General features: G+C 37.2%; 5 protein-coding genes across 5 annotated transcripts; 1 reads left to right on the forward strand and 4 right to left on the reverse strand.

Moving 5' to 3' along the window:
* The first annotated feature begins 10,541 nt into the window (after window positions 1-10,541).
* Window positions 10,542-26,212, forward strand: LOC140166091 (NADH dehydrogenase [ubiquinone] 1 beta subcomplex subunit 8, mitochondrial-like). The gene is given in 6 exon segments (XM_072189475.1): window positions 10,542-10,655; window positions 15,499-15,630; window positions 15,633-15,712; window positions 18,226-18,293; window positions 20,817-20,907; window positions 22,519-26,212. Coding segments are annotated over 6 exon segments (570 nt in total). The 5' UTR covers window positions 10,542-10,546; the 3' UTR covers window positions 22,609-26,212.
* Window positions 26,213-29,183: 2,971 nt separating this feature from the next.
* LOC140166092 (uncharacterized) lies at window positions 29,184-31,899 on the reverse strand. The gene is made up of 2 exons (XM_072189476.1): window positions 31,595-31,899; window positions 29,184-30,178 (listed from the first exon to the last, which is right to left on the reverse strand). Exons 1-2 carry the CDS (start codon window positions 31,812-31,814, stop codon window positions 29,514-29,516), a joined length of 885 nt encoding a protein of 294 aa, XP_072045577.1. The 5' UTR covers window positions 31,815-31,899; the 3' UTR covers window positions 29,184-29,513.
* A 3,382-nt stretch (window positions 31,900-35,281) lies between these two features.
* On the reverse strand, window positions 35,282-45,396 carry LOC140166765 (uncharacterized). Its single transcript, XM_072190259.1, has 2 exons — window positions 44,967-45,396; window positions 35,282-35,970 (listed from the first exon to the last, which is right to left on the reverse strand). The coding sequence occupies exons 1-2, from the start codon at window positions 45,202-45,204 to the stop codon at window positions 35,282-35,284; spliced, it is 927 nt and encodes a 308-aa protein (XP_072046360.1). The 5' UTR covers window positions 45,205-45,396.
* A 3,451-nt stretch (window positions 45,397-48,847) lies between these two features.
* LOC140166093 (uncharacterized) lies at window positions 48,848-57,334 on the reverse strand. The gene is made up of 2 exons (XM_072189477.1): window positions 56,946-57,334; window positions 48,848-51,931 (listed from the first exon to the last, which is right to left on the reverse strand). Exons 1-2 carry the CDS (start codon window positions 57,214-57,216, stop codon window positions 51,255-51,257), a joined length of 948 nt encoding a protein of 315 aa, XP_072045578.1. The 5' UTR covers window positions 57,217-57,334; the 3' UTR covers window positions 48,848-51,254.
* A 1,010-nt stretch (window positions 57,335-58,344) lies between these two features.
* On the reverse strand, window positions 58,345-65,398 carry LOC140166094 (UDP-glucuronosyltransferase 2B15-like). The gene is made up of 4 exons (XM_072189479.1): window positions 64,403-65,398; window positions 63,317-63,536; window positions 62,196-62,415; window positions 58,345-61,131 (listed from the first exon to the last, which is right to left on the reverse strand). The coding sequence occupies exons 1-4, from the start codon at window positions 65,258-65,260 to the stop codon at window positions 60,834-60,836; spliced, it is 1,596 nt and encodes a 531-aa protein (XP_072045580.1). The 5' UTR covers window positions 65,261-65,398; the 3' UTR covers window positions 58,345-60,833.
* Between the last annotated feature and the right edge of the window lie 6,691 nt (window positions 65,399-72,089).

Genomic DNA, 72,089 nt, shown 5'->3' on the forward strand with positions numbered 1-72,089 from the left:
ATGTGTTGAAGCCATCAAGATCCCAAGCCAATATCTCTCAGAAATGTTGTCCAAGGACATATTTTCAATATACCTGAAGTTGATGGTGGGTCAAAATGTCTGACATTGGTTTTCAGGGGGGTCAAAATGTACAAAAAATGTACAATTGGGATTTTGCATGGGTAATATCTCAGCTAAAAGTATTCTAATAGGCTCAATCTTGGATAAGAGTAATGTCCTACCAAATGGCTCTGACTGGCAAAAAAATGGACAAAAAATTATTTTTACTTTTGGAGTTCTGACCCCAAAGTTGGTCCTGGATGGACGAAGTTGCATTTTGAGGGCCCTATATCGTTTAAAGTAAAGGAGTTACAAGTTTTCTGATGCCAGATTTGAATTCTACACAAAAAAGTACCCCAGGATACATACTTTGCAAAGTTGTAAAGGGTTCCCTTTATACATTTATGGACCTCCAAACGTCGTATTTCACGTTGCGACACATATTTTACGCTGACCCCCCTAAATTTCTAATTGATGCCACGGGAAAACTTAATGGAGTATGAAGCTCAAATTTTCAGGATTTTACTTTCTCGTCAATATCTACCACCACACAGAAAAAGAACAAAATTGGGGTCTTGATGCCAATGGGGTTTCGAAGTGGTAGAAATGACTACATAATCTCAGCCCCTAAAAATAGTACTTTATTAAATGAACTAATATAAAAAAGTACATGTATATTAAGAAATCAGATTGACTGAATTCGTTACATAATAACAAAAGTTCAAGTAGAAAATATGTTGTTGACAAGAACAGTAATGACCTTGACAGATCTTAGATTTTTCATGACATTTAACTTCCCGAATCTCGGGGCACTTTAAATTTCAAAATAAAGCACCTATATTAATTATAGGCATACGCCAAATTGAATCAAAATCACTTACTGATTTTCAATATAATCAATCGTACGTAGATTAAATTTTAATTGATTCAACAATCGTTTCTGTTGAAGTTAGTGTTGGCGTAAAGTCTCACACTCTCAGAAAAAAAATATACAATGTAACAATAAAATTTGTACAATTTTGAAAATAGAATGACACAAGTAGTATACCGCTTATTTTTTGGTTTGATAGTTATATGTCTATCAAGATCATTTCTTTAGCCACCAGATAAGCTTTGGTCCAATAAAATCGACGGTATACAAATGAAGATATGGCCAATTATGTAACCTAGTCTTAAAACCGCTTGGGCCACTTTTGTCTAAGTGTTACAAAAGTGACTGAATAGAGTTGAACTATTATAGACCAGCCAGTTGGACGGTGCTCTTATGATAGGTAGTTTTAAACAATGGGGTTTCGAAGTGGTAGAAATGACTACATAATAGAATATCTCCTTGAGTTTTTGAAAGTCACAACTAAGCACTGACATAACAACCTCATTTACTAGAAATCGTGGCTGCAGCTCAACAACGTCAACCCCAATTCACGTTGGAAGAGCGTATTTTTATGGTTGTGACATTCGGTAGCACATGGAGTCAAGCAGAAACCATCAGATTGTTTATAGCTCATTTTCCAAACTCACGTCTTCCATCAAGGCATACAATTACATATAACTATGAGAAGTGTGTAGAATTTGTTAACAGAAATGCTGGCAATAGTGATCGCCCCAGAACAGCTAGAAGCCCAGCTGAGCTTAATTTCAAAATCTAATTGTTTTGTACTTATGGATACAAAAACTGTTCTCAGTTTTATCAATGATATCTCAGGGATATGAGAAATTACTTTATTTATAAGATAATTTGAAAGAAATTTCATGACTTCATTGATAGATTTTAAAGAAATATCATATTATTATTAAGTTCATGTTAATTACATGAAGAAACACCACTTACAATTCTTTTGTGTCAGTTCTTTGATGTTTAATGCACAACGCGGTTCAAACTGATATGCGCAAACATGGCAAAAGTGGCCCAACACGTTTTCTGGACGTTTTAATTAATCGGACATAACTTTTGAACCCAAGCTAGTAAAGAAACCAACTAAACATCTTCTTTTAGCCAAGATATTACTAATTGTATTGCATATAACATTTGTGCCATAACTCTTTTGGGTTTTTTCCTGAGAAGTCAAAATGCAATTGTATAAATTTTATTGTTACACCCTATGTCCTCTATATGCCCGTACCTAGTATTTAAGAACGTAATCTTCAGTTTAAAGGTTCCTTTTTTTTTTCTTATGGGTTCCATAATGATACGAGGGTTGGTCAATAATATCCCGCAACCATTATTTATCTCCGCTCATGCATGACTTAGATGACTGTTACTTACGATCAATAAAGTTTGTACCTTTGTCTTTCAAAACGCACAACAATTAGTATCAGAGTACCTTTAATTACGTAATCTCATTTGCATAAAGTCATTGCTGTATGTACACTGACAATTGTCAACATTGGCGGGAAATTTGAATTGACTTTGAGGAACGTGTAATAAAAAGACTGAAGCAGAAGTAAGGACCAAAGCATTTTACAAGCCTTATTTTTGGTATGAGGTAATCTGAGTATATTCAATTGATAATTGTGAAAGAAGAAATGTATCCGTCAACAGATGAGGAAAGGGACCGTCTTTGAACTTGACCAAAAATAGGCCTATAACAACAAGCACAAATGGTGTGAAAATCGCGAGAAAGAGCCCACACGGCAGAAGAAAGAATCCAAATTATCTCCAAAATAAAACAAAACCAAATATGGTTATTGGTAAGGTATTAGAGATCATAGTCAGGACAATAGAACTTGATGCAACAAAAATTGAAATATGCGCATGCGTTGATGGTATGCATGATTGAATGTACCAAAAATGTATGAAAAACGGAAAATTTCATCAAAAAAGCGCTAAAAATATGACTAATACAAGGTTTGCGGAACAGTAGCTGTGTGAGTGAATCGGTATACCAAGTCTTATGCTAAAATTAGACACACCTTTCGAAATTCAAACTTCTTATTCAATCCAGAGCCTCTCTATGGTGTGTTACTTTAATTACAAAAACAAGACCTTTTGAAAACAAGGGTTCATTAAGAAAGAAATGTTTATGATTTCACCACTGGGACCTCCCTTTTAATAATCAGTAGATCCCCAATCAAACCAGGTACCATTTGTTAAATTTTGTCATCGATCAATCTTTTTTTATTGCTTATTATGTAAAGAACAATGGGTGATAAAGCCTACTCAAAATTGGAGATATTCAACACGATTTCATTTCTTTAATAAAAATGGTATACACCAATCCGAGAAGCGTTTACTGTATTTGGCCCTCTATTGACGGCAACACAGATGTACCAGAGCGGGAGATTTAATTCGTAATTCAATACTCATGATTGTGTATTGAATATCACTGTTGTGTACAATTCCCGGGTACAATTCTGTATAGCACACAATAAATAATGGTTGGAACCCCCGACCTCGGGACACCGCAGTTTTACATTGGGGACACCGCAGTAATGGCGAAGTCGGATAGGTGTATATGTCTAAAAAGAGTCCACCATCATGCCTATGTTATCGGTCTATAAAGCTGCAAAAACAGGGCCAGATTCCATACTTCTATGCTCGAGATATTTGGAATTATGTAACAATACCTCAATTTGGCGCGAGATTTTCTTGACTACTTTTCACCATAAATCAGGCAGTGCCCATACGCTATTGTGTTTATGCTAATGTCATTACGTAATCAAGCATTCAGCATCGCTGATACATATTCGTTTTGAAAGACAAAAGTGCAAACTTGAATTTATCGTAAGTAACAGTCATCCAAGTCATGCATGAGCGGAGATACACCTTAGTTGCGGGAACTTATTGACCAGCCCTCGTATAGAGGGCAAAGAAATGGCCTTATAGAACCTTTATGTTTTAGAGTGCAGCCATTCAAATACATGTATTGCAGCTTATTGCAAGTCAACCTGCGAGTGAGTGTTTAAATAATTTTTAAAAAAATAATCCGGATTCGCAAACAATCAATCATTGCATGATCTAAGCCCAGGACTAAGTCATATGACAAATGTCTTTAAGGCAGGATTAATTGTTAGTTAAATCTTGTACAGATTATATATCTTGCCTTCGGGTCGTTATTTAATTGTCTGACTCGGACATTAATTAAAAATAGACTTTTTCAGTCAGACGCTCTACCGGTCGGTTCTTCCTAGTTGAAGGTATATATAGCACAGCCAATTATCCTGATTGTACCAATATGTTCCTTTTTCGATCATGGGGCATGCATTCTCTTCGTGGATTACCTACCACTGCCTAATACCAATGAATACAGCATCAGGAACAACAAGGACAAAAATCATGACAAACAAGGAAATCTGTTTTAGAACCAAACTGTGTAGACTCTCATTCACCCGGGTATCTTGAAATTAAGATTTAACTGGTCAACCAGACATACCTTAATATTTTAAATCAGACATAGTTTTTCCTTGTCGTTCGTGGTTGAGGATTTGTGATTTAATGCCAATTATTTCAGGTAGCTGAAATGCAAATACCAATAATTGGCTAAGAAGAGGAAGAATCAATTATGCGCTATCGACGAATCCAACGAGCCAAGTCATGGTGAGGATTTGGTCGGCCATTTTCGGGTCCCCGCTAGCACCAACCTGGTGTTTTGAGCGCCCCATTGTGCAAATAAAAGCCGTCTAACACCTAGAGAAGATGCAAGGACGAGGAGGGTTAATAGAATAATATATACAATAGAGATAATTCCGCAGGTAATCCCGTCGCATCTATTCATACATAGTCCTTTTGTTCGCAAGTACATCCATTTGTAGCGTTTGATATGGTGTATGAGACCGCCATGCATGGTTAATCAATTTGCACGCTGGAATTGGAAATATTTCCAATATTTCTATAGATAATTTGTTGGAAAGTATTAAAGACCCCCCCCCCCAATTATAGGCCTATATAAGTTTATGATTGTTAGCATTTTTTCAGAGAAGTGATGATTATTGATCATTTTTATTTAGTTTTTTCTGTATTTTCGGTGGTTTCTGAAGCCTGATATAAATCAAGATATTCTGGTACAAGCACTACAAGCAGGTTAACATCACTCATCACCTGTTTATGTCTGCAATCATAGATTGAATACAATACCGCTTTTTTCAAAGATACTTATCGTACAGGTGCGAGTGATCAGAATGATATGTGACCCCTCAGCACAACTGAGGCCTGAAGTCGCCAATCATCATTTTTGAGATATTCAACCAAAATATTCTGCTTGAAATTAGCTTTACAATGATGTATATCATGTCTATAATACTTGACATTTAAGTAGTGAAAAATCAATAAAACAGTCAATAAATCCTTTGTTTCCTATTGTTTATTGTTAAGTTCGATGGAGCATATCTCAATAGTGGCACTGGCGACATCCGGGCTCAGTTGTGGAGGATGGTCACATATGGTTCAATGCATAGATACCGCGTGTAGTTAATCCGATTATTATGTCACTTCAATAGCGAATAGACCATGTAGAAGCTGTGTGTTTTGCCGAAGGGAACTGTATTATTTTGTGTTGTAAACTTTAATCATTCTTTTGTCTACCTGTGTTTTCGCGGAAGGTGTAAAACGGGTGATGGAATGCAGTTTAAAATTTCCGCCAAGGCCGAATCATTTCACATTTTGGATGCAGTGTATAGCCGACGGGGACCCAACTAAAGGCTGCTAGTCAGGTGTAGGAATGCGTGAATTTGGATTCGTCTATAGACGAATCCAACGAGCCAAGTCATGGTCAGGATTTGGTCGGACATCTTTGGGTAGCCGCTAGCACCAAGCTGGTGTTTTGAGCGTCCAATTGTGCAAATAAAAGCCGCCTAACACCTAGAGAAGATGCAAGGACGAGGAGGGTTAATAGAATAATATATATAATGGAGATAATTCCGCAGGTAATCCCGTCGCATCTATTCATACATAGTCCTTTTGTTCGCAAGTCAATGCATAGATACCGCGTGTAGTTAATCCGATGTAGAAGCTTGTAAACTTTAATCATTCTTTTGTCTACCTGTGTTTTCGCGGAAGATGTAAAACGGGTGATGGAATGCAGTTTAAAATTTCCGCCAAGGCCGAATCATTTCACATTTTGAGTGCATTGTAGCCGACGGCTACCCAACTAAAGGCTTCTAGTCAGGTGTAGGAATGCGTGGATTTGGATTCCTCTATATGAAAAGGCTATTTATTATTTGATCGGTCTTTAAACTAACACAAAGGAGCCATTTATGATTGTGACCATTCATGCTTAAACTTAAGTAATCCCAATTACCATTAATCCCATATAACAATAGAACATTTTCACAACTCCATGTAACCCTCTTTAATAGCCACTCATCTTGTAATCCTTTATGAGGAAATTTCAGGAATTATCAGTAGTCTTGAATGTGTGTTCAGCATTAATGTTTAAATACTGAAGCAGGAACCATCCGGAATAACAATGAACATAGGGGAACTACCATGTCGGGCTATCATGACCAAATTGGTACAATAAGGAATCTGGCTGTGCTAGTGGGCTCCGGTTTTGGTGCTTTTTGTGTGTTTTGTGAAAATTGGCATAGGGCCTACTGATGGGTGGCAAAACAGCAAAAAGTAGGTATAGAGAAATTGTGGCAAAACAGCCAAAAGTACTACTAGGTATAGAAAAAAAAAAAGTCAGCGTCCGAAAGTCTGTGTGGCACATCCCCGTACAACTCCCCCCCCGCCCAGTAATCTGCGATAAAAACCTATTATCGATATTTCAAATGTAGGTCTAAAATATTAAACAAACTTTTTTCACCAGGTTCGCCGTCGCAAATAATAAAGGAGACAAGTAGAAAAAGTGATCCCGCCTGGGAATCGAACCCAGTACCTCAGATTTACGAGACCTGTGTGGTTAAGAATATGAATTATAGGCCTACTAGGCATAATACGAATATGATAGTCCGGTTGCAACTTGCTGATTATTATTCTACTAGGCGGTTACCCATATTTGGCGGTTCTTGGCTGGGCGCGATTAAAAAAAAAAAAAAAAAAAAAAAGCGCAGTGATTTATAGTGCGCTACGCACAGGCACAACGCCTAGACGTTGATCCACAAGCCTCAGCACACTTTACAGGTTGTCGCTGACCACTACGGCCCCGCATCATTCCACAAACCATTAAACAACAAATCAGGGACTTTGCTGCTTCAAGAGCGCACACCCTAGACATTCCACAAATAACCATCGCAACCAGGATCAGCTCCCCGAGTTTCGTACGGGTTACAACGAGACAAATTAGCAGTGAGTTCCTTGTCCAGGGAATTTCAAGCCAACTCAATTTTTCCACGTGAGCGTATAGGCACCGCTAGGGTTCGAACCTGCTACCTCTCGTACCACAGTCGAACGCCTTATCGATTGAGCTAACTTGACTGCTATAACCTGGCTGATGGTGGCTGCACCAACAAGTTTCATGCCCATCTGACAGTTTATACTAATTTGACATCAGATGACCCCTGGTGACCCCAAAATGACCTTCCAAAATTTGGCTCTAAATGGTGACTGTGCCTACCAAGTTTCATGCCCATACGACAGTTTTTAGTAATTTGACCTCAGATGACCTCGGATGACCCCGAAATGGCCTTCAGAATATTCACAAATATATTCAAAAATTTGACTCTAAATGTTGAATGTAGGCCTACCCCCTAAGTTTCATGCCCATACAACAGTTTTTAGTCATTTGATCTCAGATGACCTCTGGGTGACCTCGGATGACCCCAAAATGACCTTCCAAAATTTGGCTCTAAATGTTGACTACTTCCCACCAAGTTTCATGCCCATACGACAGTTTGTGCTCATTTGACCTCAGATGACCCCTGGGTGACCTTGGATGACCCCAAAATGACCTTCCAAAAATTTGGTCCTGAATGTTGACTGTACCTCAGTGGCGTAACTAGGGTTGGTAGCGCCCGGGGCAAGAAACAAAATTGGCGCCCCTACCCCCCCCCCCCCCCAATTGTGACTTTCATCGCTTGGAAGGGTACCGGTACAGAATCGATGCTGAATTGGTCAATTTGGTGCCCCCTGCCTCCCCGATCAAAATATCTAAGAGCCGTTTTTTTTATTATTATTATTTTGACCAACTTCATCCAAAATATTTGAAATTTAGGCGAAAATCGGGCTTTTTTATGATTTTTGTTGAAAATTAAGCATTTTTGACCATTGGTGCAAATAAAAGGTGGGTTAATGTGGTTGAGGTAGTGTAGTGGGGGTGGGGTCATTCACTGACTTTAAATAAATCTAACAAAATCATGTTTGTAGTGGTGTGGTAGGGGTGGTGAGGTGGGATGGTGGACTGACAGAGTTGTGGTTGGGTGATGGGAAAATAGTCAAGAGACTTCAAGGTGGTAGGGTATGGTGATGGGAGTAGGCCCCCCCTAGTGGGCATGTGGTGTGGTGTGGTGGAGGAGGTCGGGATAGTTTGATTGTGGTGTGTTAGCGGGGTGGGGGTAGGGTGGAGGAGTTGGGTGCATGTGGTTTGATAATTATGGTAGGATGGTGAGGGTAGTGGTGTTAGGGTGTTGTGGGGAAGTGGGTGAGCTAGGATTGTGGGGTATAAGGTGAGATAATGTGGTGGTAGGGGTAATCGTGTGTATACCGGGGGTAGTTATGGAGGTAGGGTAGTGGGGTGGTTGGTGGGTTGGCGTATGGTGCTGGGGTGGTTGGCTGCTGGGGGGTAGCCTGGTTTCAGGTTGGCTTCATAACTGCTAATGCCTGATAGTTGGTGTAACGGGTATAAAATTATACATTTAGAATGGCAAAGACTTGATGAATCCATCTGTCAGGAGAAAGTGAAACCAAAACGGGTTTTTTGACCCAAATGTTTTTCAATCAACTTTTTTTGTATCAATCTTTACAAACTAGATATAGGCCTAAATATTTAGGCTAAGACGCGCTTTTTTTTCCTTTTTTTAGTTTTTTATTTTGACCAACTTTGAAAAAATATGATTGAAAATTTGCACAAAAAAATTATAGAAAATCTGATTTTCACCCAAATTTCAACCATTCTTGTTGAAGTTAATCGAAATTCAATTGAAAAAAACGGGTCCTAGAAATAATCTCCGCTGCTTTTACAGGGTGTCCCAGAATGATTTATACCGGAAAAGATGGATTTTGTTAGGTATGAACGGCATTTCTATTGGTCATATTGTTTTGCATTTTAAGTTTTACATTATATTTAGCTTTCTCAGATTTTTTTAGATTTTAAAGATTGGACGTTTCTAGTAGAAGTTAGAGAAGATTGCGTAAAATGGTGAATTCCAAGTTTTGACAAAGCAACCTATTTTGAAAATCTGTAAAATTACTAACCGTTCAGCACAAAGTTATTTGGAAAATTGTCCTGTTCTTACTTCTACTAAATAGTCAATATCTATCGTTTATTTATGATGTTAAGAAGCAATCCTTGTATGAAATAAAGGATTTGCTACGCTTGAGTGACCTTAAACTATTCTTTCTTTGGCGGCAGTTTTGAAGCCAATTATTGCGGTGTGTGAGTTTCATCATTTGAAATGCCGGCAGAGATGGATTTTTCATAAAGGTATAGAGAAGGTTCGTCCTTAGTGTCACAGCATCATTTATGTCCACAGCATATTGGCAAACCCACAGCTACATGACGAAGAAGATTAAAATTTACTGCGGAGTTATATCCTCTGTAATAATGACATTTTTTGGTTAACATTGGGGGTAAAAATCACATAAAAAGTATGTTTTTCAACCTAAATAATCTGATGTCATATTGAAATGTTTCACTTAATCCCATATCAAGAATTATTTTGCATTGTACGCTCTACATCTATGCCAACTTTTGTGTATTTCCTATAAAAGAATGTAGGATTTCTCCAATATATTGCACAGTGCGGCTGGGCGATATGCACTGATTACACACATGCCATTTTCGTCCATTTTCAGTAATAGCATTGTCACGCAAAAACGAATCAAGCTAATTCCATGAAAGTTCCAGAATAAGTAGGAGACATGTGTGGCATTGTATTGCACTTATTAAGATTAGATACACTGTTGACTATATATTTTTGATATTTTGTTCAAACACGGTATAAATCATTCTGGGACACCTTGTATGTTGTGTTGTATTTTGTTGTCTTTTGTTTTGTTCTGTTTTGTTTCTTTGTTTTTTATAGTTTATTTTGATTTTGTTTTTTATTTTTATTTTTATTTTGATTTTGATTTTGATTTTGATTTTTGATTTTGATTTTTGTTTTTGTTTTTGTTTTTGTTTATTTGTTTATTTTTATTTTTATTTTTATTTTTATTTTTATTTTTATTTTTATTTTTATTTTTATTTTTATTTTTATTTTTATTTTTATTTTTATTTTTATTTTTATTTTTATTTTTATTTTTATTTTTATTTTTATTTTGCTGTTGATTTTGATTTCGATTTCGATTTTGATTTTGAATTTAATAATTGATTATTTTTACTATAATCGTACAATTTCAAGTCCAAAACGACTGATTTAGAAGTCTACAAATTTAATATTTATGATGTGCCTTGTGTTTTGGGGCTCATTGCTCATGTCGTTCAAAATGGCGTCCATGTGCAGATTCGCGAGGCGACTCGCTGCTGTACAAAAATCAACTTTATCAGGTGTTCCTGCACCCCTATGTGCAAGATTTGCTTCTTGTAAGTCCGCCTTTAAATGCAAATAGTATAGTGTGTCGTAATGCAAATTTTTAAGCAACCGAACATTAAAACCGGTACCGAACATGATCATGATGATTGATGAAAGTGTGTAAGCTTACTCGACTTTTTGTTGGAGCCCCTGTATACTACTAGTCTCAGGGAGACCCAATGCTAAATACAGGTTTACATTTTACTATCTGATTATCTTGCTGTATTTTAGCTAGAACGCCATAGGTAGAAACCTCAGGGTTTTTTCTGAGAACAATACAATTATACCTTTTAGTCATTTAAAAATCTAATCTATTCATGACTTCGCCGGTACCGGTACAGAGTATTCTGTCGGTCGAACATCCGGGCTATCTCTAGTCTCGGGCCCAAACTGCATGTGGCGCACGGTTTGTTGTGAACAACAGAAACCGGCTGTGAAGGAGGCTACATAGCGATGTTGCTGGAGTGGCATTCAATTTCGGAAAAAAACGACACTCGACCATGGAATTTAATTTTAAGTTTGTCAGTATATAAACGGTAAATCAAGTAAGTTTCTTTCACTCTTAAGACTTAGAAACGGTTGTTTGATTCCACTGACTATTTGCGATCGAAATTTACATAACACCAATGACAGAAATCGTCAACAAAAATCGAATCAGGGACTTGTTTTCACTCAAACATCATCAACCGGAAGTGACGTGACACGGACCGACAGAATAGGTACAAAATGTATGCTAGGTGAATTCAAATTTGCCATCAAACTGCATCATTTTATATATCAAATTAAAGCCCTTGAGTAAACAAAGCCAACACTGAAAACCTTTTTTTCATAGCACTTTCAGCAGCAAAGTTACATCTTGTCAAAGATCGACTTTCATCAAAAGATTCAGCTAGCAAAATTCCCCAAAACGGCATTTCGGGGTGTTTCTAGATCTTAGTCTCATGGCGATAGCAGCTTTTTTTTTAATGGAACTGCTATCAAAATCCTCTAAAATTCCATGTGCGACTTGATTATCACCATAAATAATCATATATTTGGGTCAAGTGAAGTATAGAAAACATATTTATGTAGGTTTCCTTCACCGACCTATTCTCGAAAAAAATTCAAATTTCTATGTAAATATGCATTGATGTGTTTGGGCCCCGGTCTCGGCGAATTTCGCTGACTAGCAAATGTGTTAACTAAGGTTTGCCTGTGATACCTACAGAGTAGTAATACAACTTGCTCGAGAAGTCTAGCCATGAATTTGCTCACCGATAGCTTCACATTCTACATGTAGAGACCTTGCATTCAAAATCTAGTCGGATTCGTTGAAGCATGACACCGTGTAAAGCAATGGAAGTTCAGAAGTAAACACAGCCGATCACGACACAGGCGATTGCATCAAAAATGTTGCTAAATTGAATTAATTTACACTTCAGCAAAATTTTAGACTGCCCAAAATGGGCAAATCTTGCTCAAAAGATACAGTTGACTCATCCAAATTTCAACATTAGGCTTAGAATGGAACTCGATTGTTAGGCTTAGAATGGAACTCGATTGTTAGTTTCCTATTGACCGCCCGCATTAGTGCCGTACTATTACGCTGACTTTCGTATTCGGCGAGGAGGACGATTTCGACCTCCTGGTTTGTTTACAAACAGAGAGGTAGACAAAAGACCGCTCCGCTTGTCCAAACACTCAAGTATCAGAAGGATGGTCCACAATAGCGTGATTCACGTAACATGAATAAGGATTAAAAAGCTGTCACGTAGAACCATGTGCTTCTATTGTCCAATTTGCCATCAAGATTTCATATGGAAACAGTTCAGACCCAGTACATGATCATGTCAGAAATTAATATTTTGTTCTGGGTCTGATTATTCGGACTACGCCCGCATCACTTTTTCAATTTGACCAAAACTTTCATTATTTTCATAAAAAAGTCAATGATCTGAAAATTGAAATGGAAATAATCAAAATTGAAACTCTCAAAATGTTCGACATCCCCTGCTGATCATAATCAGCAGTTTTTCTTAGTTGTAGGGGTAGAGGATGTAGTAAATAATGGAAATTTAAGGATTACCTCATCATGTTTCTAGTGATTACAAAAATTGCAAATTTCTTTTCATTTTAATGAAAACAAATTCAAATCTTTTCTCAATCTGTTGCAAAATGTCGGACCCTTGCCTTTGAAATTCCAAGGGTCCGATCCCGGACCCTTGGCCTTGCCTTTGAAATTTCAACTTCAGGGTCCTCACTAATTTTCAATAAAATTGAAAACCTGGGTTGAAAACTTGATGTGAAACTAAAATGAAAGTGTACTCAGGGAGCTGGACGTATTATATGAACCAGATTTTGGAACAACAAAACTAGGATTTTCTGCTCTTTGCTTGGTTCAATTTTGATGGGTCACGCGGACCCGTACCGTAGGAAATTTGCGGGTCCACATTGTTGTATTGAAAAACGTATGGTTCCTTGACCTGGCAGGTTGGTCGGCAGTAAGGTCCGAGAAGAAAGCTTATAACTTACTAACTACGATATCTCCTCATAAACTGTTTTTGGTATGCATCGATTCCATAAAATATTTCATGATTGATTAAACAGATTTCACATATTTTCCATGTTGTTCAAATGATTTTCTATGGTACCGGTACACCAAATTCAAATTTCGTCAAAAACTCATATGACTCAAAAGTTATGTATTGTTTCTCATCGTAATTAGTAATACTTGCGGGGCTCTGCGGGACTTTTAAACTAAGTTCAACCAATCTATACTAGCTCAATCGATAAAATCTACTCATTGCTGACTGATTATAAGGCCATGGAAATGAGTTTTAGATTTGCATCTGCCCGCATGAAATTTTCCATATATTTAAACAAAACAAGGCTCTGAAACAAAAATATCAAGTTCTGGATCAACAAGCCATCTGTGATTGCTCAACTTATTATAAGCATGAGCTTTTGTCCAAAGAAATATTGTAAGATTTTAAAAAAAATTTTAAGAGCAGCGAAAAGTCCGTTCCACGACTGTGTCGTCGTAGACCAGTTTTCGACCCACTTACGGAACTAACTCGGACTTAAAGGAGTATTTCGTGATCCTAGCATCCTCTTTTTATGACATTTTTCAGTACATATCCACGAAAAAAGCCTATTCCCAAAATTTCAGTTGATTCCGATTTTGCGTTTGCGAGTTATGCATGATTATGTGTATTACACTGCTCCATAGACAATGCGTTGTAATTTCGTTCTGGTGCACCAGAACGAAATTCAAATTTCACGATATCTTTGCAAAACGAATTAATCTGCAAGAAATATTTTGTACATAAACATTATGTAGCCACTAGCCAGAGGTTTCCAGTGATATAAAAATCTCAACTTTTTTTTTTTTTTTTGGGGGAAGAGGCTGTGGATCACGAAATGCCCCTTTAAACTGGTCAGGAATTGTTTATTTATTAAAATCCATGTGCATCTCATGACTACTGATAAACTCAAGTTTTACTGATTTTACTGAATTTCATTAAGTATGCAAGTTTGTGTCTTCGTCGTGTACTTTGAAAACAGGTGTTTTTGACCCCCCCCCCCCCTGCTAATAGTAGTATGTACAATGTATTATGTAAGTTGCCATGTTGAATTTGTCACTTCGGGTCGAGCATTGCATTATGGGACTGGCGCAATGCATTACTGGGAGATCATTTCATGAATACAGAAATTGATGTACTTCGTAGGCACATCATTAACAAATATTGTTTGTGATATTGAAAATTATATTGCAACATCACGATATTGCACACCCTTGCCTAGAGTTACTTAAAAATATTTAGCAATTAGCTTACAGCCATGAAACACACTAAAGTTTATTGCAAGCAAAAAAATATTGCTATCATTATCAACGATAACAGGGGTAGAATAAGCAATCATTGATTCCCGGATAGCTATCTGGTCTTTAAAGGACAAAGGCGAACAGTACACCATTAAATGGTCAATCATACAGAAAGCTGCCCCCTATAACCCATCCACCAAATGCTGCAATCTTTGTCTATCAGAAAAATATCATATCTTGACAGCTGATAAAGACTCAACCCTAAATAAACGCTCAGAACTGGTATCAAAATGCAGACATAAGGGAAAATACAAACTCAGTGGCTTTGGAGTAACATGACATTTTTCTTGGTTGGCCAAGTGATTATTGATGGTTTTTGCAACTAAATATATATATATATATATATATATGTGATTTTATAAAGCTTGGGCAAACTGACATATAATAATTGAGAGTGCAGAAAAAAAATCAGGATTCGGCAGGGTTTGAACCTGGGCCTCAAAATCGCCAGTTAAGAGTTACATCACTGACCACCTGAGTTCCCAGTTGGTACACATGTAATAATCTCATATGTGATAAGATCTGGTCCATGGGGGCCAAAGGTGGCAAATTTGAAACTGAGATAGAGGTAAAAATGTGGATTAAAAAACAATTCAATACATAAGAAAATAAACATCTAAAAACTTCATAACTTTAGAACCAAGTATGCTAGACCTTTGGTGTTTTCCTTAAATAATAGCCTATTGTATATGTATAATTACAGTAACTCAATTTTCAAAAATGCCTCCTGTGGCCCCCATGGACCAGATCGTGTCACATATATAACTGATTCCGGTAACATGAGATTGATTCCGGTAACATGAGATTGTTGATGACTTTTGTTTTGCCTAGATAGTCACTAAACCCATCAGGATTAACAACATGTATTCTTGACATTTTTCTTACCAGACACTTCTCAAAATATCAATATTTTGTCCATCCTATGAATTTATCTTTCTACTCATAATGTTATTTTTTTTTTCAAATCTGTCTTTATTTGAATAATTCTTCAGCTAATATCCTGCGACCGGGGCCCTACCCGAAGACGCAGGAAGAAAGAGAGGCAGCAGCCAAGAAGTACAACATGAGAATTGAGGACTATGAACCTTACCCAGATGATGGCATGGGCTGGGGAGACTATCCAAAATCAAACCAATCCATAATGAAGATAGGGACCCACACGCCGATTGGGATTTTATTCAAGAAAGAAGAAATTGGGGAGAACCTGTAAGTGGTTTTTGTATGTATACAAGTCGTCACATGAGTGTGAGAAAGTCATATGTGCAATAAGCTGCCTATTGTCATTTGAAATTTGGAGCACTATTAACCCTAACACGCCCGAGTACTACAAAATACTATTTGATAAATGCGCTGTTCTTGCGTGCATCCCACATGGTGTGATGATGCAATTGCCCCAAGTGATATATAGGCATGGTTTCGCTGGCCAGCGAAGCCCAAGACCCGTGGCAAAGTGTCGCCTAGTGGTTGGCATGCGAGGGGTCTCGGGTTCGAATCCCACCCAGAGCAAACAACTTTTTTCTCTCTTTATTCTTTCCTTCTTTCCCTTCCCGTCACCAAAAAGCCCCTGGCGGGTTAGGGTTAAGTGTCAAGTCTGTGGATAGTGATTAGTGGGACTTCAGATGCTTACAGGTGTAACTTTAATTTAGGGATTCAATCATGTTTCACCGTTGTTCATCGCCGATTAACAATGATGTGTCCGCACTTGTAAATCGGTGATGAACAACAGCGAAACATGATTGAATCCCTTTCAATAACGAAAACAAGCTACAAGTCATCAATTCACATGATTCTATCATTCGGAATGTCTGTTTGTCATTGCCACTCAACCTTACAAGAAGATCTGTGAATTCTCTGTTGATATCAGCAATAAAACCAAAGAAAAAAGCGGTAATATTTATTACCTGATATTTCCAACGTAAGACATTGTTTACGCATAAGTTCCAGGCATGACGAATTTTACGCGCTCACGCGTGACACGTACACGTAACCTTGTGTTCGCGTATACGCTACTGGACTGTGGATTTATCGCCAATTAACAATGCTTGGCTCTTGTACAAAGTTATAGGAAGAATTATTGAACACTTGATGAACAATCTCAAAACCCAATGCCTCATGAATGAAATAAATATTTGTCAAGTTTTTGGATTCTTTTGCAATTGCAATCTCAAAATCTGACATGAGGCAGCCATTGCACATAACTTTCTTGCACTTACACTTGGCCTTAATCTTCCACACAGGGGATGTATATTTCAAATGGATGAACCCATGCAGATGCTTTTGAAATTCACACTCCCTGTGTGGAAGATTAAGAAGGGCATGCCTTCCATAGTGGGTATATGGTTTTCAAATGGAATAGCTCATTAAATGCTGTGATTCTACTACTACCGTGATTCGTCCCAAGTAAAGTCCCAAGTTCGAGTATAGTCCCACCCCCATTTTTCGAAAAATTCCAGAAATTGTAAAAAAAAAAAAAAAATGTTTTGTATTTTTAATATGAAAATTTATATTTTGTATTCATGTCATACTCTATTAATGATATCAATTTTTTTTTTAGGTCAACCATGAATGATCCTAGCATCTAGGTCTAGGTCCAGGGACACTCCAAAACAAAAACAAAACAATTTTTGAAATCGAGTATAATCCCACCCCCCAATTGTGAAAAATTTTCACCTAAAAATCGGGTGGGACTATACTCAGACCAATACGGTACTGTCAAATGCATTGATTATCTAGTTCAGGAAAATCAAACTGCTAATTGTCTAAGCTGTGACATGTTTTTTTACATGAAGCTAAATTACTTGGTGTTCATCATATTGGTGATTGGTTGTTATAATTTTCTAATACAAAACAAATGTTAGAATTTCACCAGGGTTCGAATCCACAATCTCTTACTCTCTACAGTCATGAATTCTACACCACTATGCTACATGAGTCATTCTACCAGAGGAGAGGAGTTTGTTATAATTTATATGTACTTAGTGTTGAGTGATCATGTTGTATACACATGATATACTAAATGCATACTTATAATCTCGGATGTGATTTGACTTATGGCAAATATTATTTGGTTACTGCATTGGTCAATAAAGTCCCAACTTACGTGTGCGCCCCAAGTCATGCATTACATAAAGCGCAACTAGCGTACATTTTGTAGGCGTTGCACCCAAGTGTGTGCACACCATACTTTATCAAACCACAATGTTACAAGTCTTACCATTTATAAGTCAAACAAAGTATATGAGGTTCCTATACAAAATAATGTTAACTAGAGGAAAAGTATCATCACATCCAGGCCAGGTCAGATGTTAAGTATGAGACTGTAAATGTCACAAAGTGATGCATACTGCTCAGTGCCAGAAGTGTGTACGTGTAATAGCTGCCATGTGTAGCTGCCAATAGCCTGCCATATATGTTCATGAGTATAACATACTGTGTGTAAATTGCCAAATGTTCAGAGGGCTGGCAGCTATTGCACTTACCCACTTCTGGCACTGAGCAGTCGATATGCATGACCCTACAAAATGTATATGTAGCATAATTTGGTTTACAGAAGGCATTTGTTGGGCATGCTGTTTATGAGCCACTGTATGGTTGAGTGGTGGAGAATGGGGAATATGATATGTGTATCACTGAGGTATTGTGTATGACATATTATTATTAGCATTTTTTTTATGATGAATAGATACGATCAAAATCATGATGTTTATTTCATCCCACAGCTACATATAGAAGATGATACTTTGTCAGCTCAAAGGCCAAATTATTTGAAGAAACATCCGAAAACAATGTAAGTATAGATACCATGTTTGTCCTAATTATTAGCACCGTCACGACCGTCCACGTAAGTAAGTCATTTTAGGAGTCCTGAGCTTATTTACTGTGTTATGAACTTCACTTCACAAGGAAAATAATACTGCAATTCAACAATCGATATAGAAACTATAGAATACATGTAAATGCTGCAGTGCAATGAAACTTGGTGCTTAAAATGTTTGCAACAAAGTATAAAGTAGTTGAGTGCTTAAACAAACATTACTTAAACAAATTTTGCAGGGGAACTAATTAGGGAAATAGCCTTGCCTCCACATTTATTGTCGGTCGCAACACATAGTGGCGTAGAGTGATGATTTTTCCAAATTTTCCTTTTCACATAGTGATATAAAGGTTAAAAGCTTGCTATATCCTATTCCTTTTTAACTATTAAAGACACAGTTTAATTCATTGAACCTTAAACTTCAATTTCAAATGGAATATGGCCACTGAGAGATAACAGTGTAGGTGTATCGACTCCGTTATTAGTAAAATATCCTTTCTCGGAAATGTATTTTGTCCTTCAGGTATGCAAGTACGTGTTGCCAACCACAATATTCATTGATTGATTTTGATGAGTGGGTTGGATGATCAGTTGGACAGTTTAGTAATAGTTGATCGATCCTCCTGTGGTTGCTTAAAAATTGAGATTTACGCAATTTGATTCCTCTTTCTTAGTAATTCCAACCACTCACCTTCCCCCACACATCAACCTGAAAGTAACAATTGACTCATTTATTTCCCTGTCATTTAAATTTCATTTGTTGGCTTAATTGCAACTTTGACAACAAATTTGTTGTAATTTGCTGGTGTCAAAACCCACTCATTCAGTTCAGAAATCAACACATTTCAACGACACACTTTAAAACCTGTCGTCCATAAGATCTTAATTTCCACCCACACAATTACAGAAATGGCCCACGGGGCTCATACAGTGCCATCTATTTTTCATGGTTATTATTAGAAGTCAATCATCGCGAGCCATGTGAGACTGCCGACAAAAAGAGATCAGCATTGTGTAATCCTTTAATAGGAGTGCTCCTTGGAGATGATTATTAGCAGCTTGAAACAGGTCAAGCTTACTTAAGTTGATTCTCAACTGGGATTTGAAAGCGCCTGGCATTTAGTAAAATGTTACTATTGCTTGAAGATGACAGGTGCATTTGTGCCCATATTATATAAAAAGTGACCTATTATACCTTAAAGGTAGACGAGGTATTGTTGGTCGAAGCAACCTAAAAATCGATTTTCATTATCTAGATCAATATATTATTGAAAATTAACACCTTGATGTTTTGCAAAAGTTCATTCTACAAATCGTATTCTTTGCAAACTTGCTTAATTTATTGTTGTTAATTAGTTATGTACGTTTTACAAAAGTGTTGTTGTTTCAGCCCTCTTTACAACATAACTCAAGAACCGCAGCACCTATAAAAGTATATCTGTGATATTTTAATTCTTCTACACGCTTGCTATGAATTGAGCAATGCAGTTTTTGCCAAAGCTCACTACCATTCGTAAGATACAGTGAACTACCAAATCACAACAGTTTAAAATAATTAATAACCTTAACATGATACAAAATGTGTAATCATTTTAAGACAAGTGGTACCTAAAATATGGATTGAGACTCATTTTTACCAACATTTATAGTGTTAATAATTAATTTCACTTACTGTAAAGGATGAAAAGTTCAGTGGATGAAAATTTAGCAACTGTAATGAGTGATATATATTGGCAAAATGTTTGTGCTTGCAAATATTTTTTTCCTAGATGAGGCCAATAAAATGAATCAATTTGGTGAAAATTATAATGATATGCTGCAAAATCACTTTAAGACAAGTGGTACCTAAAATATGGATTGAGACTCATTTTTGCCAATATTTATTGTGTTAACAATTAATTTCACTTACTGTAAAGGATGATATGGTTGTGTGTGTGTGTGTGTGTGAAAATTTAGCGAATACTCACGACTGAGTGATATGCATTTGCAAAATGTTTGTGCTTGCAAATATTTTTTTCCAAGAAAAATGAATCAATTTGGTGAAAATTATAATTACATGCTGCAAAAATGTTGTGCTTTACAGTGTGAATTTAATGTACACCATATGCTGCCCCATGTTGTGAACTTAACGGTCTGTAAAAAAACCCAGTGGAAATATTACCAGTATATTGTTATTAGGCAAAAAAAATTGTTGTGTTGCTCTCAGCGACTGACCCTAAATGGAAATAATGTTGTTTAATTTGAATGGGAAAATAAGTTCTTGGTGTCTGTGAGATATTTTGCACAATTACATCTAGTCTAGTAACAACTATTGTAGGGCATCTTTCCCTAATTCCATTTTGGGCAATTATACCAAATACACTGAATGTATAAAAATGTTATCTACAAACAGTTACTAATACTTGATACTGTCCAGATTGTTTGTTCGGGTATTTAAAGTGCCTACTGCCTTCCAATAATTACATACTTGTGCACTTTCTGTTTTGTATTTTGCAGGAAGTATATGGTTACAGCTCTAGGAGGAGTTCTAACTGCCATTGGATTTCTATTTTATTTGGGTCATAAATTTAAGAACTTCAGGCCGGTGGTAAGTATACTACAAATCAGATACTGTAAAGCACGATAATTTTTCGCAATTTGAAATGTTCGAAGCAGTTTTGCAGTTTTTTATATTCGTGATTACAAACAGTTACATATTATATATATATTATCACTTGCATCTTTGAGTTGCAATTTCATTTTTTGTTAATTGTAGGCAGACGCAAAAGCAGGCGAGACTCATGGTTCGAGAACCGCCTTGTCTTAACTATTGAATATTGCCGTACATGCTGTCAGTCACAATAATAAACACTTCATAATATAACAAGAATTTCAGGACCAATTCATTGTCATTGTGTTTACTTACAAGATTAGACCATAAAGAACAAAAGCAATAACAGCTTACTAACCACTCCACTTAAAATATTGATTATTGATGGATGTATTATGCTCTGCAAATAAGATATAGCTACCAACCAACAAGATGTATGATTGCATGTGATCTGGCACATATATATGATTTCACCTGTTGCACATTTGACTCCAATTACTTTCACATTCAAAAAAGCACAGAGCCACAGTGCCATTGGTGCTCTTGTTTGTATTCAGTTAATTTTAAAAGATTGTCACTTTGTAAGTCTCGCCATCTCTGTTTTTGTGTATAATAAAGAATTCATGACAATATTCAAATCATCCCCCCCACTGAAAACCTGGCTACATAATGTTATCTACATAAAATTTCTTGCAGATTTAATTGTTTGACAAAAATATCATTCAATTTTGATTTTACATGTACATTCTGGTACACCAGAACAAAATTACAACACAGTGGCTTGTGGGGCCATATAATTCAAATAGTCATGCATAACTGGCAAATGCAAAATCAGAATCAACTGAAATTTTGGGAGTAAGTTTCTTTTGTGGATATCTGCTGAAAATGTAATAAAAAGAGAATGCTAGGGTCACAAAATTCTTCTTTAACCATTCAAAATTATGCCTTGAAGCTAAATTATCACTCTTAAATTCACCTCTTTTATACTGCTAATAGGTTATAAAAGATAATATAAAGCACTTTTGCCGAAAAAACAGCATAAAGGCCCTAAAATATATATTTTTTGCCCTTTTTTCCTAAACTTGATTGAATATAATATGGAATTGGCCTTGCATTTCAACACACAGAGTAACTTTAGGCATTGCTAAAATGGTCTAATAGAGTTTGTACAGATTGATGAGAAGTGGATTGATATGAAGATGTTTAGATAATTAACTGAACATATTTGTAGCATTTTGACTAATAATATATTCTTTTCAAATAAATATGTTGTGGTACAGATCCAATAGAACTCTAGATATATTTCAGTTCCTATCAGGAACCTTGTTCACTCTGCAATGACTAGTGTTTCTAGATGTCGGCAGTCCTTGGTGGCTGTGATGGTATTGCCACATTTGTAGGTTGCCGCTTTTGAGATGATCTGGTCATAGATTATGTCCAATTTGTATGCCCCCTCATCCTTGTTCATGGTGTTTTTGCCCCAGAAATATATCTAGTGAGTACTTTCATTTCTATTGGATCTGTACCAGAACATATTTATTTAATGTGACTTTGAACGATCCTGATGAATCTCATCAATAATATGTTCTTTTGTTTGATTTCTTTCAGAGCCCAAAGCAATATCCCTATAATAATTTATGGATCGAGAATGGTGGTAATCCAGATAATACGCCTGAAATCAAGCATTATGAAATCTAGCTGCTAGCCATGAGTGTAGTTTTAGGTCCATTTAACATTTATCTAAGACTGGTCAAAGCTTGGTGTGTATTAATAATTCAGATACCTCCTCTAAGGAGGGTGGTCTGATTTGATCATGTGTCAAGTGTCATACAAGAGCCAAAACTTGCATTTGAATTGTTAAAAAAACACATTTTGGCTCGCAAAATCAAAACAAAGCATCTTTCAACCATAATATTTTACAGTCAATGAGAAAAGCTTTCCACGGATACCATAATCTCCATTTGATGGAGAAAAAGTTGGGACAAGGTTGTTGATCAGACCATCCTCCAAATAACACAGAGCTAAGCTTCTGTCAGTATTTGAAACAAGTCAAATATAGAAATGCAATAGTTGTGATTCACTGCAACTCATTTTTAACACTCCAAATGTGAGGCTATCAAACCAAGTGAGTTTTAAGTGAAACAGTTATGTGTCAGGTTAATTTCAGAGGGTAATGACCCGCTGACCCACATCCAAAAATGAGTTGACTGTGACAAATGTGTGTGAAGCGCACAACAATTTGAAAATGATTGTATTGTATCTCAAAATCAAGGTGACATTTCTGGACAATTTTTGGTTGAATTTGTTCTGGTATTTTGAGCTAGGGGTCAGGCCTCACTTGCCAGGGTTGACAGCCTTGTCCAGTACACGCCACTGCAATGCGATGCAGAATCATTTGTTTTTCAAGTCTAATATTCATGCAAATTGTATAAGATTTAGAATGCTATAAAATTCCATCAGAATTGGATTAAGACACATTGTGGTATTCCAGTTGAAATCCATACACTCTATGGCAGACATGACCTTTAATCTCTCACACAGGAGGTGTAGATTTCAAATGCAGTCACCCATTCAGGTAACCCCATTTGAAATTCACACTTCTTGTGTGGAAGATTAAGGTTATGTCTTCCATAGAGTATGGATTTCAAATGGAATAGTGCAATATTGTTGCTGAAAACAAGAAAACTGTAATATCAAAAAGGACTTATTTGGCTGTAGAGTGTCTCAAATGCAAAAGAAGATAAGGATAATAAGATGTGTATATTTTGTTTGCAAAACTTCATAGATAATTGAAGTGGTTGGATTTATTATACCCCATGCATGGTGAATGTATCAAGATTGTTATTACATGATTGAAATGATTAAAAATCTAGCACAGGGGTTCCCAACCTAGTTATTATAACTCCATTTGAGGTAGCAATCTCAAACTGGAGATGATAGGTGTGCTAATAATTCTCATGTGTATGACCTAATGTTGACATGGGGTTTGTCCGATCTCCAAGAATGGGGTTGCTCTAAAAAAGAAAGTTGGGAACCCCTGGTCTACAATATTTTAGTCTACAGATCTTTCGCACTGGCCAAACGCTTGTTCTGATCATCTTATAAAAAGATATGGGTTATACCTACATCATTTGATGCTATAGTTTTTTCGGCGAATGAGGTGCCGGTTGTGATGATGGCTTGATTCAATTAACCAATCAGAACCCACTACGCTGTAAACAGCACTAAATCGGGCAGTGTGAAAGGTCTTTGCAAAATACTGTAGATGGTAGTTGATGATTTTCCAATCCAGAGAAAAATGTTGGCACACCTTATCTGTGTTTAGGTTTGTATTCACCTCAAAGAATGATGGGTGTGGGTTTTAAAGGGAGAGTATGTCAGTGCTGTCTCACATCCCTTTATACTTTTGATACAATATATGTGATGCGATCAAGAAAAATCAGTCGGAACTCGGAAATATTAATTTCAGCCTGTTTTTGGTACTTTTTGCCCAATTTCACGCGCATTTTCAGTTTTTTCATTTTTTTTTAGGAAAGTGCAGTCTCATGCCTGTTTTTAGATATAGCCAAAGAAAGGTAATGTTTCCTTTTGTTTCCTGTTGTTTTGGAAGCTCTTTAATTGGTCATATCTTTGGAACTGGTTGTTCAATTTCTATGGGGTTTTCTGCAAAATCCAGCTTTGTAAATGCTTTTTACTATCCTATAAGAAACTGAAATTTTAATATTTTCAAGTTCCGACTGATTTTGCTTGATCGCATCACATATGTTTGAATCATTTGAACAAGTGTGTCAACAATTTTCCAGGATTGTAGGTTTTTCCCCTTTATATTTTTAACAAGATTGACTTGTGATATATTTCTTACAGTCAGCTTCTGTTATAGAAAAAGATGATTTTTTTAAAAAGTTTTCAAAACTTGAAGAATATATTCTTTTATTTTGCAGGTTTGTACCCTTAGTCTGGACTTTGATGAGTCAGCAGCAGAGAGATGTATGTCCATTAGCTGCTTTGTGTATGATTGATTCTGATATATATGAATGAGCTTAGCCATATATTGTGCATGTACTCGTGCTCTCATACAGGGCATGTACACTTTGCATTAGTGATTTCATGCATATCACAGGCTATCATACAGACAGCAGCTATCGGAGGCTATCATGCAGACAGCAGCTATCAGACATATCTTTCTGTTGCTGTAACATCAACTTAATTGAAATCCTGCACAGGTAGATTGCAATGTTTACTTAGCTATGAAATGTGAATGGTCGAAAGTGAATGACCTAATACAGGAATTCAAGTAAAAGCAATAACAGGAAAGGAATTGAGGTTAAACAAACATATTATAGTTGGATTGATCCCAAATAGGCATGCTTTATATTACTGTGGCTGAAGATAAGTGTCAATATCCCTATATTGAGTATTGTGTGGTATTTTGTAAAATTTATACCATATTTTGTGCAATTTAGGACTATTGACACATAACCGGTTTCTTAATTTGATACCAAAGTACACAATGTGGAACGTTGTGGAATAGATACAGTAGTACCTACAATTAAAAGTAATAGTCTACTACTACAGGGCGATTGCACAAAAGGTCATAAGTTCAAATCTGCCTCCAGAAGACAAAAGAAATCCTCAGTTCAAGTGATATTCATTGATGCATTTGCTTTCTACTTATTCCATGCATCATGTCTTCTGGAGACAGATTTGAACTAATGACCTTTCGTGAAATTGCCCTACAGGTATAGTAACCAAAGCATTGCATTTCCTTCCTATTTTGTATTGAACAAAGTATAATTTCCTGTCAGTTACAAATACATGCAAGTGAAAGGACTGGTGAAGGCCATTTTAAAATTGTTGAAATACTGTGGAATGGACTAAAACCTTTTGTTTAGGGACCTGGAAAAAATATAAATATCACCCTTTACCCCAAAGCTACAGAGATAGCTATTTACGCTTTTTTTTAACATGCATGTATATGAGGTACACAGGATTTGCCGCACCAGTGGGAGGGTATTTTCCAAGTCTCATTAATCTTAAGAAAGATACCATTTTTTAGGAATTTTTCTCTTCTACATACATGTTTCAGGTATTTTTTAAACAAAAATATAACTGATATCTTGGAATAAAGAATCGCAAGAGTTATGTAAAGAGAAAAATGGTTAATTTGGTGAAAGTATTAATGAATTTAAAGTAAAAATGCCACAGATATTACCTGATTGAAAACATTGCTTGATATATAACCCTATTTTGTTCCACCTTAGATAAATGTTTGTAAATAAAATACTGTTTATTAATTATGCAATTTTGGTCAGAACCAGTAGCTTTATGTATGTGTGTCTGAACTTTTTGAAATGCTTTTTAGTTTTTAGATTTTTAGACTTCTGTGTTAATTATGAATTTGCTTCATAAAGATTTTCGATTGCAAAGGTCTAGCTACAACACATCACTGAAAGTGACTTCCTTGTGGATAGGGTGGCTCCTACTAAAGATATCTGATTATTTGGGGAGTGGTTTGATGAAAATGATAGTATGTGACGTGTCATGTCAAAAGGAGACACTTTTGGGCAGGTTAACACTTTTGAGGTTTTTAAATATCTTAAATATAGAGATGTTTTACTCCACAACGCTGTTTTCCCTAATGAAATCAGACATTCCTATGTCTCAAAAATACAAGATGCCAGTTATATTCCGGTCTGAAACGTTTAAACATTAATAATATCCAAAAATTACATAAAATAACATGCAACAAACCAAAATTGTGAAAAAATCATCACCGGGCAGATTTTTGACTATTTCTCCATTTACGATCCTGCCCAAAAGTCTCCTTTTGACATGACACGTCACATATGATGTAGCCTGTAATAATTACTACCCAAATCTAAATGTCATATCTGGACATGCATGACAGTTTTTAATCAGAAAACACGATTTCATGTCTGATAAATGTCACTAATAACATGGAAATTACTTGGTGTTACTCTGCTAATCTGATCTTGGTCGGAATACACAAAGGAATTCAATAATTGCTCATCCCTCTACGTACGTGATATGTGCTTTGCCTTTTTATGCTTCAAAGGAGAACTTGTCAACAGTGTGTCAAATGTACATCCTAGGGAACAAACCAAAATATTGATGAGGCCCATAAACGTAACTGTATAACCTTGCACAAAAATGAATCTTTACATTTAAGGGTATACGAGGTATTGTTGATCGAAGCAGCCAAAAAAATCGAAAAAATAACACTTTGGTGTTTTGCAAGATAAACGATCACTGCGCTATGTTATAATCTGGTTGTTTCGAGGTAAAAATTTCATTCGAAGTGGTATATTAAAAGTTACATGAATTAAGTCGGATTGTGCTGTATGAGGTTACAAAATACCACTTTATTTTGTATTTTTTTGTGCGCAGTGAGTCAAAATAACATTGCTATTTGTAAGAGTATGAAAATATTTACTCTATCCCTACGACTAAACTAGTTTCATTCAGTAGGACTTTGTCGATCGTTTGGCTTGTTCCCTAAGACCAGAGAACATGTTCTGCTTATTAGACTTGCCATGCTTACTGTGGCATTTATGCCAGTTCATTATTGCATGCAAAATTGTGAAAGTCTGAATTATGCTTCTCCAAAAGGGGACATTTTAGTATCATCTTGGGCCAAGGAATTGGCGAGATTAGAATTTGGAGATCATAAGTTTGATCCTTTTGGACCAATGTTTAAAAGACTGATAACAGGGATGTGAGAGTTCCTCTTTTCAGCTGATTTCCTCTTTTTTTGTTGCCAAAATTTACGTGTTTTTCTTTTATTTTCAGCCCATATTTGGCGCTTTTACTCTGATTTTACGCTGTTTTTAGTGATTTTCCTCGTTTTTGGTCTGTGGCCTCTCACACCCCTGTGATAAGCATTGAGCATCTTAATTTGGAGATCATAAGTTTGATCCTTTGGGGCCAATGTTTAAACGACTGATAAGCATTGAGTATCTTGCATCTATCCAGGGAAGATGAACCAGAGGCACGAGAGAAGAGCATAAGTTCGATCCTTTTGGACCAATGTTTAAAAGACTGATCAGCTTTGAGCAGAGAAGATAAACCAGAGGCACCTACCAACCGAGTCCTTCGACGTGCGAGAAAACAAGGCACAAGAAAATTCTCAATGTGCTGTTCCTTGCACATGTTTTGTTTTGTATTTTATTTTATTTCTGTTCTTTTAATATAATTATCTAATTGTACCAGAATTAAACATTTTTGTAAGGGTTTTTCTTCAATTTTTTACAGCATCTATTTTTTGTTTTGGTATATTAAATCATTAGGCACTTCGGAATTTTCATCAATGGTCACACTCTAAGCGACAGGGTTATCCTGCCATGATTTCGAAAAAGATGTTATTCAGTATACTAATAGGCTACGTTAGATTATAAGAGTATAAAACCTTGATACTAATTAGTCTTGATTTATTTGCTTCTTAGAAATAGCCTAAATGTTTTACATTTTATTGTAATAATTAACCAACTCTATCAGGTTTTACCTGTTTTCTGTGTTCTGAATCTACCATAGTGATTATGGGACGCTCTTTTTGGTCAATAGATCATCAGCACTTTAATGCAGAGACGCTCCTAAAAGTTTCTTTTCTGTGACAAAAATGTACAGACTTTTTTTATGTTTTAGAGAAAATATTAATGCAAGTCTACCAAAATGAGTGTAGGTCATTCGGTTATTATTGTCTCAATATAGCAGTAATAATAATAATAATAATAATAATAATAATAATAATAATAATAATAAAACAGTGGGGTATCAGGGTTACAAGACAAATCAATACCGGGCGCGGAATCATTGGGGGGGAAATGGAGTGAAAACATGGACTCAGAATAGTTGCCCATGAGTGCAGTTGTGGAAATGTTGTCTTAGCCAAAATATTATTATGATGTCCTTAAGGGATCTAAAATGAGCGTTTATTGCGTTTCGACAGTATTTTTTGTGGGACATTAGAGCACCTCAGACCTATCGAATTGCATTCTGAATACGAAGCATGTCTTTCTGATATCAAATAATTTTCATTTTTTTAAATCACAATATAATACAAATTTTATGACAAATTATAAAAATTTGATATTTTTCAAATTTTTGATATATAACAGTCCTCGAAGTAAATTATATAAATCTAATGATATATTCTTAAAGTGTATGTAGCAGGAGGAAAAGCCGACGGTCAATTGAAAATTTTGACCTTTCATATTGAAGATATGGATTTTTTCCCCAAAAGACCTAATTTTTTTTTTTGTGTTTTGGGAAAAAAATCCATATCTTCAATACGAAAGGTCAAAATTTTCAATTGATCGTCGGCTTTTCATCCCACCTACATACACTTTAAGTATAAATCATCAGATTTATAAAGTTTACTTCAAGTACTGTTTAATATCAAAAATATCAATTTTTAATGATTTGCCATAAAATGTGTATTAAATAGCGAATTTCAAAAAATCAAAATTATTTGATATCAGAATGACATTCTTCATATTCAGAATGCAATTCGATATGTCTGATGTGCTCTAATGTCCCAAAATAAATACTGTCCAAACGTTCATACCCCAGCCCTTAAGTGCCATTTACGCTTTCAACCTTTTTTCATACATTTCTTTGTAATATTTCATGCTTGTATCCGAACAATGCAATACATCGTCATCTAAATCAACCCTCTGTGGACATGGTTTAGGCTTCAAAAAGCCTGTGCTCTCAAACGTCTCACGGTTAGTTCCGCCACGATAATCTGCCATAAGGGCTTCTTTTGGCACCATCCACTGGCTATCCATACACTCGCGTCCTGCTTCCCAATGCAGTAGTTCTTCACTGTACGGGATATTCACGGCTTCGCAATAAGCCTTCAGATACGTAGCAGGATCATTCAGAAGATCATCAACATCTAAGATTACAGGATTGGCATCAATGTGTTGTTTCACGTGTTGGTACATTTCGTATTGCTCCTGAAAGTGGTATCCCTTTGGCAGAAGATGGTGAGGTTGATCTGTGAGTTTCATTCGTTTAGTAGCATCGACCACGCCTCTGTTTATCATCCGCTTCCAGGAATCAAAGACTTTGTATGGATGACGGATTAAGAATGTATGCTGGAATCCTTTGGGGATTAAGGCGTAGTCTTGACCGGTGAAACCGAATCCGGGGTGATCTTTGACGAAGATGAGGTCTACATTGGGTGGGGTTGACTCCATCTGCTCTTTAATCCATTGGTAGGAGTGGCTGCTAGCCAGATAGCCTCCTGTAATGGTTGAGTGATAAAAGATTGGGACAATAGTATAACTATTACTAACTAATGCATCTCTTTAATATCGAGTTGGCAACGTATCGCTACCAAAACTAAGACCATGAGCTATACATTATTTGCATAGTCGTACGTACCTGTAAAGACCAAATCACGTTGAGTTCACTTACTCTGAGTCAGAGGTTGGGACATTACATTATTAGAAAAACGGTTCTTGACTGCCCTGTATGTAGAACCCTCAAAGTGAAAGGGTTCTTGAAAGTGAACCCAAAAATTGATTTTTCTGCACTGGCGTGTCCAGAACCCTTTTCGATTATTTCGTAGAACCAATGTTCTACGTACAGGACAACTCAATAACCTCTTTAGGTTCTAAATACTTTGGGGCTGTGCAATTAAATATGTGTATGTATCCCGGGGGAATTCACCAAAAAAAATCCACTTCCACGTGCCAAAAATTACCCCCACCCTCATTTCCGACATGGGACCCATATTTATTATACATTGTTTAAACACGGTGATGCCAGCATGAAATTGTCAACGGTTTTTAACTGTTCTTCTATACAAACATCTACCAAAAACTAACTACCCCCTTAAATAATTTATTATTCCAGAACAGTTACCCGTATGTCAAATTTGGGATATGCAATCGAAGCAGAATTTATTTCTGCGCATTATGACACCTCATTTGTTGCAATGGTCCCACTATTGATGTCGCATAGTACATTTTAACGAAAGTAACCAAAAGTTTCAGCAAAGTCCTATTGTCTTGTATATTGAAGGAAATCTGTTCAGCTCTCAGGGGTGGTGCAATAATTATGTGTACCCTGGGGTGAATTATAGGGGGGGCAAAGATTTTTTGGCAGGCCAAAAGGGGGGGGGCAAGCATTTTTTGGCAGGTCGAAAGGGGGTGGTCAAGCGATTTTTGGCAGGTTGAAAGGGGGGGCAAACAATTTTTGGCACAGATATTTTGGGCACCGTTTCTATATTACGCCCTAAAAAGGCGTAGGAAAACGTTACGAACACGTTCAAATATGCAAAATTTCCTGCTCGCTGTGCTCGCATTATATGTTAAGACAATTTAAGGTTTTAAATTCGGGTTCCCCAAAATCTTGCATGTGTAAGGGGGGGGCAAAGATTTTTGGCACGTCAAAAGGGGGGAAAAGGTTTTTGGCACGTCGAAAGGGGGGGCAAAGGTTTTTGGCACGGCCAAAGGGGGGCAAGCGATTTTTGGCAGACCATTTTGAGAATTCACCCCGGGGGTACACATAATTATTGCACCACCCCTCAGTGGATTATTCTTTTGTTTTATGCATTTGGATGGGATCAAAACATGTGATAATCAATAACAATTGTCATTATTCACATCAGTGATCATTATTCACGTAATGTCAATTATACCACGGCATATCTTACCTGTTACAGCTTCAATATCCTTCTCATCCACGCCCCACGATTCTTTAAACCATTGCTTGAAATCTGTGAGGTGTGCGTCTGGTGCGAAGTAGTTACCCCAGACGTGTGGTTCACACCATATGAGTGAATTGGGCACCTTGGTAAGACATTTCAATACAGCAGTAGATGTGGTTCGTGGCATAGTCCACATATATACACGGTTGGTGGCACTGGATTTCATTTTACACTCCTGTAATTTGGTCGATTTCGTTTGATTTAATTCAGCAATGCCTATAGGGACTGAAGACGTCCAAGAGTAAACTGGATGAAAGCTTCCCAGTTATTTTCGGTTAGCAAATTTCTTTGTTGTGAGAAATAAGAAACTGAAAGCTACCGAAACCCTATGTACTGGAATTGTTTATAGATCTGAGGGGTCATGTGGCTAACAAATCAGCCTGGGATCAAATATTTACCCTCAATTTGTGAACTTTGTTTCCCGGGCTTTGTTTTTCGGACCCGAACCTGACCTCAAATGTTGCATGGAACCCCGTTATTGGATTTAGCTTGCCAATACATGTATTATTTCAGAAGGTTGCGCAGTGCCATCCCGCTCAATGGAATTTACAAAGGCTACTGATCTTTTAATTTTATATTTGTACGATTTCTTGTATGTAACAAAATTGTGCAATTAACCTTTTTCATGTTTTTGGAAAATATTAATACAAATCTGCCAAAAGGAGTGTATTCGATTCGGTTACTATTGGTTCACAATTCAATTTTATTAATTTTATTAATAAACAGTTACAAAATAATGATGGTACAAATCTACAATACCGTAAAAAGCCTTTAAGAAGCATATGTGCCTAATAAAGAGTTGCTCGGACAAGAACAAATTTTTACGGTAGTTTGTAAAACTTTTTCATTTTTTTTAATTTACAAATATCTGTGTTATAGATATTTGTCTTTTAATTTACACACATCTGTGTTACGATATTTATAAATTAAAGAAAAAAATTAAACTACATGTACCTTAAAAATTCGTTTTTGTCCGAGCGACTCGTTAATAGGCACATATTATGATTAATAACGAATTTTTACGGTATAGTCCTATCATGTTGTAGGTTGTAGTGCATCTCAAATTGTGTCTCTCATCACAGGGAATAAAAAAGTCAATTTTCATATGTTTATATGGCGCTATGTTAAGGGTTTACGATGTATTGTTGGTCGAAGCAGCAGAAAAAAAGTAATTCACAGCATCTTGCGAATGGTAGTGAGCTTTAGCAAAAATTGTATTGCTCAATTCATAGCGAGCGTGTAGAAGAATTCAAATATCACAGATATACTTTTGTAGGTCCTGTGGTTCTTGAGTTATGATGTAAAGAGGGCTGCCTGAAACAACAACACTTTTGTAAAACGTACATAACTCATTAACAACAATAAATTAAGCAGGTTTTCAAAGCATATGATTTTTAGAATGAACTTTTGCAAAACATTAAAGTGTTATTTTTCAATAAAATATTGATTCAGATAATGAACATTTTTTTGGCTGCTTCGACCAACAATACCTCGTATAACCTTAAGTGGTTTCCAGGGGCTTTTTTCACCCAGGCTTCAGCCCTGGGTGATATTACATTCAGTTTAGACCTTGTCCTTTGAACCCAAATTGGCTACTTTGAAACGAAGTAGCCAAATGCTGAGTATCTAATGGATCTGCAGGCTACTAAAAAACTAACCTCACTCCCCATGACAAAATTCATAAAACTATATTCAGTAGAGCTTGACTTTACCCAGGGAATGGGTGGAATATTAACCTCATTCAAGTCCCCATGACAATTATTCCTACAGCTGTTCTGTAGCCTATGAAGTTATTTTTTGACATATAGGGATGATGTTGCAATATGAAAGTTGACCGGTGAATGGCCATGGCCACTAATTCATGAACTTGGCTAGCTGGCTGGCTGGTCTGAGGTCACACTTCTTAAACATCTATGATTTGAATTGCATTGTTCTTCTCATCACAGACTGAATTAGAAGGAACCATTAGAAGGAACCTATTATAATCGGACACTAAATTAATTGTAAAAAATCTTCCTGCTCCCATCATGCAAGTTATTCCACTTAGACTGTTTGATATAGGCCTACTTTTATCAAAATAATTAAGTATTGATTAAGCATTTGCCAGTGAAACATTCTCACTCACAAAAATCACAGATACTCAACATGAGAATCTGTGCAATGTTTGACAGAGAAGGTCACTAAATCTGGCCGTCACAAGTTCATAATTAGTTTTGATTGATCTTCATGTACCAAATCATTTACTTTAAATTGATATCCTAGCTGTGACCTCTGAGCCAAATGTTCTATAGCATAGTAACACCACATGCATTCATATATATACATACAAACATATTGGCATAATGGGGACTGATGTTCTCTGACTGCAGTCAGAGGGCAACATGTAGTACCAGTATGGCTAGTAGCATACAGGTAGTTCATATACTTAGGCCTATTCAGCAATCATAGCTCAGTTGTGGAGTACTAGTTCTTTGGTTGAATCACCACCTTCTTGACTGATCAGAAGACCTGTGTTTTATATAGGCTTACTGCATACACTGCCTACCTCTTTGCAGCTATGTGGAGCTAAGGTGGGGCAGTCCGGGGGGGTTGTGCAGTCATGTGACCTCCGTACGGCCTGGGTATTCCCTTTTAAAGGGATTTTTATTTATATTCTGCGGGAACTAAATATTCATGGCTCACACTTGTTTCGGCGCCTGTCCCGGTAATTCCGATTTATAGGAATAGTAATAAACCATTAATTTTTTTAATAATGGTACAACTCTATATTATTATACTAGTAATAATATTAATAACAACAAAAGTAAAACAGTTTGATAATACTAAGGGTCAGTACAGGTAAATTCAATGCATGAGTTGTTCGGTACAGTGAGAGGAGTTGAAATATGTATCAGAATAGTTGCACAGCCTCAACCATTTCCACTAAGTACAGCTGCAGAAAATTGTGTTGTTTTATACAAAATATGAAAATATTCTGATATCATTTAGTGCCCATTCGACTTTTGAGATTGACTCTTTTCATGATCCTTTCATATCAAGGGTATTTTGCGCCAGGTTTATACCCAATCGAAAATAATTAGTTCAAACTTTGACCCTCAGTACGTTTTACCTCGGATTAAGGACCTTTGCGAAGGTTACCGGAACTCGCGTACTTCTCCTACGACCGTACATAATTTTAGCTCAATATGTCAAACCACAATGAAAACATTGCAAACCGGAAATGGGAAATTGACGAATTGTACAGGGTGTATCAAAATGATTGGTGCGCATCAGCTTTGAGGTCTAATGAAACGTCTGCTTCTCAAAAATTCGACATTATGTCCTCTTGAAATGACTACAATTTATAGTTTTATAACCTTTTATTACATAAATTTACAAATAAGGTGGATGTTAAAATGCATTTGGATGAGGCACTCTTGTTTGAACAAACTGGCCATTCATGGGTACCAATCATTTCGATACACCCTGTATAGGGTGTTTGAAACCAGGTTGGATGCATAAACAAAAATAGAAGGAAATTAGGACACATATACAAAAACACATCGAGGGTTCAGAATCAGAAGGCCGTAACTTACTATTAACAGCTCTCACAAAGTAAGCATAAAGTTCGCTCATTGCGTTGATTTTCAAAAATCAATATTTCTTCCACAATGTCTTCAACATGGCTTTCAACCTGTTTTCATACATTTCTTTGTAATATTTCATGATTTTGTCCGAACAATGCAATACATCGTCATCTAAATCAACCCTCTGTGGACATGGTTTAGGCTTCAAAAAGCCTGTGCTCTCAAACGTCTCGCGGTTGTGTCCGCCACGATAATCTGCCATAAGAGCCTCTTTCGACACCATCCACTGGCTATCCATACACTCGCGTCCTGCTTCCCAATGCAGTAGTTCATCACTGTACGGGATATTCACGGCTTCGCAGTAAGCTTTCAAATACGTGGCAGGATCATTCAGAAGATCATCAGCATCTACGATTACAGGATTGGCATCAATGCGTTGTTTCACATGTTGGTACATTTCGTATTGCTCCTGAAAGTGGTACCCTTTCGGAAGAAGATGAATCGGTTGATCTGTGAGTTTCATTCGCTTAGTAGCATCGACCACGCCTCTGTTTATCATCCGCTTCCAGGAATCAAAGACTTTGTATGGATGACGGATTAAGAATGTATGCTGGAATCCTTTTGGGAGTAAGCCGTAGTCATGACCGGTGAAGACGAATCCGTGATCTTTGACGAAGATGAGGTCTACATTGGATGGGGTTGACTCCATCTGCTCTTTAATCCATTGGTAGGAATGACTGCTAGCCAGATAGCCTCCTGTAATGGTTGAGTGATACAAGAGTGGGAAAAATTCATACACAAATAATATGTGACCGTCTACCACAAACCAGCCGTAAAGTCGGCAAATTGTATTCCGAGTTACAGTTTAAAATGTGCATTAAGGTCGTATTCATAGGTACCTCAACTTGATGCTACATGTATCTCATTTTGCTAGTGCCAGTCAAACCCCTTTGAAACCAATCAATAATCCTTTTGTTGAAGAGGATAACAAGCTTCTACCTATGTCTATAGAATTCTTAAATAGCTCTAGTCTTTGTTTGCTTTGGCTAAATCATATTCAAGTGTTGGGTTACAAAGCATTGTATTGTGTCTAGTTATGTATAACCAACAATTAACAATGAGTGGACATTCCTGAATCTCGTTGACTTGGGGATGATTTGATATGACCGCCAATTTTGACTGTTTGATATTTATTACCAGCAATGTGGGAAAAGAGGCACACGTAGAACCGAAATAAGGTACCATTTTGTTGAAGGAGCAAAGTTCAACAAACCATAACCCTGCTTCTGGATATCGTTTGAAGTCAAATGATATACCATTTTAAAGCTTATAATATATTTTCTAAACACGAAATAAAAACAAAATTGACCAGGGGCCGACTTTACGACTGGTTTGTGGTGGACGGTCACATAATTATGGCCCCGGATATGGGCTACACTTGAGCATCTGTTTACGCCCCCCCCTTCTCGGCCTGCCAAAATGGCTTCCCCCCAGCCAAAAAATCTTGGCCTCCCCCACCCCATGCCAAATTTTTGGGATACCAATTTGCAAACCTTAAATGGTCTAGACATGTTGCGAGCGTAGTGAGCAGGAAAATTTGCATATTAAAGCGTTTCCGTACTGTTTTCCAAAGCCTTTTTAGAGCGTTTTATTTAAAAGGCGCCCATGAATATGTGTCAAAATCGCTTGCCCCCTCTCGGATGGCCAAAATTGCTTCCCCCCTTTCGGCTCGCCAAAAATTTCTTGCCCCCCCATTTTAACTTCCAGGGCTCATAATTATTGCACCGCCCCTTACGAGTAATAGGCCTACCAGTTCCAGTAATAATACACGTACTAATACTGTTATTTAATAGTATAAGGAAATCTTAATTTCTCTTTTTTTAGATTTATTTTTATTGGGTCAATTGCACAACTATTTTTACCTCGGCATATCTTACCTTCTACAGCTTCAATATCCTTCTCGTCCACGCCCCACCCTTCTTTTAACCATTGCTTGTATGCTGTGAAGTATGCGTCTGGTGCGAAGTAGTTATCCCAAACGTAAGGTTCACACCATATTTGTGAATTGGGCACCTTGGTTAGGCATTTCAACATAGCAGTAGATGTGGTACGTGGTACACACCACATAAATACACGGTTGATGACACTGGATTCCATATTATTCTCCTCTATTCCTTCTAAACACAGCCAAAAAAGAAAGTCTCCAGTAGTTCCATCCCCATTTAATCAGATTCTGATGAGTTTATGGCAAAATAATTTATATAATAATTTTCTATACACTCTCCTTCGAAGATTGATACCAAATTTGATATCAAAAGTTTAATCATCGTGAGCATAGAAACATTTGTTTGGAAATTCGTGCAATTTTAAAAATGACATAGGGAATTGTATCACGTAGCAGAGCTAGCGTGAGTGCCAAGAATTACGTCGCCTGAATAGGCCGGCAGGTTAAAGGTTTGCCCATGCATGTCAAAATGCAAATCAAATACCCCGCTCTTTCAATTGTGCGCAGGCAAGGGTACAATGATTCCTGTACGGGCATGCTTCAGGCCACATAATAAGCTGATACCATGCATTGATTTTGCGTGGTCAATTCGTAATTTGTCATTTTAAAATTGCACGAATTTCCAAACAACGGCTCCTTTGCTCATGATGATTAAACTTTTGATATCAAATTTGGTATCAATCTTCGCAGGAAAGTGTATAGAAAATTATTATATAAATTATTTTGCCATAAACTCATCCGAATCTGATTAAATGGTGATGGAACTACTGGAGACTTTCTTTTTTGGCTGTGTTTATTTTGTTTAATTTAAAAGACGTCCAAGAGTATTAAAGAAAGCGTCCCACTTCGGTTGGCAAAATTATGTGCCGTGAGAAGCACAAACCCTAAACCCTGTCATACATCAAGGTTCGTGTAACTTTGACCTACTGTCCTACTCCCCATTCCGGAAAAATACAGCATTATTTTTTTATTATTATTATTATTTATTTTAAATATTATCCTGTTTTGCCAAATGAAACATAGCTAAGTCCTAATACTTTAGGTAGTTCTAACTGGCAATAAAAGTCACATTTCAATATTTTTGCAATTTGAGGGAACATAGTCCCAAAACATGCAATTTTGGATGTTTTCTTACAATTGAAGTCACAAAATGGTAAGATTTGGCACAAGGCTAAGCATTCAAAATTTTGAGTAAAGGGTAAGAGCTAGCTCATAATTTTAATATTATATATATGTTATTTTTGCTAATTGGTTATGAAAAAGATTAGAAAATGTGTTTTCCAAAAATTAGAATGCATAACTTGAAATTAGTCTTTGTTCAAGTGTTTGGGCTTGATTGTCAGAGAATAAAAAAAAAGGTCGAAAAACTTCCTAAAATGCATGTTTTAGCCCTTATTTACAAAAAGTGACCAAATATTAAAGTTTTACTTCAATTACCAGTTAGGACTAACTAAAGGATTAGGATTTAGCTATGTTTCATTTGGCAAAACCGGGTAATATTTTTTAACCCAAAAACATTAGTTCTGTATTTTTCTGGAATGGGGAGTAAAGTAATATTTCATGTACATTATATTATTCGCATAGTTTTGTGAACTTAATAATGTTTCCCGAACCATGCAGTATGACCTGAAAGGTTAACCCGGGATTCAAGTATAGCTTGCCAATAAGTTTCAGAAAGTTGTACTTTGCTGACGAGATTCCATGCAAGAAGAATAACTAATTCTCATGTAAGGGCGCCGCCAACTTTTTGATGTAATCGTGATGTATCATGGGAAAAGGTCGACATCAAGTCCGCGCAATACGAATATTACCATGCTATTACATAGGAACACGTGACAATATTTTTAGTTTGTCAATATAACGGTATTTATACACGCATATCGATAGAGAAAAAATGACTTGTGCACATTTCAAATCACATTATTTAGTATTATTGCATATCGATTCGCGTGAAACACCTTTATTTTGACAAACTAACAAATATTGTCACGTGTTCCTATGTAATAGCATGGTAATATTCGTATTGCGCGGACCTGGATGTCGACCTTTTCCCATGATACATCACGATTACATCGCAAACCGCTGGCGGCGCCCTTATTGTGAATAGCGAGAATTATATAGCGTATACAGAGCCCATGCCTCTGGAAACCCACTTACTAGCAGACACAAAACGTTTTACAGAAAAAATTTTTAACAGTCTGATTTATAAATTTATATAAAGGGTATATAAAAGGTATATAAAGGGTATAAAACGTTTTAATATTAAACATTAAATAGCTTGTTCAAAGATTAAAGGCATTCTTTGTAAACTTGCTGCAAAACATTCTAACATAATGTTCATGAAAGTTCATCTGTGTTGGTATAAATCGTGATTTTGATTTAAACTTTTGATCCAAACACAAGGAATTAATTCCTACCTCGGAATTTTCAGATGGTACTCCATCTTTCATCAGCGAGTGAATGACTCTATCAGGTCGTGATCTTTTTGACCTTTGACCGGATAACAGCAGTACAGCATCAGAGGTCTCAAACCACATCCACATCGAGTCTCCTGGACCCCGGTCCTGGACATTTTATGGACTTGGATAAAGTTCACATACTCGATAGGGACAGCAAGTGGTTCCAACGTGGAGTCAAGGAAGCAGTTCACATCAAAGCCAACCAACCATCTCTCAACAAAGACGGGGCCGGTTCAAACTCTCAGGAGTCTACGAGTCTGTTATCAGGTCAAAGGTCAAAAAGATCACGACCTGATACAGTCACTCACTCGCTGATGAAAGATGGAGTACCATCTGAAAATTCCGAGGTAATTAATTCCTTGTGTTTGGATCAAAAGTTTAAATCAAAATCATTCTAACATAATGTTATATCAGAGTTAACAAAATATTTTGCGAATATGTTTGTAAAACAAATATTTTACAAGATTTTTAAAATGCTGTAGTAATTTTTTTATTATTAATAAACCATTAAAATAATAGTAAAATAATAGTACAGAACTACAATAATATAGACTACTATAATAATAATGCGATAAAGCAGAGTGGTAGTTGTGTTACAAGAAAAAATCATTACTTTGATTACCTCAAGGACTGTACATCGGAGATAGGTAAAACTATACATTTCTTAATCCTTATGACGAGCGGAATACATTGGTATGGTTTTAAACAAGATTTGACCATTTCATCCCCTACACATGCTACATAGCCATTTTGGATTTATGCAAATTAGGCACTGTTCCACTACTTGGAGTTCCCGAGACTTTTGTTTTTGTGTGAGCTTTTAGAAGATAGATAAGTAGTGGGTAATTTCATGATTTTATTGGGCTATTAGGGTTAAGTGTACCAAGCACACCAATTTCATACTCAACTGACACTTGCCTCATTCACCTTCAAGAACATATATGAAGAAAACTGCTGCTGGCTTCTATACTGGGATGGTTCTATGGTATCCAGAAGGCATTTGACAGTGTTGACCATAAAATCGTGTGTAACAAACTGTCTGCCATGGACATGATGGGTGTTAAGTCCACAGCCTGGTTTGATCGTAAACAAATTGTTCAAATTGATGGGTTGAGTCTAATCCTCTTGCCATAACATGCGGAGTTCCCCAAGGTGGTATTTTAGGACCTCTATTATTCCTATGCTATGTTAATGACATGTACACTTCTATTAATTGTATTATGTTACAGCATGCTGATGATAGTGCTTTGATATATTCCGACAAAGATCCAGAGAGAATCAATTATGTTCTTCATGATAATTTGGAGAGCTGCAATAAATGGCTTATGAGAAAATAATCTCTCTCTACACACGGGCAAAACTGAACTGATTCTCTTTGATTCGAAGCGCAATGTCTATAATGTTTCTGATATTTCTATTATCCTTAGCAATGGTCAAATAATTAAATCTAAGCATACTGTTGTTTATCTTGGTCTAGAACTTAATCAGTTTCTTGATGGTGAGGACATTGCAACCAAAATTGTGAAACAAGTTAACTCTCGTTTGAAATTCTTCTACAGACAAGTGAAATTTTTTCATCAAAAAGTGAAGAAAATGGTCTGCTCAGTTCTTGTTTTGTGCCTGTTTGACTATTCTATATCTTCCTGGTATTGCGCCATTTCTAAAGATCATTCGATCAGATTGCAGCTTACTCAGAACAAAGTTATCAGATTTATTCTAGGCAAAGATTACATGTATCATATTTCAAATATCAGAACAAGGGCTGAGCAGCTCCGCTTGAACCATGTTTTTAATATTTTTATGATGTTTGCCCAAGCTATGAAAGAAAACTTTGTCAAATTATCTAATCTTCATCATTATAACACTAGGGTAGCAATTTTAACTTTCAAGTTCCAAAAATTAAAACAGCAGATTCTGCTTTTCTACAATGTAATTCATAATTGGAACAAACTTTCTGATGGTGCAAAATTGTTTACTACAAAATCTAAAAAATAAAGGAATCAGAACAGGTGCGGAAATGTTGTCTTATACATGATGTCATTAAGTACCACTTTTAAGCTTTCAACCTGTTTTCATACATTTCTTTATAATATTCCATGCTTCTGTCAGCGCAATACAAAACATCCTCATCTAAATCAGCCCGCTGTGGACATGGTTTAGGCTTCAAAAAGCATGTGCTCTCAAACGTTTCCCGGGTTTTATGTCCACCACGATAATCTGCCATAAGAGCCTCTTTCGACACCATCCACTGGCTATCCATACACTCGCGTCCTGCTTCCCAATGCAGTAGTTCTTCACTGTACGGGATATTCACGGCTTCGCAGTAAGCTTTCAGATACGTAGCAGGATCATTCAGAAGATCATCAGCATCTAAGATTACAGGATTGACATCACTGTGTTGTTTTACATGTTGGTACATTCAGGGGCGGACTGGCCACTGTGGCGTTGTGGCGATCGCCACATGGGCCGCTTGGTTCTGGGCCGCTCAGGGCCGGTTGCTCAAAAAGAAGAGAAAAGGAAAGAAAAAGGAAAAGAAAGGAGAAGGGGAGAAAAAGAAAGAGAGAAAAGGAAAAGAGGAGAAAGAAAGGGAAAATAGAAGAAAAGGGGAGAGAATGGGGAAGACATCTTAAGACATAGGCCCTAGGGCCTGAGGCATAGGTCCGAGAACCGAAGGCGTAAGGCCCAAGACATAGGCCCTAGGGCTTAAGGTATAGGCCCTAACACTAATTAGCTATTATAGGCCGGCCACTAGTACACCGTCGCGGCATCACCTACAAATGGCCTTTTGAATCAATTCTCTAGACCGTAAACACAGCAAAAGGCCAATACTCTAGATGCGATACAGTAAAATTTTTAAATTTTAAGCCAACAGCAAAATATTGGGCTGGCTGTCAATGGAATATTGGTATTTCATTGCGGCTGCGGAATGAGGCTAGGGCCGGTATGGTCATTTGGTATAGGCAGACATAGGAGAAAGAAAGGAAAAGAGAAGAAAGGAGGGGGATCATTGAGGGGGATGAGTAATATAAGGGCCTACACAGTGTGCCCGCTGTTTGTCTGCATAGTGATAGGGCCTAAGGCCTGTAGAAATAGGGGCTGATAGGCCTACAGACACTCGACTTTCGAAGTAACGGGGATGTGCGGACATGGGACACCAGTTTGAAACTATACATGCTATAGGGGTCTTTTGGTGAAAGCTTCGACACCATATAACCAAGGGGGTCATTCAGTAAGGAGGCCACAAAAGGGGGTTCTTTCAGTGAGACCTGGGACAAAACTTGGGTCAAAATATAAAAGTTGACAAATTTTTGATAATTGTTTTTCAAAAGTCATCAAAATGGAAAGTGTCAATTTTTTCGCGCTTCGCGCTTATTTATTCCACTACATCATCACCAGTTTAGCTTCAATATGCCAAAAATGTCTGTGCGCTTCGTGCGCATTTGTACAATAAACTTTTGTCGCCAAAAGGTGCAATTTCAAGAATATTTTTCCAACCCCAATGTCAAAAACAAATCTACGCCACTGTGGAGTTTTATCACGCTCGCTATGAAATGATCAATGCAATTTTTGCCAAAGCTCACTACCATTCGCTAGATGCTGTGAACACCAAATCGCAATAGTTTTAAAAAGTTGCTATTAACCTTTACCCAGTAGGCCTAAACAATTTTTAGCATTTGTCTTTTAATGATTGAATATATACTCACGATATGATAACACAGTTCTGCAAAGATGTAATTCTATATGTGTGCAAATGAGTCAAAACATAAAACATGCACACTACTTATATAAATTGAATAACTGTTGGTTTGATCTTGATTAGATTATTGCAAGTGAGTGACAATGTATAAAGAATATTTCAAGTCTGTACAAATGGAATTTGGCTTCAGAAATCGTTGTCAAATCCGGGCTTCCTGACCCCCTAGAAGAGCTAAAACCCTTTGTTGTCCGGGGGCTTCGCCCCCGGGACCCCCACCAGGGGCTTTGCCCCTGGACCCTACCAGGGGCCCTTACGCGGGCCCCTGGACCCCATGCGCTAGTCGCTACGCTCGCTTCGCTCGCTGCGCTCTATATGAGTAAAGGGCCGGTCTTAATAAGTTTGCCACGGCCGCCTAAAACCACCAGTCCGCCCCTGGGTACATTTCGTATTGTTCCTGAAAGTGGTATCCCTTTGGCAGAAGATGGTGAGGTTGATCTGTCAGTTTCATTCGTTTAGTAGGATCGATCACGCCTCTGTTTATCATCCGCTTCCAGGAATCAAAGACTTTGTACGGATGACGGATTAAGAATGTATGCTGGAATCCTTTTGGGAGTAAGCCGTAGTCTTGACCAGTGAAGCCGAACCCGGCAAGATCTTTGACGAAGATGAGGTCTACATTGGATGGGGTTGACTCCATCTGCTCTTTAATCCAGTGGTAGGAGTGGCTGCTAGCCAGATAGCCGCCTGTAATGGTTGAGTGATACAAGATTGGAAAAGAGTGTAAGTTATTTAATTTCATACAGAAATATAGGTTGCTTTTGTTTATCGAGTTTGCAAAGTACGTATCACTTCCAATGCCACGAACGAACTTGACCTGCGGCATGCGGCATCGGGATGAGTTCCCGAGGATGAGTTGTATTAGAGGCACCGAGGAAGGAGCAGAATCTCACATCATAGTCGTACAGAGAGAGTGACAGGGGTACACATCTGGTATCCCCACCCCACCTCCTTCAAAACAATTTAGGTGTTGTTGTCCCTCTACCGTTTTTTAGTCAGAACAGACAAATCACTGAAATTCGCACAATTTTGGACAAAAATTGCCACATTTCAGGCACAGTTTCATAGCCACCGCCCCCGAAAAATTCATAGTACCACCACTAATTAACCCTAACTCTATAAAATCTTACAAAATGTTACAAAGAAACCCACTGCGCATGCATGCATTCTACGCGATGCGATGACGCAATCGCCCTAAGCCATAAGTCATAAAATGCTCACCGAATCGCTGGCCGGGCCAGCGGAAGCCCTGTGCCATGAGGTCTGATCGTGTGCGTGGCACACGAGGGGTCCCAGGGTCAATTCCTGGGGATACCAAATAAAATATTTGTTCATCACTTCTCCTTTTTCGTTCCTTCTCGTTCCAAAATAACCTGGTCCGTGATATAAATATACATCGAGTTATATTGAGCACTTATGATAATACTATGTGTAGAAAGAAGGAAATGTTATTTTCCCTTTATATATTACTGGTACTTTTATTTCACACACAAAAATTTCAATCATTGCACAACAAGAGTTTGATATATCTTACCTGATACAGCTTCAATATCCTTCTCATCCACGCCCCACGATTCTTTAAACCATTGCTTGAAATCTGTGAGGTGTGCGTCTGGTGCGAAGTAGTTACTCCATACGTAAGGTTCACACCATATTTGTGAATTGGGCACCTTGGTAAGACATTTTAGTACAGCCATAGATGTGGTGCGTGGTACAGTCCACATAAATACACGGTTGATGACACTGGATTCCATTTTATACTCGAGATTCATTTGATATTCGGTTTTGTGCAGCAAAGCCTTAGAAGGAACTGACTGAGTCTAACTGGCTGGTTGTGAGAAATAAGACGCCTGAACCCTATACAACTATGACTGAGCCATTTCCAACAACATATTTCAGGAACACCCATTTAACAATCAATGCTCAAGACTTGACCTCAAGTTATGGAGTATGAGTTTGTGTACCCAATACGTCCAAAGGTCATTATATGAACGAACAAGTACATCGGGTTACAGAACTGCGTCCTGACGAAGAGCATAATGAGCATGTTTATGATCCTGGCGCATATACTGGAATTGTTTATTTTGAGGGGTCGTGTGACTTTGACCGGGAACTGACTTTAACCTAGTTTTTCATCGCGTACATTTTAAGAAAAAAAAAAAAGGTTTGATTGCCCTTTCCCGAACGACCCAAAAAATATTTTAAAAAACACATACGCTTTTTGTCCGAGTGGAAATGTAGCTTTTCTTAATATTTTGACGGAGTTCTCAGCACTAGGTGTAAACATGGTAAACCCAATATATTCACCGGGATATTCACCTATATATTTCTTGAACTGCATGAACTTTTTAATCATACAGTTAATGCACATTCTGTTATTGCCTCGGTGTTAGGGTTGGTGCAATAATAAGTGTACCCCGGGGTGGTGAATTATAGAGAGGGCAAAGATTTTTTGGCAGGCCAAAAGGGGGCAAGGATTTTTTGGCAGGTCGAAAGGGGGGTCAAGCAATTTTTAACAGGTCGAAGGGGGTGGCAAGCGATGTTTGGAACAGATATTTTGGGCACCGTTTCTATATTACGCCCTAAAAAGGTGTAGGAAAACGTTAGAAACACGATCAAATACGCAAAATTTCCTCCTCGCTGCGCTCGCATTATATAGTAAGACAATTTAAGGTTTTAAATTTAGGTTCTCCAAAATCTTGCACGTGTAGGGGGGGGGGGGGCAAAGATTTTTGGCACATCAAAAGGGGGGCAAAGGGGATAAGCGATTTTGGCAGACCACTTTGAGAATTCACCACCCCGGAACCCCCCGCGGGGGTACACATAATCATTGCACCACCGTTTACTACTGACCAAGGCCAAGAACTGTTCACTGAAAGTCTTGCACAACAACAGCCTACGCCTGCAAACAAGTAGACTTCTCCGTAGTCCACTTGCCCATTTTGCATACTCTGGCTATTATTTAAGCATTCTGATTTATATTGATTTGTGTGCAACTGATAGATGTTCACATCTGTATCTGATCTTTTCAGTCACCGCACTCCCTCTGTTTGTTAGCTTCCCAAGTGGACTACTGACTTTGCCTTGCGGTTAAGATTTTTAACACGGGACTCTATGGAGAGTTAGGCCAATTTCTGGCCTAACTAAAATTGGCCATGATGTAATGCATCTTTAAATGGATCTGCCTTGTGATTGGTCGCCCATATCTCGCTATGGTTTAAATCTTCCGGGCCCGCGTCATTACAATTAACTACACCGTACACAACTATCTGTGGTATTTGCGGCGCTTTTGTGTTGACGCGAAAGTTAATCTCTCATCAAACATCTAGCGCGTCTTGTACTATACCATGCTTAGTACTTGTGGTTAATGGACTGATAAACAAGTATGCTTGACAGTGTGTTTTTAGAGAGCAAAGTCCCGGGGTAAAGTTCTGCTTAAAATTCAAAGTCCATAGTCGGATTTTCGGGGTTCACTATCAATAAACTGGTAGATTCCAAAATCAGAATTGTTCAGTATTAAAGTGAGCCATTATAATTATGCAAGATAATGTTGAATTCAATTACTTTTATTGTCACTAATCATCTGATATTTTTAACTCTTTATGACCATTTTACTATTGAATACTTTAATTTTAATAAACATCAGTATAATTTTGAGTTCAACGAAATGGGTTCATCATGACTAATAATAACATATTTTAATGAAATTCGACTATGGCATAGTCTAGCAAACAAGCTGTTTACGTGTTTGTCATTGACCAAAATGGTAAATGGCAAGCTTTGGGATCTTTAAAATAAAACAACTTGAATAAAAATAGATCCACCTACCGACTCAAATAATTTTTTATCTGAAAGGGCAAACAGACCTTTTTTGGCCTAATCTGCTTCGGGATCTACTTGCATCTTACTATAATTCACCGGATCTCTGTCTGTCTGTGTTTGTCCGCAGCTTTTCTCGGAGACTAGGGGTCGCACATTCCTTAAACTTGTTGGGTGGGTGCAGTTTGATATGAGAAAGAACCAGTTTATATTTTTTAAGGTCAAAGGTCAACGACCGGGTCAAGTCCAATTGAATTCTAATTTCAAGTTGCTGCTATGGAGCTCAAACTTGGTGGGTGTGTTGACCTTGGACTAATAAATAAAAGTTTCCACGGTGACCTTTTCGCCAGACCTACGGTTTTGATATGAGAAAGAACCAGTTTATATTTTTTAAGGTCAAAGGTCAACGACCGGGTCAAGTCCAATTGAATTATAATTTCAAGTTGTTGCTATGGAGCTCAAACTTGGTGGGTGTGTTGACCTTGGACTAATAAATAAAAGTTTCCACGGTGACCTTTTCGTCAGACCTACGGTTAAGAGGTCATAGGTCAAAAAAGGAAGAAATTTCAAATTGCCTCTATGAAGCTCAAACGTGGTGGGTGGGTGGATCTTGGACTAACAAACAAAAGTTTCCACGGTGACCTTTTTGTCAGACCTACGGTTAAGAGGTCATAGGTCAAAAAAGTAGACATTTCAAATTGCCACTATGGAGCTCAAACTTGGTGGCAGGGCTTGGTGGGTGAGTGGACCTTGGACTAACAAACAAAAGTTTCCACGGTGACCTTTTTGTCAGACCTACGGTTAAGAGGTCATAGGTCAAAAAAAGTAGAAATTTCAAATTGCCTCTATGGAGCTCAAACTTGGTGGGTGGGTGGATCTTGGACTAACAAACAAAGGTTTCCACGGTGACCTTTTTGTCAGACCTACGGTTAGGAGGTCATAGGTCAAAAAAGGTAGAAATTTCAAATTGCCTCTATGAAGCTCAAACGTGGTGGGTGGGTGGATCTTGGACTAACAAACAAAAGTTTCCACGGTGACCTTTTTGTCAGACCTACGGTTAAGAGGTCATAGGTCAAAAAGGTAGACATTTCAAATTGCCACTATGGAGCTCAAACTTGGTGGGTTAGTGGACCTTGGACTAACAAACAAAAGTTTCCACGGTGACCTCTTTGTCAGACCAACGGTTAAGAGGTCATAGGTCAGAAAAGGTAGAAATTTCAAATTGCCTCTATGGAGCTCAAACTTGGTGGGTGGGTGGATCTTGGACTAACAAACAAAAGTTTCCACGGTGACCTTTTTGTCAGACTTACGGTAAGAAGGTCATAGGTCAAAAAAGGTAGACATTTCAAATTGCCTCTATGGAGCTTTGGCCAAGGAAGCTCAGGTTTGCATTTGTTAGGTCATCCGTGGTCAAAGGTCAGGTCAAATTTCAAATTGAGGGCAAAAGTCAGGTCAAATTGCAAAATCTGCAATTGTGCTCAGCTGTGAGGAAAGTGATCCCATACAAAGGACACACCCTGATTTTGAGATCTGCAAAAGCCAATAACCATGATAGCCAAAAACCGCGAAATACGGGTAACCGCCTAGTATTAATAATTTCATTGGTTCGCCTCAAGTTCAGTAGTGCGTGTAGCAGTTCGCCGTTCGTAAATTATATTTGTCGTGAACATCGGCGTAGGTGTACACAGCTAGTACGAACAAACAAGGCGTAAGACGTATAGCGATATGCACACAGATTATACGTCAAGGCGGACGGCGTCTATAATGCGTGTATAATCTCGCCGATCGTACTATTATCATGATTATTGGCGGAGCTACACACAGCTGATGAGATGTACAAACAAGACGTTAGACAAATAGCGATATGAATTACACGGTACGTCACTGATACAATGATTCAATGATACACACCGTAACACGTACGCGATGTGTTGATCCAGCACTCGATTAGTGAGCTCAGAATAAAACCGAAGATACCCGGTTTTATTATTAAATGGTTAAGTTTTACTGTAATTAAAGCACTTAGTCTTTCACATGGCATTTATGTACACCAATAGCCATTACAATGGTGCTTAAAGTAGAAATTCGAAAATAAGAAGGCATTGCTGTGGAGCAAATCACATATTATGGCTTTAACAGAAAACAGATCATGAAAAATCGGACCATACCTCAAGTCGGAGAAACAACATTTTTAATCTGTCCCATCCGAAGCTAAATTGAGAGAGAATTGGGCACCTTGGTAAGCCATTTTTAATACAGCCATAGATGTGGTTCGTGGTACCCACCACATAAATACACGGTTGATGACACTAGATTCCATTTTATTCCGGTATTCATTCGATATGTGCGATATACTTTTGATAAAATTAAAGTTAAAATAAACAAGAATTTATCGTATATAATATATTTAAAAATGGAGAAAGCAATTAAAGCATTATTGAGTTGTTATATTATAATTATAAAAATGTCACGGTATATTGTTCAAGGGAATTTAGAATAATCTTGGTTACCTAATTAAAGCCATAATGTAGTGAAATTTTTTTAGTGAATTTGGTTATTATTTATTTCAAGCCTAATCTTTTGGCATATTAATGTTTACACATGTCCAAGGTTACACCTAATCGGACTCAGCCGAATTAATTGTTTTTGTATGAAAACTAACGGGACAATTTTGAATTAATTCAGTTATCCCAGCGAAAGTGCAGAAAAGCTGTATATAAATTGCTTAAAGTGAAGGATATAAAGTCAATCAAATTGTCATTAGACATTTTTGAAGCAAAAATGTTGGTAAAAAACAAGGACATTGACATAGTGGATGCCCGATTGAAATGTAAGTATCTAATTTCTCTATGAAATAACAGATTCAGCTGAATTGGATGATGAGCAAATCACTGAATAGGGCGTTAATAAAGATATTAAATACCCCAATAGGGTTCAACTGTTCAACGGCCAAGATAGTTCGTGGGATTTCTTTCATGTTAAAATATTATTTCGGTTTAAAATGACCAGAAAATCGTATGACAGTTGTTAATTAATATTCCATAATATTTAGTAACAAATGAAAATTTGACCGAAATCGTACATTATGGCTTTAACTATGTCTTGTAATGTTTATTTATACTGAAGCTACAATTTTGAAATTTATTTTTTAACATGGTTAATAAGAGGCCCGTAGCCATCATTTATTGGGGTCATGCGTGGGGCTAAAAAGTGGACCTTTTGGGCATGATTTCCATCAGAAGAAGTGACCCCCTTTGGTCGAATCACAGGGCACTGGTCTCTTCTTCCAGCGTATGGTGCCCATTTGGAACCAGCTCCCTAGTATTATCAGATCTACAAATTCTGTTGCTTCATTTAAGCAACAAGTTTTGGAGTTTTACCAGTCCAAATTTGCTCGCACCTTTGATGCAACTTCTGTTTGCACTTGGACCTCCTTTTGTAATTGTCCAAATTGCAGGCAAATGTAACTTATCCTGCATTTCACCCCTCTAATTTATATCCCTTCCCTTCTTTTTGGACTTGGTGGGGCGGTCTTAGAGGTGCCTGGCACCTGTTCGCTCCAGCCATTCACTGGACTTTTTAAAACAAATATTGTTCGTTTCATAATATTGTGTAATTTTTAATGTAACTTATGTGCAATATTATATATTTATTTTGTAATTCTGTGCCAGTGATAAAGTGTAATAAATAAAATAAATAAAATAAATGAAGACCGTACACAGCATCTTCATCAGGAGAAGTGACCCACCCCCTGGAACCCACCTTTGGTCGAATCACAGGGCATTGGTCTCTTCTTCTGATGAAGACGTTACACAGCATCTTCATCAGGAGAGGTGACTAGACCTTTGGTCTTATCAAGGCAATTGATGACCTTACATTCGACAATTAAAATGATTATTTGATAAACCAATAATTGTAACAGCGCTAATTCCCTCTAATAATTATCACCTTTTGAACTGAATTTTTGTACACCTATCTTGCTCATCTAGGAAATACATTGACGTCAATTTGTTGATTGAACTCTCAGTTTGTTTTCATACATCTCATTATAATATGGTAAAACAGAATCAGAACAATGCAAGACATCTTCATCAAGATCCAATCTATCAGGACATTGTTTTGGTTTATTAAAACATGTACTCCCAAATGTCTCCCGATTATGTCCACCGTGTTGGTCTGCCAGAATTTCCTCTTTCGATACCATCCATTTGTTATCCATATCCTCGCGTCCTGCTTCCCAATGCAGTAGTTCTTCACTGTACGGGATATTCACGGCTTCGCAATAAGCCTTCAGATACGTGGCAGGATCATTCAAGAGATCATCAACATCTAACACCACAGGCTTGGGATCAATGCGTTGTTTCACATGTCGGTATATCCTGTATTGTTCTTGAAAATGGTAACCTTTTGGAAGGAGATAAACTGGTTGATCGGTGAGCTTCATTTGTTTGCTAGTATCAACCACGCCCCTGTTAATCATTCGTTTCCAAGAGGCGAACACTTTGTACGGATGCCTGATTAAGAATGTATGACGAAAACCTTTAGGTATCTTAGAAAATAGATCGTGGCCATCGAAACCAAATGCTAATTCTTTGACAAATATAAGCTTGACGTTTGGTGGTCTGGATTCCATCTGTTCTGCGAGCCATTTGTAAGAGCTGGTGCGGCCCAGATAACCTCCTGTATAGTCAGAGACGGACAGGAAAACATGTTAGCTTTTTCGGTAGCACAATTTGGTAGCACAAAGGTTTTGGTAGCACAATTTTTGTGATACAACTGTTCAAATTTACAATGTCACACATATTTGCGTTCGGTGAAAGTGAAGCCAGAGAAATATCTTATGGCGTTTGAACCAACAATTTCCTTGTTGTTAGTTATGTTTCAATAAGTACACATTCGGTAAACACCTTAATGGGTATAAAGTAGTGTAAAATTGCAAATGTTGGCACTCTTTGCGCGAAATGAACTCAATGTGTATCAACTTTGACTTCAAACTGAAAATGTATTTCTAAATTCCTAGCGGAGTTATTATTGGGTTACGCAAAGTCTTTTTTTTATCAAGTTTCATGATGGCCTACTACATAATTGTGAAGAGTAACTTAGGGGACCTCTCACACACATGGGATCTGTCTCAGACCATAGACTATAGAAAGTCGGCCTAGAATCCCTCCCCCTAAACTCTATCAATGCTGGCTGTCTTGTCATGCTTGTAAAGATTCAACAACTATCCTATTCAAATGCGATATTTTCCATGCTGCCAATTTGAGCATCAACATTGTTAAACCCGCATTTATTTTAATACTATAAACAATGAAGTATGCCAAAGGTGAAAAATATAATTTTAAATTAAAACCCAAAAATTACGGGTCGTTTTAGCAACCAAATGTTGTAAAAATGCATAAAAATATATTAGTTTTTTAATACTAACTTAAAAGAGTGTTCCAACCATCGCACCATCAGCTTGATATGTCATGCAAGTAAGGTTCTGCTAAAGATCATCATCAGAAGGCTGAAGCTAAAACTAGGCCAGGAGATTTCTGAGGAGTAGGCTGGCTTTCGAGAAGGAAGAGGGACTAGAGACCAGATCGTAAACATCAGGAATATAATTGAGAAGTGTAAAGATCACAGACTACCACTTTATATACATGTGCTTCATTGACTACAGTAAGGCCTTTGACTGTGTCAGCCATCCCCAATTGTGGAAAACAATGAGAAGGATGGGATTCCCTGGTCACATTATTGATCTTATTAGTCAACTATATGAGGACCAGGAATCTGCAGTCAGGACAAGTAATGGAGATACTGAATGGTTCAAGATTGTAAGAGGGCTAAGACAGGGCTGCATATTGTCACCAACCCTGTTTAACATTTATTCAGAGGACATCATGAGAGAAGCTTTGGACGGGTTTACTGGTGGAGTCAAATTTGGCGGTAGCAGTATCACAAATCTACGCTATGCTGATGATACCACCCTAATATGCAGCAGTAGAGAGGAACTGCTGGCCCTTTTGAAATGCATCAAGGAAGCCAGTGAGGAGAAAGGCCTTCTGCTAAATGCCAAGAAGACTAAAGTAATGGTTATTGATAGAAATGGAACTGGAGAGGACTTTGTGATAGATGGTCAAAAGATCGAGGAGGTTAAACAATTTGAATACCTGGGTTCAATGATAGACAACAAAGGTGATAGCACATCTGAGATCAAAAGAAGATTAGCTATGGCAAGGACAACAACTCAGAGTATATCAAAGATCTGGAAGAGTCGTGGTTTATCAATCAACCTCAAGGTACGGTTACTCCGTGCAACAGTCTTCTCAATTGCTACATACGGGTGCGAATCCTGGGCAATGACAGGAAGAAGATAGATGCATTTGAGATGTGGTGCTATAGGAGGCTGTTGGGAGTATCTTGGAAAGACAAGAAGACAAATATCTGGGTCCTGAATAAGATTGGCACAGACTTAAACATCAGAAAGTCCATCATTGAGAGGAAATTGCGCTACTTTGGCCACATTGTAAGAAAGGATGGATGGTGGAGTTGAGAAGCAGATTCTTCAGGGAGCTGTGGAAGGCCATCGTGGAAAGGGACGTCCATCAACATCTTGGACAAATGATGTGAAGAACGTTTCATCACACGGAATGTATGGTGCAACACGTTTGGCTTTTGATAGAAGTAGATGGCGTACTCTTGTGAAGACCACAGCAGCGCAATCCTGCGCCATCTGACTTAGCTTTGCTCCAAAGCCAACCTATTTTCCATCCAATTGAAAGAAAAAATGAAAAAACCATGCCATATGCCCTCTGACACTATAGTAAAGACCGGCGCGTCGGTCAGTGGACTTTCGCGGTTGGTGTGTGGGGTAGACCAATATCTCAGGTAGACAGTGATCTTTACTGCATAGTGGTCCTACTTTACTTGTTGGTGACTTGCCTATAGTGAAGCTTGCCTTCGGCAAGCTCTGTACAAATACATGTACTGCTGGGTGATGCATGGGAGTGGTATTAATTTTTTACGGAATGGATTGGCCTATATACATTTTCTTTACTAATACTAACAAGTCACTCGCTTGGGTTTATTTTACTTGGGGATCTCTGGATCTTCTAAGGTACTGCGAGGGCTCTGATCAAGAGCTACATCTGACTCAGAGAGAGAGAGAGAGAGAGAGAGAATACTACCAGAATTGCATAATTAGCCCATTTAAGCAATACATGTTTTCTGTAGATTTTATATACAAATTTATCATGTGCATATTACGCATTATTGTGCTACATTTTTAACTTTTCCTTTGAACAAAGGAACCCGCCTGTATGATGGCGTTCGACATCTTTATAAGGGACCGTTCACAAACACTTGTAAGGGGGGAGGGCTGATGTAAAAAGGGGGCCCTGAAAATTTTTGACCCTCCTAAGGGTGGGTCCTGAAAAAATGGCCGATAATTTTCATGTCAAAAAGGGGGGGCCTGAAATTTATTTTGTTTTAATAGTTTGCATTAATTTGTACTTGGTTTACGCCTTAACATTTTTGGCAGCCATTTTGAAAAGCGCCTTCTAAATATACACACCAATTGTAGTCTTTATTGAGTCATAGTAAGCCATAAATAAATAGTTCTCAGACTCAGTTTGCATTCAGTAGTGCATAATTTTAAGTCTTAACACGTAATTCAATGGGATTTGGCAGCCATTTTGAAAACGCCCTCTAGCGGAGTTATTGCCGGGTTACTCAAAGTCTACCGTTACTTTTTTATCAAGTCTTATGGTCTACTACACAACTGTGAAGAGTAACTTAGGGGACCTCTCACGCACACGGGATTGACCTCAGTGGCGTAGCGACGGGGGGGGGGCAGAGGGGCACGTGCCCTGGGCGCCACCCTTATAGGCATGTTAGGGGGCGCCGCATTGACCAATTCAGCATCGATTCTGCGCCCCTTCTATCGATGAAAGTCAACATTTTCGCGCGAATCGAGCCGAAATATTTTGAACAGATACCGGCCGAGACGCGAGCCCCCCGCACACCGAATTTTAAAACTACTGTCATCTTCCTGTACTTATATTTAGTTGTGTTTTCCTTGTTCTCTTCCTTCTTCCTCTTGCCTTCTTCTTTTTCCTACCTAAAGCAGGGTTTTCTGATTTTGTATTCTCTTCAATTCTCCCCTCCTCTCCTCCTCCTCCTCCTCCTCCCCCCCCACCTTCTTTTTTCTCTATCTCCCCTCCTCTCTCTTTAGATTTTCACAACATCGTTAAAACGCTTTATCACCTTGTTATTGATGGGTAAAAGTTTGTGGTTTTCAATGTTGTCATACTTATTGTTGATATTATTATCTTTTACAGTTCAGGAAGCTATTCAATATAATACTGTTTCCTTTTCCACAGGACATACGTTGTTGTATATATACTGCGCCAAAAAAAATATCCTTACACTTGGAAAAATAATAAAATTTCAAAACTGAACCATGTTTAATAGTATAAATTTGAATACTGCACTATCTAATCCGGCACATTATGACACCCCATTGAATCCAATGTGACTTCAAGAAGCAAAGTTACAAGCATTTGATTAGACGAAAGTCCAGTTTTAAAAGTGACAAACTGGCCTATTCAAAACTTCACGGAATGGCTAATAATTTATGCGTGTCTTACTTTAAAGCAAAAGGAACAAAAGAAAACTGACCAATAAAATGAAAGTTATGAAAAATACAGAGAAGTAAAAACTGAAATAAAAACTGTTTTAAATAAAGCTTCATTGAAGAAACTGCGTTGTCTCTTTCTTGCGCTTGTTGGAATCTTTTTGCGCCTTGTATAGATAGGCCAGTTTGTCAAACTCAATTTGTCTATTCAAATGCTTGTAACTTTACTTCTTGAGGTCACATTGGATTCAATGTGGTGTCATAATGTGCAGGATTAGATAGTGTATCTATTACAAAAACAAATTTATTCCAGTATGGTTCTGTTTTGAAATTGTGTTTATTTTTTCAAGTGTAAGGATACTTTTTGGCGCATGTTTAATAAAGGATCCACACGCGCAAGTAGTGTCATGACAATAATTATAATGAGAACTATCACACGAGTGTCCAAACAAGAGTAAGATCTCATCTTATCTTCATTATAAGCTTTGGCATAACCAATCATGATAACTATATAATAATTTTACAACACATTTCCGGATCCCACACCTTATCAGAGAGACTGTACATGTCTTCGAGCTTCCCAAAAAGGCTTTATTGGGACGATGTGCGCGCGTAGCGGGCAAAAGGTTTGACACTATTTTTGCCCATCATCGGAATGAAAATGGCTATATTATGATGATGTGCGCTCGCAGCGCGCAAAAATTTTGTATTTTACACTATTTTGGCCCATGGTCGGGGTGAATTTTGATGGAAAAGTGGCTCCTTGCCCTTTTTCTTTTCCTTGCCCTCCAGATTTTTTCTTTCATTTTTTGGTCAGAGGGGCACCTTTCCTTTCATTTTTTGTCAGGCCCCCGCTGGCTACGCTACTGCCTACCAAGAAAATGTAAATGGGTCGTTTCAAGTTTACGTCGCCGGGTGCGTCAGCATGGTCAGTGTGATATTTGTGTGCGTGGGGGTGGGTTGGGTAGGGGTGTGGGTGTGGGTGTGGGTGTCAGAGCATCATAGATGACTTTTTAGTAGGCCTATAGCTATATGAAATTATGTTTTATATAAACTAATAAAATGACAACACACCTTGTACGGAGTCAATTTCGTTTTCGTCCACTCCCCACGAATCTTTAAACCACTGCATGAATTCTTTGTAGTTTCCATCTGGTGCACAGTAATTAGCGAAACAAAATGGTTCACACCACATCTGTGAATTAGGCACTTTGGAGATGGATTTTAACACGGCAGTAGACACAGACCTCGGTGTACACCAGATAAATACACGGTTAACATGGTTAACATGGTCATCGGTTTTGGTTTCGCCATTTGATGTAATGACCGAACAAGTCTCCATCATCTGATCATTCTAGTATAGTTAATATCTGAACCAGTGCGTTGATAATAAGTATGCATACTATGCAATTCCGTTTTATATCCTAAGCATGGGATGTAACGAAGGTCGATAGATCAATTATGTGCATTTAGGCCTAGGTGAAAGTGTATTGACACAACGCTGTCTAACTGATGAATATTGATGCGACCACACGTCCAATTTTTAAAGGCTCGTTTATTTTCAATAAGGTTAAATTAAAATTAGGCATATAGGCCTTTATTTCCGATATTTCTGGAAAGTGTTTATAAATTTCCTAAATAAAAGAACATTAACCTTTTTGGACTTGGGTATAATAATTGGTGAGTGCCACCCTATCACGTAATTACACTTTGCGTCACTTGCGTCACTGTGTACATATTGCATGCGAGTCTCAACAGCTCTCAACCCCCCGGGCTCAACCCTAGAACTAGCCATATTTTGTACGAAGTGGGTTTACAAGTTACAACCCCCTTATTTTCAATTATAAACGTCATATACGATATTTGGTACTTGGTAGTACTATATATAACTATGGATCTCCTCTATCCAGTGATACCAAAATAAGTACGAACATGACCCACAATATGACGTCATAATGTGAGGGCGCCCATGCAAATTTGGGGAATTATGGCTATGTACAAAAGTACAGGCAAAATTGATTGTTTTGCTAAAAATTTTACAAAAATGTGATTTTCACCAATTTTCTCCTAAATATAAAAGAAAATGACTATTTTTACCTAACCATGCTAACAAACAAGTAAAAAGTCAGTAGCTCTTGGAATAAATCATTGGGCCTCACCACTACCGGTCATTTTTGATGGCCGGCTCTACCCCCGGGTAAGGTGCTGGTATAAGTATAAGTGTTATCACTAAAATGAGCGCAAAGGATGGAGCTACGATTAGCTAGGTTGTTTGGGCGTAAACGCGTGCGTGTTTTTATGACGGATAAAAAATCTTGGGGTTGCTACAACCCCCCCCCCCCCCCCTCGTAGTTCTAAGGTTAAGGGTCATTAGATACTCTGAATAATTTCGTTCAACAAGCATGACAAGTATATACCAAATATTCAATGTATTTCAATTTATTTTTATACGAATAGCTACGAATGTTGTAGATGGAAAAATCAATTGTAGTCTTTTTGATCTCGAATGTCCGGTGGAAATAATTATATTATCGATATTTAGTCATCAACCTTCGTTAGAAGTTAAACATAACTGGAAATAGAACGTAATGTCCATGGGGGCCAAAGGAGGCATTTTTGAAAATTGAGTTACTGTAATTATTATATTAACCATACAATTGGCTATCATTTACTCAAAACACCAAAGGTCTATCATACTTGGTTTTAAAGTTATATGAAGTTTGTTGATGTCTATATATGTATTTTATCGTTTTTACTCCATATTTTTCCCTTTATCTCAGTTTCAAATTTGCCCCCCTTCGTATCACATATATATTTTTAATAGTTTCAAATACGAAGTCATATTATTGCATCCAATATCCTACGCCAAATAAAAAGTATACAGTGGGCCTTACACGAACATCATTAATGTTAAATGTTCGAGTGTGGTCAACACGTTTCATGCAACGGGTTCAATATTAGCCGATTGATCATTTAGGCCTGCAATAATAAAGACTTTTACCAGGGAAGCGACAAATAAAGCGTACCGGTAATAACCTTAATTAGTTTTTAATTTTAAACATCTCAATGTCCAATGTTTACACGCTGTTTGCAACGGGTTTAATTAGTCGATTGACGTGACATCATTAGGTGAGACTAAATTAAGACTTGAGGTGACAAAAGTGTAAAAGCATACCGTTTTGTTTTTTATTTATATTTTTTCCACTCACGGGAATGTAATGATTATACTATGATCATCTGAATCAGTGTCCATCTTGTAAACAAGTCATGTTTAATTACATTAAGGGGGTACTACACCCCTGTGGTAAATTTTTGACTATTTTTGCATTTTTCTCAAAAAATAATAACACACTGGTAATAAAAGTTATGTATATTATTGGGGCAAGGAATCCAATTACTACACTGAAATTTCAGTGACTCAAGACAAGCGGTTCAGTATATATGATAGAAAACAAGGTACATCCTAGCGGTACCTTATTTCTTATCGTAAATAACAAACTGTTTGTCTTAAGGGTCACTAAAATTCCAGTGTAGTAATTGGATTCCTTGCCCCTATAATATACATAACTTTTGTTACCACTGTTTTATTAGTTTTTGAGAAAAATGCAAAAATAGACACACATTTATCGAGGGGTGTAGTACCCCCTTAATAATTAAATTTTGAAAAATAATAACATCGCGCACAAAAGCAGACGGCCTCATTGGCGTACCGAGCATAATTCCAGCAGCAAGATGTCTTATTGTAAGGCGAAAAACCGTAACCGCCTAAAAGCATAATGATCGTATTCGTAGGTCAACATCGTCGATTTTATTAAGTAACATAAGTGATTTTAATAACAATGTTGGAAGCAGTAGTTTTATCGCTTCCAGGAATTCCATTAATTGCCACTTTAGTACTTTTTGATACATTATGTAGACAACCCGCACCCTCTTAGTAACAATATTGGTAGTAAAGTGTTTTTTTCACTTCCAGGAATTCCATTAGTTAACACTTTTGCATTATTTGATACATAAATGTATGTAGCCTATATTCACACCCCGTCGCACCCCTTCCCACATACAACCACCCATTTGTTTGCGTTAAAAGTATCCATTTGTTTGGAATTTTTCATATGTGATACGATCTGGTCCATGTGGGCCAACGGGGGCAACTGTGAAACTGAGATAAAGGGAAAAATATGGAGTAAAAAACAGTAAAATACATAAGAAAATAGACATCAAAAAACTTCATAAATTTAGAACCAAGTATGATAGACCTTTGGTGTTTTCAGTAAATGATAGCCAATTGTATGGTTAATATAATAATTACAGAAACTCAATTTTCAAAATGCCTCCTTTGGCCCCCATGGACCAGATCGTGTCACATATTCAATTTCATACTGTGTTTTGCCATATTTGATATTGCATTGATTTGATCATGTGTTTATTGCTTTGCTTTGATCATGTGTTTATTGCTGTGCTGTATACTTCAATTTCATTTGTTGTTTTCTACTCACGTGTTATCTATGCAGTGTACAGTTTGGCTTTAAAAAATTGTGTTTTATGATTCTAATTTCATCTTCTTTTTGATATTTTTTGCAGTATTATATTGCCGTTGTATTTTTTCCGTGCAATCCCTTTTGTGCAATGTTCATCGTGTACCTGTTTCATTTTTCTTATTTCTTAATGATGTATATTTATAATTCAATGAGCATTTGGTTTTTATGTTTTCATATTTTAATTGTAAAGCGCCTTATGGTCTTTGTAAATTTGCGCTATATAATGAATAAATTATTATTATTATATTATTATTATTATAATAATCCTCTGCGGATCATCTTGTTTGAGTTTCACTATTTGTCTTATTAATATATACAAAATATGATAAGTAGTCTGTAATCTTAATATTTATAAATTTGTCAAAAATATACAGTCAGTGCAAATAATCATTGTATTATAAAACATCTGCAATTTGCAGGTCTACTAATCGTTCTTGAATGTACCGCTCTTCTTACTATTGCCTTCAACAAAAAACAATCTACATACAAACTGAAGACTCTTGAATATAACCGCAATAGAGACGACGGCGCTTAGCAACAAAGTTGCAATTACATCTATGAGATGATACTGGATAAAATTCAGATCATGAGCCGATGATCGAAGATGAGAAGCATTGCCGTGTTTTCCAATAAATTCCATCCAGTAGACGGCCCGATTCATCGGTGAACCCATCGGTTCGTCTTTGAATATAGTTGACAACCGTTTCATGTTGTTTTTGTAGCTGCAATATAAAAAAAAACACCATAAAGTAAATTAATTAATTTCATGTTGTTTTTGAAGCTGCAATATAAAATTAAAACACCATAAAGTAAATAAATAAATAAATAAATCAAATAAATAAATAAATAAATAAATAAATAAATAAATAAATAAATAAATAAATAAATAAATAAATAAATAAATAAATAAATAAATAAATAAATAAATAAAATAAACTTTCTTTATTTCTTTTTAATAAAACTGTGCTCCACTCAGTCAAGTAAGATTTTACATTCTCTTGTTGTTTATTGATTACATTAGACAGTCAAATTAGTGAAAAAAGTGGGGTTGTCTTCTTCTCTCTTTGCATTATTTTAAGGAAAGGTTTGAACAGTTTTATGAACCATAGCGCTGAATGTGAATCGAGTATAGGTGAATGGGCCCTCAACATATTGAAATTTTATCACAATGCAAATAAATTTGAGGGCGTCAAAATGGCAAGTAGCATCGTCAAAGCGAAGCCGGACACGATTTTTTAATCAATGGATACTCTTATACATTACTACAGATTTTAATCTAAAACTTTGAGTGACGTACAAAATCTAAACATTGACCAGAGCTCTAGAATAGTGCGGTGGCCACTCCGGCAGATTTGTGATGTTTGAATTCTATTAATTCTGGTTCTGTTTCGGTAATTTTATTGGCACCGTCTTCTTTAGAGTTTGGCCGCAATTCAATCTTTTTTTTTTCAAACTAGCACAAAATTAACGACTCGACCTTCCAAATCTTTCGCTGTGAGACAAACTGAAGTATACAAATGCTCGTAGGTCTATTTGGCCCAAAGGGGAGGGCACAGGCGCGGGGAGAGGGGGAGGGCCCAGGGGAGGGGAGGTGTTGCGTTGCTCCCCGCCGACTGCCTCAAAATGCCGAAACAAAATCGACGAACAGTGCAGTGCATCTTTTATGAAATTGCAGAATTTTCACACTGTTTGTGTCATGGCTTCCGCAGTTTTAACGTCCGAGTTTACAATGTTACCCCCCCGGTAATTCCGATGCTCAGTGCAGATAGCAAATAGCATGCCATACCTTTGATTATCAACCACGTGACGGATGGCCCTAACAAGTTTGTCACTGGTCAAAGAGGTGATGTCCAGTTGAAGTCCAATACCTTTGGATACCACTCGAGCTGCAACGCCAAATTGGTCAGCAAAGAGTGGAAGACATATGATTGGTACGGCATGGTACAGAGCTTCAAAGACTCCGTTGGATCCACAGTGGTAGATGAGTAGGCGAGTCTGGGTGTGACCTGGGAAAACGATATCACAAAATTATTAAGATGATTGAATGAAATTAATAAAATGTTTTCTTTAGTTTTGTTATCCGCTGAGGCATGCAATAATTCACAAAAATGACTTCCAATTGCATTTAATATTGATGTAGTCATAAACAACAACAAAAAATTGAAATTATAGGCCCATACCACTGTGAATTGGCCAGAACACTTGAAACGCGTTCATTAATGTAACGGTTTCTTAACACATGACACGTGTTCAACTTATTTAGAGAACACTAGTGTAAACATTCTAAAATATTTCAGAACATCAGTGTTCAAACTACAAGAACACCAGTGTTCAAATGAAACAAAGAAAGACATAAGGAAAATAAGAACACGTGTCAAGTGTTCAAAAGGTGTTACATAATTATGTGTTCTAAGTTTTGAAAATGTTGTCTTATTTTTCAAAATCAAATATTAATGTAACAATGTTTCCTTTTTGTGATAGTGCTAGGTAAGGAGGCGCTATTTAAGGCAAATTTTAGTATGGATATGCAGACATCTTTTCATAACTAATCTTGGAAACAGAGACAGAACACTAGTGTCAAGTGTTCTATGACTTTTACAGTGCAATTAATAATGCCCGAAAGTATGGCATGCTGATATGGCTTATTTATCCTTATCCTTTTAAAGTAGGATTTGTACAACCAATATCCGCACCCGCATTTTTCTTCATGAGACATCTGATTTTGGTATCAGAAAGCCCAGTTTTTTTCAATTACAGGTCGGTACAGAAGTCCGAAGAATCGTCACTCCGAAAAACAAATAAAAGTATTTTAAACACTAAAACGTACCCTAAACCTAACCTATAAACTAAGCCCTAATCCCAACCCTAAACCTAACCCTGACACTTATCCTTAAAATTTATACTTACCCAGAATATCATTTTGAGGTATCCATGGTAACGTCAAGGTGTTTCTAGAAATATTTCCAGGTGAATCTCCAAGGAACCTCCAAATGACCTTCTCACCAAGTTGACTGAATGCTTGTTTAAAGAGCAGTGCTTGTTCTTCTTCCATGTAGTTGACGTACGTACCGAGAGAAAATACTATGACACCACTATCACCAGAACTTTCTACGAAGGCATTCAAATCCTATAAAAAATAAAATTTAATATAGATAAAAATGATATAAATTAACCAGGCTCAAATCTGAATCGAAAATATTGGTAATAAAAAAAAATCCATTCACTTCTCCAAACTCATGCATTTGTTTTTAACAAATTGGTTGAATTTATTAACAACAAAATATTTAAATGACATATACGCCTAACTTATCAAAAGCATTTGATACTATACCGTAGATCCACTAAAAGCAATATGAAGTCAGATAAATAGTTAATTACTGGTTCATAAGTGATAGAAAGCAGTGTGTAAATTATAACACTCCGAGCTCCGACTGTCCGAGTACAGTATGCGGTGTCCCACAAGGAGCAACACTGGCCCCTCTATTTTTTCAATTATATCTAACACGTCGAGTTTGTTGGACTTCATACTATTTGCCGATATCCGATACAAGAACTCTAATAAAATTAGTAACTAAACTATATCCAATCACATGATCAGTTTTATTTATTTATTTTTGATTTTGCTTGTAAGACTGTGCACCGTTTTTTGGCTCTGTTTTCCTAGAGTAATCGAGAGGACACCAAAACTGAGGGGCGGCGGAACGCAGTCTAGTGTCTTTTTTTTTTTACGGGGACAGGTCCCGTTTTTCGGCCCGTTTTCCAGACACCCGATAACACGTGATGCATTGTGGCATAAAGACATGTTACGTGAAATGTTACCATGGTGGTTATACATTTGGGTTTATTTTTGTCATCCCTATTTTATGCCTGAAAATGTCTGTGGGCTACTCTGCCCACCATCAATGGGTGTATAAAAGAATTTTAGAAATATCATTATCACTAATTTGAATGTTTAATGTAATCAATAAACATCAAGAAAATGTAAAATCTTACTTGACTGAGCGGAGCAGCTGGTTTAGTTAGAATACCACCAATTGGTACTACATGAGCAGGCAGTGATCTTGGGAAATCTAACGCGAAATGTGTCCTCATGAACAACAATTCTGCCTTTCCAAGCATCTCCACTGTACTCTTATCGGGACAAATGCCAAAATGATCTTTCACGTGATGGGTTCTTGCGAAGTAGTAATGTTGGAAGACCAGCATCACTTTGGAACGCAGAGTGTTCTGAAGTCTTTGCATCAATGTCATCTGGTTATCATACACAGATTGTCCTGGATAGTATGAAGTGCTGAAGTCAGCCCTGTTAATCCAAGCCGTGATATCAAGTGACACCATAAAAGACATCGGAGCGAATGGTACTTTGAGTTTCTTAGCTATAAACACTGGGTAGATGTAAAGAATATCAAAGAAAACCAAATCAAAATTCTGGTTCTGAAGACGATGCATCAGAGCAGAATTTCCAAGTGTATCGATGGTGGAGTTCTCAAGAACATGGAACATTTCATCGCCTAAATGAAGCAATGTTTGAAGTGCTATGTTTCCGGTAATCAGTTCTTTGCTAAGTCTCGTTTGGAGATTAAGAATTGTCCTCTTTGGTATCATCGTTGGATAAATTTCTAGCGTGATATTTTCAAAATGATATTGATCCAAGATTTCTTCGAGATTTTCACTGATGAGAAATGTCACCGAATGTCCTCGTGATGCTAGAGTCTGGCCAATTCGTGCACACATCATAAAGTGACTCCCATTTTCAGGCCCAAAGATGATGAGAAAACGGGATGCATGAAGAAAAGGCACAAAGAGAGCAATGATGATAAACCACCTCGAAAATGACATAATGAATCCCATCCTGTTAAATCGATGTTATCGCTACCGCATAAAAATGTAAAATGAACTTAGCAAGTTTTTTTTCCTCTGAACTTGAGCTTGCTTGCAAAGTTCTTTACACCAAAGAAAGTGCAAACTTAAGTCTGCACATTTATCACTTCCACATAAAAGATTTTACCACCAATACTAACAATATGAGCTAAAACTTTGATTTATGTCTTAGTATTAGTACGACAGCCTGTAGAAAAGTGTAGGAAGGTGTTTGAAGGGTTCATTGTACTTTTTTGAGATCACTGAGTGAAATAATTCTACTATCAACAATAAACACTGGGAGTTTGATTTATACCACAGAATTTGCGTTCGACGGCAGGAAAGTGATGGAAAAGGGTCATTGTACTTTTTAGAAATCGACGTACTACGACTATAAAACTGAAAAGTGAAATACTCGAGAAAACACTGCTATCAACAATACCATATAGAAGTTTGATTTATGCCATGCCACAAACTTGGCGTTCGACGGCAGAAAGGTGTTGAAAAGGGTCATTGTACTTTTTGGGCGATCACTGACTGGGGCTGACTACCAGAGTGCATGCATGCCGTTGTATTGTTTTATATTAGTGCATTATATATCTGCATTGGTCATAACAAAATTGATGCATAGACCTACACCCTATCCACTTCTTAAAGAGCTTAGACCTAAAATTAGACCTAAATTCACGCACTTTTTTAATAGCAACGAAAATCCATTATACACGACGTACCATTCACGACGTACCCATGTACACATTTCTCAACACCCTTTGCTCTCTTTTTCACTGAACCAACCTTTTGGTCTTAAATGGATATAATGTTCAATATCTCCAAATGCCAAGAAGGTATGACCACCCGGGTGGTGTAAAATAAAAGAGAAAAAAGTAAGGAATATAATAATACTTCCAACCCGGGGTGACACTCATCATAAGACACGGGTCAACAGGGCCAATTCATATGGGTCCTTTCATATCTAGAAATGCCACGAAGGTAGGTATGACCCCCAGAGTGGTATCAAAATGGTAGAGAAAAAGGTAAAACATGTAATAAAGAATAATTTCCAAGCCGGGGGTGACACTCCTCATAAGAACTGGGTCGATATTCATATGTTGTCCTTTTCATATCTCCAAATAGGCCTACCAAGAAGGCATTACCCCCCCGAGTGGTGTCACATGAAAGAGAAAAAATAGAGAATAGCCTATAATAAACAAATATTTACCTACCCGGGGTGACACTCATTATAAGACCCGGGTCAATATTCATATTGTGGGTCCTTTTCGTATCTTGAAATCCCAAGAAGGTAAAGAGAAAAAGAATATTATAAAAATAATTTATCCACTGGGAGTGACACTACTCATAAGACCTCATTGTGGGTCCTTTTCATTCATCATGTTCATATCTTAAAATGCCAAGAAGGTGTAATGACCCCCTGGATGCCAGTGGTATACCTTGATGTACCAACAACGAAGTCCCATGGTTCAGCTATGGTGAGGTAACCGCTCTAGTTTTCTTTCTCATAGGCACGTACAGACAGTGGTTTTCGTCACATTTTCAAATGTTGACGGAAAAAGTTTAAATATTGGGATAAATAAAGATCATCTTTTATATAACATTTTTAAATGTCATGAATGTTGCCATGAAACCTTTGCAACTAACTGTATTGAAATGTTGACAAAACATTTCTTTACAAGAATTATTTTCCTACTTAACCAGATAGGTATATTTTTATTAATTTTGAAAAAATGTTTGTATTTCTCGGGGTATGGGTACTTGACTGCAGTAGAAAAGTGCATGTGGAAAAGTGTGTCGAAGGTTCATTGTACTTTTTTTGAGATCGTTGACTCATGTAAACGCGTGCCACTGGCATTTACACAATATTATTTCGTTAGATTCATCCTAACTACTGAAAGGTGGACTTAGTTAAAAAGTACACCTTTTTGTTGACTTTTTTTTCTGAATCGCAGAGTTTGCATGGGGTTCAATGAGGACAGTGGCGTGCGCCAATCGGGTGCACGAGTAACGTTTTGCTTCAGCCTTTCACAGGTAGCCTACGCCAGCTTTCTTAGTGGTTGGGTGGCAGAATAAAAGTGGCGTCCCAGTTTTGGTGGCAGTGAGAGGCAAATATTTAAAAAAATTCTCAGCATTCATCATTTTGGCGCGGATTATTGTATAGGCCTAGGGTATTATCTATAAGCTTCTATAGGCCTATTATTTGAGAGAGAAGTCTTCCTGCTTTAAAAAGGGGGCTTCTACTTTGACAATGTTATGTAGCCTACACGCGTACGCGTAGCGCGCGAAAAGTTGGGATTTTACACTATATAATAAAAGTGAATTTTGGTGTGAAACGGGACACATAGAAGATGCACCAGGCAAATTTTGGGCGCCACATTCCTTTTTCCTTCCCCTTCTTTTCGGTTTTCTCCCGTCTTTTCTCTGTCTTTCTTCCCCTTATCTTTTCTTTGCCTTCCCGGTTCCCGATCTCTTTGAGTCTTTCGATTTTTGTGGGTGCGAAATTCGTTTTTGTTGTTGCTGCCACAGGGCCTAAACTGTAGCATGACTCAGGGCCCTGAAAGACCAAGTCATATATTGACAAGTTCTAATCGTAGGCTTCTAACGACGGTTGCCTCTAGAATCTATTTTGATTCATACCAAAATTGCAACACAAGCACGCACCTTTGGCACGCATTACACGTTCAACTGCGACTTTTGGGTCATGGTACTTGTATACTGCTAGACCCACACAATGCGTTTATTAATGGGCTGTCAACTATACATTATGTGTATTGTTATATCAAAATAGTTCCAAAAATGCCTAAAGTGTCGCACACCTATCTCAAAGCATGCTCAAAGTACACTGACTGCTATTTTGGTTGGTTTTCGTAGTTTTGATGTAAGCCTTTAGCTTACAAACATTCTCGCGATCTTTGGACCATCCTGAATGTTATGATTCCTTTAAACTGATAGCGTTAGGCCCCAACAATATAATTCCACGACAGACAATGGCAATACACCGGGGCAATACATAACCGAAGGTATAAAACAAAAGAAATGTCTTCCTCTATGCATACCTCGTACTATAGACCTGTTCCTTCTTTCTACTTCTGCTACTATAAGCCTATACTCCTAGCCTGCTGATGACGATGTTGCTGCTGATGACGATATTGCTGCTGTTGATGACGATGTTGCTAGCCTACTGCTGCTATACTGCTGCTGCTATAGAAATTAATAATAATTATTATTCTCGATCTCAGCAGCTATAATGAATATTATACTAACGACTTATAAGTGCGATTAAATGGTTTGTTTCCAAATGCAATAAAAATTCCTTTAAAAAAGGAATGTGGCGCCCAATGTGAGCTGGACGGGATATGGTGAATTCCATGGTGATTAGATTTGGTATTATAATGATTTTTTAGGGAAGAGTAGAAGATGATCAAATACGAGAGAAATGCTTCATGGAATGAAGCTTTCGTGTCAATTTGCGATTATGTGGGGTGGGAGTTCTGTTTTGGGGGCCGTTGTAGTGAGGATATTGCTTTGGATATTGAATATTGTTGAATTTCGTTATCAGGGCCTAGGGTATATGATGGATAACTAGAAGACACAAATAAGTAAGCTTCCCCTAGTCATCTATACACTCATTCTTGTCACACGACGAATTTCGACAAAGTCATGTAAACGTAATTTCGTTTTTCACCCGACCTCCGTCCAGAAACAATCCTGAAATGTTGAAAACTTGGGGTCGGCGCACTCATGCCAGTTTATAAGGTATAGGCTACTCTGTGTCTTTTGTAGCCAACCATGTGGCTAAGAGAGGCTAGGAAATACTTAAACTAATACAAAACAATCATACCCTCCTTTCATATCAAACAATACCAAGAAATTGACAGGCCTGTTAAATCAAGGGTAAGATCGATCGTTATTCTTCATGAAACGGGCACAGCCCATTTTTATGTTATTAATTCTGCTAAAAATTAATTAATAAATAACAAAATTACGTCATAATTATGACTTTAAGTCAGCCATAGAACTCTATTTTAAACAGACAAAATAGCCATTGGGGTTTCTTTCACTTTACCTTGCTAGGAACCCATCCCAGCAGTTAGGCATATTACAATAAATATTATTTTTGCAAATAAACTTCTGACCTTCAACACAGTCATGTCTTCCAAATTTATTCCTTTCTCTGCTGACCAGGGTTGATTTTCGTTAATTAATGTTTTGTTTTTTATCAGAGATAGTCACCACAAAGATACTGAGCTGTATTCAAGCACATAAACCATTAGTGATTTCATGTTTGGTCAGTGGTTGTTTTGGTCAACTATAATTAATTGGTGTTTGTTTATGATTAGGTGCACTGTGTGCAATCACTATATTATCAATAACCTCAATTAAACAATCATAGTGCAAAATTTGACCTTAATTTGCAAAGTATGAGTTTTTGTACTCACATTTTCAAAGGTCATTCAATGAATGCACAAATGTATTGGGGTTAAAGAACTGTGCCCTGATAGATGAGCATGTTGTAGATTCTTCACACTGTAAACAACTAGTTCATGTGCAAACATGTTCAAAACATACATAATTAGAATGGTCAAATGTCACCGTCTATCGGGTTCTAAGAGGCGGTAAACTGGTTTAAACCATACAAAGGTCACGGGTTATTTGGTGTTTTTATAAGTCCATTAATTTTGTATTTTAAACAAAGAATATACACACATCATTTTATCCCGTGCATATCAGAAAACAATAATAAAATAAAATCCTAGCATATTGTGGTTTTATTTCTGAGCTGGGCATAATTTTAGCAAAACAATTAAGGAGTAAATCTAGCAAGACTGAAATTAGAAGATTTCACAAAGTACATGCCTATATGTGGCCCCTCCGTAGAGGGCGCCACAAAAACACTATATAAAGTTCAAACAGAACGCTAAAGAGTTAAGGCACATTACCACACTCCCCCCATTTCAATCCCCCCTTAAATCTCGGATGGTCTTGAGGACTTTCTAAGCAGTATGGTTTTGCTTCTTTGTATTATTTTCTTGATCATTTTTCACAATTTTTGGAATATTGTTTATTGTGTTTATTTATTTGTTTGTTCGCCTCGTAAGTTGTTATATAGGCCTTTGACATTGGGTAATTGCACGACACCCCCTGGCACATATGGAAATGCTTCATCTATAAAACCCGGTGCATCTGAGACTGTCAGAAGAGTAGTTGCAAAAGTCCACCAAATATATATAATTCTGAGAAAAACACGTTTTTTTGATATGGCCATTTTAGTTTGGTTGATTTCGTTAATGGGTTGTGGGTTAAATTTCGGACTGTTAAATATCAAAAATATCAATTTTTAATCATTTGCTATAAAATGTGTATTACATTGCGAATTTGAAAAAAAAAATCTAAATTATTTGATATCAGAAGGACATCCTAATTCGTATTCAAAATGCAATTCGATATGTCTGATGTGCTCTAATGTCCCACAATAAATACTGTCAAAACGTTCATACCCCACCCCTTAATCATTATCCTTACCAGTAAGTGCATGGCTAAACAAAAATATAATTTTCAAATTCATCATTATCTGAAGATTATTGATCAATTTTGACATGCGCAGTACAAAACTTGCCCAACGTTTCTCCCGAATAAATACACCTTGAACTTCTTATGACCAGCACTTGAAAAAAATTCCATTTTAGAGATAACATCGTATTTATGAAGTTCATTAACTAATGAAAATAATGACATATGTTAGTTTACACCTTGCTGGGATTTGATCATGAACGTTTAAACTGACTCGAAGGGTCTATGCGTGGACGGGCATGAACTTGCCCTGAACCAAAAATCAAGGTCTTAGAAACTTTATAAAACCGAGTCTCCAGTCAGACTCTTGATAGAGTGAATGGGGAGGAAGGGGTTGATGTGATGTGATTTAGCTGAGCTGTCTGAATCACTGAAAAAAACATGCACAATTCTGTACTTTTCGTAAATGGTTCAAGTTCCAGTGCACTTGCTTAGTCGCCGGGCTTCGTCGTAACCATGGTAACCAATTGCAGCGGGATGACATTCACTAATAGTTATATCATATATTCATATATTATTCTGTGTATGATAAAAAAGTGTTTGAGGCATATCGTCATTTTCATTGTCACAATCTTAGTGGCATTTGCCCATTTGGCTTTGCCCCGGCAAATGATCCATCCCGTGAACTTTTCTAATATTTTTAAACAACGGATCAGCTATAACAGCAGAACTGATGAAGCCATACTTCTTCAGTCAAGAAACGCGCATGCAATTGATGATACTGACATGCGAACTGTGAAGGCAGCTTTAGCAATAACATTATTTGACATTGATTGACAATTTCTGACATCCAGGAGATAGTTTTATTAACAGGTCCTTCATTATGACGCATATAGTAGGCCCTATACAACAACTAAGACCTATATACCATGTATACCAAGTTTGCAAAATTGAAACATCGGTTTGTTTGATAGAGAAAGGCGTTTAGCTGTTTAGAAGTTAAAGCAACTGTTTAGCGTGTACGGCAAAACACTCATGGTCCGGGAATTGAGCCCCCTTTTCTGAGGTCGAATATAATATGAATATACCCAATAACTCTTTTTTAAGTTCTACACGACGACCCCACCTCCTTTGTTTAGTTTCAGCTACCCCTGCAAAGGCTTCAATGACCTTTTCTTTTTCAAGAATTTTATCATCAAAATGTCGTAGAATAATGCAGAAACTTTCAAATTATATCTTATTGCAGCAAATTTGTATTGTAAATTTCCCCGGGTAAATTTCGCTCCATTTCAAAATT

The sequence above is a fragment of the Amphiura filiformis genome, chromosome 12 (genome assembly GCF_039555335.1).
Source record: "Amphiura filiformis chromosome 12, Afil_fr2py, whole genome shotgun sequence".
Classification (NCBI taxonomy): domain Eukaryota; kingdom Metazoa; phylum Echinodermata; class Ophiuroidea; order Amphilepidida; family Amphiuridae; genus Amphiura; species Amphiura filiformis.

Excerpts from the sequence above, each read along its gene's own strand:
- LOC140166093 (XM_072189477.1), bottom strand. The coding sequence starts at position 57,216 with ATGATGGAGACTTGTTCGGTCATTACATCAAATGGCGAAACCAAAACC. Across the intron at positions 51,932-56,945 it reads CGAAATTGACTCCGTACAAG|GAGGTTATCTGGGCCGCACC; the intron begins GTGTGTTGTCAT and ends CTGACTATACAG.
- LOC140166094 (XM_072189479.1), bottom strand. The coding sequence starts at position 65,260 with ATGGGATTCATTATGTCATTTTCGAGGTGGTTTATCATCATTGCTCTC. Across the intron at positions 62,416-63,316 it reads ACCTCAAAATGATATTCTGG|GTCACACCCAGACTCGCCTA; the intron begins GTAAGTATAAAT and ends TCGTTTTCCCAG. Across the intron at positions 61,132-62,195 it reads CACGTGGTTGATAATCAAAG|CTACAAAAACAACATGAAAC; the intron begins GTATGGCATGCT and ends TTTATATTGCAG.
- LOC140166765 (XM_072190259.1), bottom strand. The coding sequence starts at position 45,204 with ATGAATCTCGAGTATAAAATGGAATCCAGTGTCATCAACCGTGTATTT. Across the intron at positions 35,971-44,966 it reads GGATATTGAAGCTGTATCAG|GAGGCTATCTGGCTAGCAGT; the intron begins GTAAGATATATC and ends CAACCATTACAG.
- LOC140166092 (XM_072189476.1), bottom strand. The coding sequence starts at position 31,814 with ATGAAATCCAGTGCCACCAACCGTGTATATATGTGGACTATGCCACGA. Across the intron at positions 30,179-31,594 it reads GGATATTGAAGCTGTAACAG|GAGGCTATCTGGCTAGCAGC; the intron begins GTAAGATATGCC and ends CAACCATTACAG.